The 72089-nt window shown below is 37.7% G+C and overlaps 1 protein-coding gene across 3 annotated transcripts; it reads right to left on the reverse strand.

The window, feature by feature from the left end:
• Positions 1 to 6785: 6785 nt before the first annotated feature.
• Positions 6786 to 23712, reverse strand: LOC127126298 (uncharacterized). Of its 3 annotated transcripts, none has more exons than XM_051055195.1 (23): positions 23338 to 23712; positions 23043 to 23253; positions 22842 to 22923; positions 22007 to 22292; positions 21285 to 21387; positions 21048 to 21184; positions 18831 to 19004; positions 15870 to 16078; positions 15614 to 15757; positions 15451 to 15539; positions 14362 to 14506; positions 14140 to 14186; positions 12316 to 12371; positions 11438 to 11601; positions 10143 to 10333; positions 9281 to 9335; positions 9122 to 9194; positions 8634 to 8735; positions 8414 to 8510; positions 8206 to 8325; positions 7885 to 8117; positions 7633 to 7773; positions 6786 to 7216 (listed from the first exon to the last, which is right to left on the reverse strand). In XM_051055195.1, the coding sequence occupies exons 1-23, from the start codon at positions 23614 to 23616 to the stop codon at positions 7034 to 7036; spliced, it is 3321 nt and encodes a 1106-aa protein (XP_050911152.1). In that variant the 5' UTR covers positions 23617 to 23712; the 3' UTR covers positions 6786 to 7033. The 3 variants fall into 3 exon arrangements, with proteins under 3 accessions (XP_050911152.1, XP_050911153.1, XP_050911154.1); XM_051055196.1 differs by having other exon boundaries at positions 10143 to 10330; positions 23338 to 23711; XM_051055197.1 differs by lacking the exon at positions 23338 to 23712 and having other exon boundaries at positions 22007 to 22282; positions 23043 to 23191.
• Positions 23713 to 72089: the final 48377 nt, after the last annotated feature.

Consider the following 72089-nt stretch of genomic DNA (forward strand, 5'->3'; position numbering starts at 1 on the left):
CTCAATGAAGAACATGGTGAAATTTGAAAATGGAAATGCTCTAATAGCTGAAGGTATTAGTTATATTCTAATTATGAGAAAAGATAGAGAAAAAAAAGGTCAGTAATTTCCAATATAATGCATATTCCAGACATAAAAGTAACTTGCTCGGCATAGGGAAGTTGGTCGAAAAGAACTACAAAGTGTCGATTGAAGACAAGATGATGAGAGTTCTCGACTCAAGTGGAAGGTTAATCTTGAAGGCTCATATGTCTCATAATAGAACCTTCAAGATTAAACTTAATGTGATGGAGCACAAGTACCTTGTAACTGCAGCTAGCAGGGATGAATGGATATGACACTATAGACTTGGTCATCACAACTTTAAAGACATCAGAGATCTGAAAAAAAGAAATATAGTTTCAGGGTTACTAGAAATTGACATTCCAAATGAAGTGTGTGAGGAATGTGTCCAGGAAAAGAAACACAAGAGCAGTTTCAACAAGGATGTAGAAAGCAAGTCGAAGGCAATTCTTGAAGTCATATACTCTGATGTATGTGATCATATCCATGTGGATTCAATTGGAGATAATAGATACTTTGTCACATTCATAGATGACTTTAGTCCAAAATTATGGACTTACCTCATCAAGAAGAAAAGTGAAGTGATGAGGTATTTTCTAAGTTTAAATCTATGGTCAAAAGACAAAGTGGTCGAAAGCTCAAGATTCTAAGGACTGATGGTGGTGGAGAATATGTATCGAAAGACTTAGATACACTATGTGAGAAAGAAGGGATTGTGCATAAGGTGGTTTCACTCTACACTCCACATCAGAATGGAACTATATAAAGGAAAAATAGAACCATGATGAATATGGTTAAAAGTATGTTGAATGGCAAGCATTTACCCAAAGAATTATGGGGAGAAGTTGTGTTGATCACAACATACATACTGAATAGAGTTCCGACGAAGAATCTAGAAGGAATCATGCCAGAAGAATGTTGGTCGGGTGTCAAGTTTATCTAAAGTCATCTAAAAGTATTTGGATCAATATCACATAGACATGTGCCTGATCAGTTGAGAAGAAATCTTGATGACAAGTCGGGTCAAATGATCCTAATAAGATATCATTCTACTGGAGGATACAAGTTGTTCGACCCAGTGAATAAGCAAGTAGTGATTAGAAGGGACGTGATTATAGATGAGCTTAAGGAATGGTATTGGACTGAAAATTTTAAGAAGGATTCAGTGAGAATCTTATGTGAAGAACCGGCAAGTGAAGTTGAAAGAGAAGTTTGACAAGAAGAAGTTAGAGGTCAAGCAAGCACAAGTAGACCTTAAAGAACGAGACGCATGCCTGCAAGGTTGCAAGAATGTGTGATTACATCAGATGATGTGGTCTATGATGAAATTGAGTTGGTATGTTATGCTTTTTATGCATATTCGAACCACTCAATGCAGTTGAGGCAATAAAGGATTCAAAGTGGTAGAAAGTAATGAATGAGGAAATGAAGTTCATTGAAGTCAATAACACTTGGCCAATTGTCGAATTTCCTCAAGGCAAGAAGGAAATCGATGTGATGTGGGCTTAAAAGGTGAAGTTGAATCCCAAAGGAGAAGTAACTCGATACAAGGCAAGACTTATGGTGAAAGGATTTCTTCAGGAAGAAGGAATCGACTTCGACGAAGTTTTTGCACCTGTTGTTAGGATCGAAACAATCAAATTGGTTGTTGGTCCAGCAATCATGAAAAACTGGTGTATGTGTTAGATGGATGTGAAATATGAATTCTTTAATGGTCCTTAGATGAGGAGGTTTATGTAGCACAACCTGTTGGGTTTGTTAAACAATGTGAAGAAAGGTTGCATAAAGCCTTGTATGGACTTAAACAAGCTCCAAGGTCTTAGAATAAGAAGATAGATAGCTTTCTATGGGAAGTGTATAATTGAGCATGGAGTACACATAACAAGAAGCAATAGTGAATTGTTTATACTATATCTCTATGTCTATGACTTGTTGATAACAGGTATCTACAAGAAAGATATTGAAGACTTTAAATGTGATCTTAGCAAGGAATTTAAATGTATGATTTGGGCAACATTTCATACTTCCTTGGCATCGAATTATACAAGAGTAGTAGAGATTTGATAATGCATCAAAGAAGATATAAAAGCTAGATACTCAAGAGATTTGAGATGGAAGACTGCAATTCAAATTTAACACCTGCTGAACCAAGACTGCAACTGTCGAAACACTCAGAGAAAGATGATATTGAACCAACTCAATACATAAGACTTATTGGGTCGTTAAGATACCTTTGTCACACAAGGCATGATGTAGAATACGGTGTAAGTATGGTGAGCAGATTCATGCAGAAGCCAAAGGTATCACATATAGCAGCAACGAAGAGGATACTAAGGTATCTGAAAGGAACTCTCGATTATGGCATTTTGTTTCCTGCAGTTGATGAAGGAAAAGAATGCAATCTAGTGGGATACACTGACTCAAGTGGGTGTAGTGATGTTGAGGATAGAAAATCCACAACTCGTTATGTGCTTATGTTAGGAGGTGCACCAGTTTCTTGGAACTCAAGAAAAGAACCAGTAGTGGCACTGCCATCGTGTGAAGAAGAGTACATAACTGTTTCTCTCTGTGCATGTCAAGCAATGTGGATGGTCAATTTGGTCGAAGAAATTATAGTGAATAATCATGGAGCAATTACCTTGAAGATCGAAAGTATGTCTGATATCAATCTGGAAAATAATCTAATAGCACATGGAAGAAGTAAGCACGTCGAAATGAGGTTATCGTATCTTCGAGAGCAAGTAGCCAATGTGAAGTTGAACTTGGAATACTGTAGAACTGAGAACCAGATTGCAAACATCATGACGAAATGAGTGCGGGTCGAAGTGTTCAAGAAGTTAATATTTATGATGAATATAGAAATCTTAGACAAAATTAATTAGGTGGTGTGTTGAGATTGTAATTCTTAGTGTCGAAACATGTTGTTCGACAGAAGCATGAAAGTGTCAAAATTATGTTATTGTCCAAATGTTGAAGTGTGTCTCGACAGGATTGTGACTTAGCTTTATTTGTTTGTTTTAGCTACATTAGTTAGGTTAGTTAGGGTTTGCTTAGTGTAAAAGCAACTTTAGCCTATAAATGGGGAGGAACCCTATAATTAATGTAATGCAGTTGCATAGAGAAAAAGTTGAATAAATATCAGTTTGAGAGCAGAGAGAAATTCTGCATAAATATTCATCCTCTTCCCCTTTTATCCAAAACCCTAATTCCCTTTCTTTCCCAATTTCATATTTTTCGGTTCTTCTTCCATTATCAATTGTGCAACGAAATTCTTCATAGATTTTGGTGAATTCAAACAAACTCTTGCACCTTTTCCACAAATTGGTTCGGCCAAGTCTCGACTTTTGTTGTTGAATGATTTGTCCACTCCAATGATGTAAATGGTATAGGGCATCCTGGTTTCAAGTAAACTTGAGCAAAGTGTCTTGATTTTGAAATCCACCCAATACACATAATACGGTCATTTGAATTTTGAAGTGGGACGGTGCACAGTGGGAAAAAAGTTTCTGAAAAACCGTATCTTGTACGATCAATACACACTCTATCATACACATTTGCTATCATACACTCTATCAAGAGACTCATAAATTGCATCAAAATTTTCTTTATTTCCGTAAAGTAGTGTCTATGAGTCTTTATGGGTCTTCAACTCATGGATAAGTTGATGGCGGACAAGTGTGTGATTATCTTGTCATTTATCGAGCAAATTCAAAACAGCTTAAAAATTGCAATTACCGTCACCCTCAACATTGATGATCTATTCGATGTATTTGTGCAAAAAACCGTCATCTCGTCAATGAATCAAATTTTTTATGGAGGTGGTTTGCTAAGAGAGCTCCTTTAAAAACACTTTTTGAGATTTTGGAGTTGGTGAGTCTGGAAAAATTTGTTCAAGAGGTTCAAAATACGAACACCGTTGAATTATCACTCGGTGTAAGCTTGACCTTTTTCGAAGCACATTTTATTTTGCCCGGTTGAGAGGGTGGTTTCAAGTCAATGGTTTCTGAATAAGAAATATTCCTCAATTTCTCTTTGATGTGGAGTTTCATATTGTCATCGAATTTCAAAAATCTCTCTTGTATCATTTCTCATTCGGTTAAGATAGAGATATTCGATTTACCATTTTTCCTGACACCATCATCATCAAACCTAAGATTTTTCCAGTGACTGCAAACTTCATTCATTCTTAAAAGGGCTACAAAGTTTCACCTTCTTTGTTATAAGACAAACACATAGGAGACCATAGATTTTCACAATTGTGCAACCTCACTTTATGCTATCGGAGCGTACATTATCAGTTCGTTTAGCTTCGTGAAAAATATAATTTAAACCTACTCGAGATATGTTGTCGACCAAGTGAGAATGAATATTATTGTCCTTAATTCTGTATTCCAAAACTGTGATGCTCCGACCAAATGATGTATGTATCTCATTATGTTAGTTCTGGATCATTTGGTTCACATATTCCCAATTTCTACTTAAATCGCTCTTACTATTTCTCAATCAATTCTTCAATGTAGCATGGACAGACTCAACTTGGTGTGTTGTTGTATTTCTAAGGCGTTTAACCTGATTGGTCCATGCACAAACAATTTTCTTCTTCACCTTGTCCAAAAAATTGTGCTTTCAACATATTTCAACAAATTTTGATATTTCTCACACACCTTCTACGGAATCGGCATATAACTCTTTAGTAGAAGAATTTAGTATAAAATTCCATGCATCCATTATTTTTTCACTATCACATCCGCCTTCACCATTTTTTCATCTTTGGCATTTACCTGTTTCGTCCCCTACCGCGAGTTAACCCGACTTCTCATATTCTTTGTTATGGGATACCTACAAAATAATGCAAAAGAAGTAGGAAATATCATTGCAACCGAATTAATCATGCAGTATCGCAGTCAGTAACAACTTTTTTCGGCATCTCTTCTTGGTCATTCAACATTATCCGACAAACCTCTAAAACCCAAAGAACATTCTCCTCTTTTTAGCTTTATAGAAATGCAAACCCAATAGAATAGGTCTTCTCAGTAGAGGTAACCATCTCCAATAGTGGAAGTTTGTACTTGTTGATCTTATACATTAAATCAATGATGAACACGGTAGGAACGTGTTGAACAACTTGATGGAATGAGGATGAATCCAAAATATATCTCTAACGGTTACTTCATCATCATCCGTTCGATACTTGAAAACATAATTGTTATCATCCAAAAAATTTAATAGTTGTTGCATTTCACTTTTACCCCCTTATTTTGATACTGGATATTGTACACTTGCTTGATATTTGAAATATTTTCAGATCTTTTACGTTTCAAAGTTGCAAGTATGTTTTACAGTTGAACCAAATTCAATGTCATGCCTGAAACACATTCTTTCTCTTCCCACATAAGGCGACAACAATTGGATGACCGACTAACTTTTCACACAAGTCATGATTATGTAAACCACATATAACATCAATCTCGACTTCTTATTCACTAACACATAATCACGCAACTTAAAGAGACACTCACATTTTTCTTGAACCATTGTCATCTCGTTTAAAATTTCGAAGATGAGGTTTATATTTTCACTTCTTTCACATGTTATTGTCACAAATACACCTCTTCTATCCGAACCATTATCGAATTTTTTGATTACCACACCAAATTACAGTTTGGAGGCCTCCGTACGAATCCATTGAAACATGTGATCACAAAATTCAAACGCATGTTCATTTTTAAACTGTTTGTCAATATATACCTCCTTCACAACAATACCTTTGACATCCGGAGACATGTTTGGAGAAAACATCGGGATGCATCATATCTAATGAAAACAATTACAATAAAAAAACTCAAAAATTGTTAATACTGTAAACATAGTTAGAAAATAAGAACAGACATACGGAGATGCATCTCCGGAAGAGTTCATACGGAATCTGGAGATGCATCTCCAAACTAAACGAATATTTTTCAAACTAAAAACAATTTTAATGTAAGCAATTAGGCTTAAAATAAATTATCTTAACCTAAAATTCCAATTTATTTTGCTCTCTTTGATGTGATGAAACACAAATAAAGATTTGGAGTAGCGTTGATCGAGAATGAAAAGATTTTTGAAAAAGGTTTAGAGTGGAAAACAAGTACGTGTTAGGTGAGTGTTTTACCAACTTATTCTAAAAATACATCACCAAAAATATTTGACATGCAAATATACCAAAAATTTCAAAATCTCATCTCAAACCTCCCTCAAATATCAATGTAAAATATCCGAAGATGCATCTCTGAAATAAAATTTTATCGTACTCTGGAATGACACTCATTTGATGGATCATAAAGTGGTACAAAGTGTGAAGATTTATCTCCAAAATTTGAACATTTTCGATTTTTCATATGGTATCTATCCATCCCATAGAATGAAATAAGAAATCCCCTAATCTAGTCTACATAATTAAACCACTCAACGCATAACACAGCTAGTGAATAATAGTTGTGATTAATTTAATCAAATATAGAACAATCCAAGGTTGAATAACGTAGCAGCATTCTACCTGTTTGTTATCGACTTTAAACTATCTAACCGGAAAACAAATAATTGAAAGCATTATAAATTCGGTTTCTTTTTCCGCCCCTCTCAGTTAGAATGACATGTATGGTTCCAGATTTTCAATTAGAAAAATTAACTGAAGAACAAAAATAAGCACAACTAAGTTGATGAACCATAATAACAGAATCAGATGGAAAGATTTACTCTATTGATTTAGATAGAATGGATGACATGGCCTTAAAGACTGTCATAAAGTATTTAAAACTCTGAATTTTACATTAACCTGGTATTCACAACTGTTTTATTGTATACTATTGTATATACTATTCAAGAAAGCAATAATCTAACTATTTTATCTGCATATAGAAAAGTGAATTATGTACAACTAACAAATAAATGCAGAGTGATACGACAACTACAAAAAAGTTGTCGGAACTCAAGGAGAAGATATGCATGCTAGCAACTTGCTACATAGCTGTCGTAACTCAGGTGAAGGATCCGAGGAAGATACAGTTGACAGTACAGACCTAGCTTCTAATAATCCAACTGCTATGTTTTCCAAAATCACATCTTCGCTGGCCATAAGAGAAGCTATAAGCTTTGCACCAGCCATCCTCTCCTGTTGAACATTTAATAATACACCAATACAATAAATACATTTGTCCCTTACATTTTGGGTCGGTTTGCGAGTTGGTTTTTAGAAGGTTTTGGAGGGGAAGGCATTGGAGAACTACGCACATTCTGATATATATTTGATATTTTAAAAGAAAAACAAAAAAAACAGCATGATACAGTAGTATATATTATCATATTGTTTTTTTTAATTTTAAATATCATACACATCAAAATATTAAGGTAGTCCTCCAAAGTCTTCCCTCCAAACAGCATGATTCACAACACCCACTTCCAATGTATGTAATACACAGATTACAATGTAAAGTTTTGACAGTAGATAAGCATACGGAAGAATTTACTAAAGTTGTTTATCTCAATCAAATTACTTTAATGGTATTACTATAGAATAGAGAAATTTACCTTCCCTGACTCCTTTCTCAGAGCTTTTAGTGAGGTTTTGAGAAGGTCATATGCATAAGGAAGAACTGCAGATCGTAAATGATAGACAGCTGAAAATAGGACCTGGATGCATGCTGCTCTAATCTCCGACTTTAATTCAAACTGTTGATTAAGTACCAGTGTCAATAACCCAACAATAGTGATGATAAAGTTTCGAGAACTATTAACAAAATCATACTTTCAGGTAATCAAGAACTAAATTTACAGTGGTACCTTAAGAGAATCGATGAGAAAAGGAAGAACTTGGGCTGCAAAATGCTTCTTGCAAGATTCTGAAATCTTCTGGCAAGTACTGATGAGAACATTACCCATGCACAACCGAAAAGAGAGAGGAACTGCAGCCACAGATTCACAGTTTTCCTCACCAAACTCGGGATTTGAAGTCTGTTCCTTCCTATCGTGAAAGAACTGATTCATCACATAGGTGACAATGGAATCTCCTGCAGCTGCAGCAGACTCAACAGGTTTACGAAGAAGCCACATTCAACTACAATTATATACTTAAAATCCGCATATCATACAACTCAGTGATACCTTTCTTTCCAATAATCCTAATTCTATCTGACGTGGAGTCTGTGATAGATTCCTCAGCTTGTAGTTCAACACATATCATCAGTGCTAGACAATCAATGCATCCATGTTGTACTTTAGAAACTGAAAAAGAGAAAAAAGGTGTGCCTGTCAAAATTAGTTTTAGTTCATATAAATTTGAAAGGAACTAAGAAACTAAATAGCTTCAGACCTGAATCAGCATTCAGACAAGGCCATAACAGCACTGTTTCAACCATCCTTTTAATTGTATGCATCAAAGGATGAGAAAGTGACTCCCGGCCTCTGACCTGTAAATCCAAAAAAGCTACTTCACTGCAAGCTAGCTTGAAAAAGGATAATGCTAGACACTGAAACAGACATTTAAAAAGTCGAACATGACATACTAAATATTGATGGAAGAGAACAATTACCATCAGGGATGTGCAGATTGAAAATAAACAGGTCTTTATCTTCAATACATTCTTAGAATCAACAGACATATCTAATTTGGAGCAAATAACTGGGAATAAGACCTAAAACATCAGCAGCATGGGAAGGTTAAAGTAACCTCTAAAAACTGTTAATCACGTAATAAAGGTTTCCTGCAGTGCCAGAACAGGATTTGATCCAGATAGATATCTGCCAAAAAGAGAATCTAATACAATCTATGGATTTGTACATTTAACGCTGTAAAAATCGTCACAACCAATTATCTAAACTGACAGAAATAAGAACTCCGTCAAAGCAAAAGTTTATCTTGGATGCATGATGAATTGCTTGCCATGTTTTCAATCATGTTGTATATTGTAAAAAAATTCTCAGACTACAATGTAAATAAAACAGAGGCTCTTCTACGATTTAGGAGTAAAATACTTATGACATCCTAAAACATTCAAACTGAAATAGAATTATTCATTACTTGTGGATGAATGCGTCCACACAACTCAGCAGAAAGTTTCCGAACATCTTCAAATTCAAACTCACAAAGTGCCCTGAAACAAATTCTTAGCACGTCATGCACCAGTTGTTTATAATGATGGAAGAAGATAAAGGCTATAATCATTGTTCAAATACCAACCTGCTAAGAAGGAAAGAAGCAATACAGTCATGATCAAGCTCTGGGCTCCTGCTGCCTAAACCAACCATGCAAGAAGATTATGATGTATTATAAGAAAAAAGCAACTTACGGGCAGAATGTGCACACAATTACAGCAGTTTAAGCACGATACTAATGAACCGGGAGTTGACTATTAGAAGTGAAATCCAAAGTGATGAATTTGTATAACTGAGCCTCAAGTGTGAAATGTTAAAGCATCAAAGACTTCTAGGTCAACATTATTCATAGTTTCAAGCATGTTAGGCAGATGCACAAGTGTACATGTGGGACCCACTTGGGCACTCTGACATTATTCACTTAGTTTCAAATGCATCCCCAACATTACAAAATTAAAATCATTATAGTCCACCCCTGCAAATACAAATGGAGGGATAAATCTTGTTAACCTTTTGTAACTTAGGGATCATTTTGGAATATTGATAGTGAGAGACAAGGTCAATACAGATAGTCTGACAATTTAAATGACCAAATCGAGTATTCAATCTCTTTCTTACAACTACAAGGCTATCAAGTCTAGGTCCACTCGAGGGCATATCTAAACAAATTAGTGGAACATCAAATGTGACTCAATGTTTCAGATTTCAGAATGCAAGACAAAATTATTACAACATTTGATTATATAAAAGAATAAGAAAGTTGGCAAGTTTTCCATCCAAATTTTGGAGTGATAAAAAATAACTAAAATTTAAGTCAAAGAATCTCAGCAAGTAAATTTCAGCTACTAATTCTAAATTAATAATTTTGTACGAACGGGAATAACACCTTGGTTCCATGATCGTTTAATTCACACATCAAAGGGAGATATGGAAGCATGAATACTTACCATGCATTTTATTTTGACTGAAATGTCCATACATAACAGATGAATTGAGATCATCAAAAGTTTTCATGGGAAGCATCTTAATAATGAGTAGCGGGCAAAGATGATCAAATAGAGTTCGCTGCATTTCATCATACTCGTCACTGGTGTAGGTTCTACACTCCCATTTTGATAAAAAACTTTCATCAATCCTGCTACAGAATTGAGAATGTATCAAACAACAGACGACTTAGATGACATACAGAATTACCAAGACATCCAAATTGAAGACAGGCAAAGACAGCTTAGCTAAAACGACAATTACCATATAATCAGGTAATATTTTGCTACTTTTAAGCATCCAAAGTGTAGCTAAGATCAGACACATAATATTACTACTTTTCTTTTCAAGCATCCAAAGTGTAGCTAAGATAAGACACATTTTTTCTTATCGCTTAAGCTTTAATGTTTTATAAGACCAACCAAACAAGCAACATAAAACAAATATGTAAGCTTCACACCCATTGTCTCCATAAAGAGCAGCATGATCAATCATTATATAAATATATATTCTTCCCAACCATTTCTTTTGCATCATAGTTTAGGGATTTGGGTATTATGGGGTGCACAAGTCCCGCATCGAGTAGTATGTGATGCTAGGTAGAGTACTTAAGTGACTTGGTTCTTCCCCTTAATAGATAGTTTTTAAGATAGGGTTCTCCAAGTGTTTGGATACTTATCAAATGGTATCATAGTTTGTTGATGGTGGCTAGGAAAAGGGCTGCCTAAGGAGGGGCTGACCAGAAAAGCTGAGTAAAGTGTCAAATTGTGCAGCCGCCGGGACATCAATCCTCAGAAGCAGTGCTATGATATGGTCTTGGGTATTATGGGATATTAGGTGAAACATTTAAGTGATTTGGTTCTTCCCCCTTAATAACTATCTTTTAAGGGAGGGTTTCCAAAGTGCTTGGATCATTGAACAGATGCATACAACAGGTTTTTTAATAAGTAAATTTTATTTCTTTGAACTCAAACAGTGCACACAGCGGGTTTCTATCTCAGGGTAGGCTTTACAAGTACAAATATAACTGTCTTATTATGTGTCTGAATCTGATCAGGGTATCCCATATTTAATATAAACAGCTACAGCTCTTTGGTGTTACAGTTAAAGCTCTCTAGCACACAACTATCGAGGTAAAGGGATTATACTACAGCTTAACTGTTTCATTAAAAGGTTCATAGTAACATCCCTGATGATTAAAAGAGTTGTTTGAGGAAGTAAACAATGTAATTACTTTAAAAAGGTAACACAGACTCACCCCTTTTGTTCTCTAACATGCAACAGAACATGATGCAATACAAGATCAACAACATTTGCAAGGTCTTCACTTATATAGCTGAATAACTTGACAATAGCTGCATTTGATGGATCTGCAAACATCTTGTCAATCAGTGGTCCAATTAAGTTGTTCCAGTCTTGAACCTGTTACGCATCAGAATTAACAAAACAGAATATTCTTCATAAATCTAAATCACATGTATCTAAAGGAGCATTTATTGGAACAATTTATGAACATTTCAGAAGATATATAAAGAGAAAGCCAGAAAAAACAGCCATGTGTGCAGCAATCGTTCACAATTACATCATTGCATTGTATAGAGCCAACAGAACATAGACAAAATGCAAATGTACATAGACAAAATGCATTGTATTGAGTTGTGTTAGATACAGAAGAAAGCATTTAGGAGGGACTATACCAACTTGATTATTAAAATGGATCAGAGCAACTTCTACCGAAGAGTTATGTTTGCTGTAGGCTGTAGCCATCCCAACTCTTCATAATCAAATTAAAATTTAACCTGGTTAGGTGGGCTAGTGTTATGTCATTGTCCATGCAAGCAGTAGTGCAACATACTTTCATGTAAGTGTGCAGATTAGAGAAAAAGAAATATTCTTACATGTGCACGAAAGAAGTCCGGTAACACATTACTTTAGAAGTCCTAAAATATCAAAATAATCTATTTGCATTCACAACACCTATGACATCTTAGATGTCTAGAAACTCTCTCAGCCAAACAAAGTTTTTTTTCCTTATACCAATCACCTATTTGCATATTTCTTACAGAGATTCCAAATTGTGAGGAAAAAATCCTGGATACTTCATAGCCATATATATAACTACATAATCAATCTTACACTTTTAGACCATTCTGGAACCAGCTTTAGTACTCGGGCAGTATCCAACTTTGACTCTGTCACCAAAGAAAAAAGCATAAGAACATAATGGATCCATATTTTTAACCAACATGGAATAGAGGTAACCTGTTAGATTTCAAGGCTGTCAAACTTGAGATTCTAGATAAACTCGTTTCTATTTTAACCGGTAAACTTGTTTCTAATTTAAGAGGTAAGCTTGGATAGTAGACTCATCAATCAAGTTAGTTATTCTAATGATCACGAGTTTAAGATACTTCCCTAGCTATTGAAATACATAGAATCTCTTACCTTTTGATAATTTTGATAATTTGGTCTTTGATGTTGTTGATATTTGTAAATATATAGTGTTAAGAATATTATATAGAATAGTCTCACAATCACTATATCATATAATTAGTTGTAATCTCTCTATATATAACTAGCGTTCACACGGGCACTCTGTCCGCTTTTTTCAATGTACATACGCACGAAAATATATATGGTGATTTTTTTTAATTTTGATTTTAATTAAAATTATGTGTATTTGAATTTGTGATATATGTATTTAAATATGGTTTTTAATTGGAAATTAAAGTCAATTTTCTTTTCAAATAACTAATTACTTTCAGTTGTGTACAATATTCAAATATAAAATGGGGGGAGTAGATAATTTTTATTTGTGTAACTTCTAAGTAGTTTAAATGGGTAAAACAGGAAAGGAAATAGGCTACACCAAAAAAATGTTTTGCCTCTATATATTGTTATAGATAATGTCTCTGTAGTGCTTTTCAAAACACACGGTTTATTCAAATGTCTCTTAGTCTCTTGTATTTCAACAAAGATAAAGGACATACTCAGATAATTAGATACTCCTATGCTAATTGGGCAGGGTCACCCATAGATAGACGATCCACCTCTCGGTATTGTGTATTTATTGGAGAAAACCTTATATCTTGGAAAAGTAAGAAACAAAACGCAGTTGCAAGATCAAGCGCCGAGGCAGAGTATAGGGTCATGGTGATGGCAAATGTGAACTTATTTGGTTAAAAAAGTTGCTCAAGGAACTTCATATTGAAGAAGCAAGACCAATGACAATTATTTGTGATAATCAAGTTGCATTGCACATTGCTTCAAATCCAATCTTCCATGAGAGGACCAAACACATTGAGATAGACTGTCATTTTGTCAAAGAGAAGATCGAGTCAGGTGACATCATCACAAGCTTTGTCAATTCTAATGATCAATTGACAAACGTGTTTACAAAATCCCTACGAAGCCCCGGAACTAATTATATATGTAACAAGCTTAGCATTTGACTTAGCATTTGACTTATATGCTCAAGATTGAGGGGGAGTGTTGATATTTGTAAATATATAGTGTTAAGAATATTTATATATAGAATAGTCTCACATAGATTATATCATGTAATTAGTTGTAATCTCTCTATATATAATAATGTCTTCATAGTACTTTTCAAAATACACGGTTTATTTAAATGCCTCTTAGTTTGAGTCTCTCGCATTTCAACAGATGCTAATGTTTTACTTTGCTTTAATTGTATAAAGGATTTTCAACATCGTCTCCTTAACTTAGTACTTTGCTTTATTTTGTTGGTATGCTACTTTTTGTTTATGGAGTTTAAATATTAAATTTTTGTTGTCTTATTAGTATTATATAAGTATATATGCCATGTATAGGAGCTTTTAATATTATTTTTAATATTGGGTAAAGTCTTAATAGTCTACGAGTTGAGTTTATGATCCGAGTTTACCTAGGCAAAATGGTTTTACCTAGAATTTTGTGTTTGACAACCTTGCACACTACCTTTATCTCCAGCTGACTGTGGAAGATCTAGGCTCTGGCTGATGTTGCTGCAAGTAAGGAGACAAACTTTTAGTCAAGCTGTGGTATCTTCACAAATCAATGCATTCATGGTTTTTGAATTCTGGCTGTAAAAATAGAAGTTTACAGCTTTATGCTTTTATAAGTTCTGCACGACAACTTTAAACGCCCATTAGAAAGAGCAGTGAAGAAAAGAATACATACTTAAGACAGTCAACAAGTAAGAATATGATTTCAATATTCTGGTTGTGTCCTTTGAGCACCCCAATGATAGCATCACTGGCAGATGATTGATTCTCATCAGGGGAGTATATGAGGCGAACCAATGCAGGCAAATACAATGAAGGGTCTGCAAGATTAAGTGAATCGTCTATGAGAATATACCACCATACAAGTAGAAATAAAATTACAAAAAGACATGTTTGAGCAATGAGCACCAAATCTTTAGAGGATAAACAATGGGTGTCACAATCATTCATATATGTCAGTTAACATATTTTCCTGACATTGGATCGCCATAACACAATAATATGATATTAACAATAAAACGGCAATGCATTTGAACAAGGAATGGCAAATAATGAAGCATTTGAACAAGGAAATAAAGTAAGAGAGAACAGAAGTGAAAGGAGAATAGCGCAAAGAAGCAATGAACCTGAAAACTAAAAGGCCTGTTTGGTTTAAGAAACATTTTCCATTTTCTGTTTTTACCTTTAGTTACAAAAAAATCTGAGTATGCCACATTGTACTTCTCACTTTGTTTCTTGTTTTCAAAGATTTGTAAAGGAAACTGTGAAAAGAGATAAAGTAGTTTTTCGCTGTTTCCTTTACAAATCTTTGAAAACAGGAAACAAAATGGTAGTTTTTTAAATTTTAATTAAACATGAGGACAAAATCAAAACAAAAGACAATTTCTGAAATCAAACAAGCCTATCAGGTGCGAACTCAGAAATTGAGTTAGATTACATCTCGAACACACTGCTCAACGTGAATGCCCTTTAGACTTGAGGCATGAATAAAGCACGTGTGCAGTGGCCATTAATACCTTCTAATTGAAATTTAATTTAGAGATAAAAGATGGAGAGGATCGAGTTAAGCACTTGAGCCATTTGGACAAAAGAGGCTCCATAACCATGTCAATCATCCTTAAAGCTTCAGTAAATACCAGAAGTCCCAATAATAAATTAAAAATATTAACAAAATACACCTAGAAAACCTAATAACAGTTTTAAATTAATCTCACATAGGAAATATTAAAAATATACACCTTATACTCCATGTGTTAATGCTAACCTATCATTGGAAGCAACTTAGACGCCTGCTCACGAATGCTAATATCTTTATCTCCAAGCCGCTCAAGCAATGTGTTGGCAGTTTCTTGCCTAAAATGGACATATCAATAATCAAATATACAAACAGCTAAAAAAATACGGTATAGCAATATGAGCTACCTTACCAAGCAGAATAAGGCAATGATTTTTTTGACTCTGATGATATATGCAAGATCTCTGCTATAACATCCATCGCATTTCTTCTTTGTGAAATGTTTTCAGAAGCAAGACGTTTCAGAACTTCCATGAGGCACATATTATCTTTGCTTCTGGTAGATTATCATAAGAAAGCTCTAAATTAGAAAAGGAAAGATTTCGGACTTGAAAAGTAGATTTAACTATTCCTACTCATAATCAAATGAGAAATAATAGACTGATTACATTGAGCAGTATTCTGCTATCAGCATAACAACAGCTCGAGATGTACCATCCTGCTCATCTAGAAGGTGAAGCAGAATCGGTATGACAATATTCGCCTGCCTACTATTGACAAGTGCCTCTTCCTCTTCCTGTGAGTGATTTGGCTTCAAAATGATAGCCTTGAATATTGAAACAACCCCTACTATCACATCTTCATCAGTGCAATTAAGCTGCAGACAAGAGGGAAAAGTAAATCTGATATTAAGTTCAACCGTCACTTTGCTAAGAGAACCAATACTCAAATTACTTGATAGGCCTCTGTGATAAAAAGAAAAGGTTAGAAGGAGAAGGGCATAACACAATGGGACAGGTGGCATTTGTTGAGTGAAAATATACAGGCAGGGTAGATGATAAGGTGTTGGCCTTGGTGGGACTGGTTTCTCTCTAGAAGAGCAGTCTGGGAATGGGTATCTTTCTCTCATTATATAAATTTTATTCTGCAAGGACCCTACTGCTCCGTTGTTTTCACCATTAATATCATCTATAATAGTTATTGTTCTGTTCTGATTTCATCTCTGGTTAATTGGATCTCTGGCACGTATCATTTCTGAACGACAGTATGATGATCATCATAGATGATAGCTTGAAAAAAGTGAAATAACATGCAACTCGAAATCTTTACCAATATGCAGTATATTTGTAAAGAATTTAATGTTCATAAGAAGTGATAGTGTATCTATCATCCATTAAGGAAAACCAGAAGTCCAACTGGAGCAAGAAAGATTCCAAGGAAGTACTAGCAAAATAAATAGAAATAATATTTACCAGTAAATCATAAATGAAAGCACAGTAAGTTTTGACAAATAGGTAACATATTTCTTTAATATCATGATGAGAGTACACTGTAAATCTTAGGTTTGGATCATTGGAATAGAGATCCTGAGAAGGGAATGGAATAAATGTGTGCTCGGTAGCTATAGTTGAATCCAAAGAAATCCCCATTCCATTCCACCAGGGATAGATGTAATTTACAAGTGTACCCTTGGTCCTTTTAAATGGAAACATCCATATCGCCAATTCACAATTGTTATAGTAATAACCTGGAAAATTAAAGAGAGGTAGAGTAGAGATACCACCTACATTCTTCTTGATGCCAGTAGGTCATTAGAAATTAAACCTTAATAAGGCAATATTTTAAACTGAAGGTGTTATCCTTCGCACTATGTCCTAAGTTTTTAACTATTACTTCCCTGCTTTCAACGCTTGATAAACCACTCCATTTGTAGGAGATAAAATAGAGCAAAGGAATGCAAGTTTAGCAAAAGACAACCTAATTCTAACATAATGGTAAAAATTGGACAACATTCAATTCCACAAGTCTCACATTTCGAGTATCGGGGATCTTTCAAACAAAGGGATGAGAGATAGAAGGACATGTGAACCATAGGACCCAAGTAGAGTGTATGAAATGGTAAAAGACTTCAGGAAGGTATGCAATAAAAAATACTTATCAAGCCTAAGGGGAAAATTCATTGCAGAGCTATAAGACATGTAATATTGTATAGAACTAAATTGGGCAGTCGTGTGTTCAGAAGACCAATAGAAACATCATGGAGGATAGTCAATGTTTTGAGGATAAAAAAGACCAAGGAAACTATAGGTCAAACCATAGAGAGAGACTAGGTAATGGTCTATCTTTGAATGCAATACATTATAGGACTTTATAACGTGACAGATCCATGAACCACCCTACCTGATAGGAAAAGGCATGGTTGTTGCTGATCTTGCATATCGTAGAAAAAGAGGGTGCAAGATAATGTGTATTTTTCTCTCTTTTTACTATGTGAGACTTCAAAGGTAAGGATGAAAAGAATCAGCTCTTACCATATTACTAGAAAATTGAATTTTGAACTTTTTCTCTTTTTTATTCCTTTTTATTTTTGGCTAAAATCTTATCAATCAAATTCATTATTTATTTATTTATTAAAAAGTTTGGGCAGATTTAGCTACTTACAGCTACCATGATTTTTATCACTTGCTACTTCCATTACAAACATACATCTCCACCAACACTAGACCATCTCATTTCTGTGTAATTTTGTATGAAGGGATAGAAGAGAATGGTCATTTCATTTTTTTTACCATATCATAATAATCCATATAAGTTAGTTGCATCCCAGACCCTTTTTTTCTTAAATCCTTCCACCGAACTTAACAAGACCTAAAAGAAGGGAGAAACATGATCTCTGTGCCAGAAGATTTTCATCAACGACATGAACTTGTATTTTCCGATTTTCATGTAGATCTATGGTTAGAAAAATCAGGTGATGGTACTCTTCTTTGACAGTTATAGTAGGGAAAAAACAATGCTAATTATATTATGGAAGGTTTCGACAAAATATCAGCGTCTACTGCCAGTTAATTACACCGCCCAAAATTACAACATTGACCCTGCTTTGAAATGCCAAGGGCATTATTACTGCATTTAGGACATTGCAAAACCATGTCATAGAAGGTCAAAAATCAGAAATGTTGACCACTAATTTTCAGCTATAGAAAAAATTATAAAAAAAGTAATATTTATTTTTTTCGAGCAATAATAATTGAGTAGTGAATACTAACAAAAATGCATAGGAAAGTGTTAAGATATGTATTAGGATAAAATTATACTTTGATGAGTAAATATCTCTATGATTAGGTTTGTTGGTTTTATCCCTATAATCAAAGGATTTAGTTGTAGATTTGATTATAATCACTTGGCTATAAGTAACAAGGCTGAGGGTAATTTCTCTCAAGCAATTCAAATCAATCTCATTTAACATGGTATAATTTAAATCAGATACATATATTAACAGAAAGTATATGCAATATATTTAAGGAGAATATATATAACATTTGTTGGAAGGACCAAGAGGTTGTGTGAAAGGCATTGTTTACAAATATATCTTCAATGTATTTCCTCAAGATCTTAGGTAGAGGTACCTGTGGTACTAGAATGCGTGAGATTTTCATCCCAATTTCTGACATTGTGCTTTCAAATCTCTTGCTGTCTAGACGCCCCAGTAGTAGGCATAAACAATTCAAGAAAAACTTTGTAGTCTCCAACCCACCATCCTTGTTGTCGGCAGATCCACTAGCGTGATTATCGATATAGTACTGTATTTTTCATGAATGTGAGCAACAAAAGAATTCCATCATACATAAGCTTATAAAGCCATTAAGAATTGAATTAACATGGCATTGTAGCATATATTAAATTCAATGAAAGCAGATGAGGCTATAGGGTAGTCAAAATCGAGACTATACTTAGGAATAAGAGGGGACTCAAGATTGTAAATCATAGGGTTGTACCACAAATCATACGTGTTGTGTGAATATAAAGTCATATATATGCATATAAAATGGCGTAAATAGGAAGAAGAACCTTAAAATCACTATAATTACTTTATTAACTTGAACTCAAAATCCATAATATATATACAGAATTCTTGGATCACAAGTTAAAGCTTAAGTTAGAATATTAACAAGTAGTACAACTTAACAACTCCAACTAGGAGCATACAAAGCACCAAGAGTTTTATAAACCCAAAGATATAAACACCAAAGTTGGATAGTCAAATACTAAACACCTAAACTAGAAGTTCAAATCACCAATATCATTGATCCCGCCAAAATACTTGTCAAACCCATCAATCTTAAACGTCAGATAGAGTGTTAGTCATACATGCTCAAATCAGATTGCAACTTTGCATGTGATCCAATCGCGCATGTCATCAAATATCGTAGGATCGTGGAACATCGCGATTTTGGTTACCTTTTGTTGGAATTTCAGCCTTTATTGCGGTCCATCACAAGTCGCCTAAATTGCGGCATTTGGCTTGCCTTCATTACAGACTCCAACACATTCATTGTGTTGGATTTGATGGGGTGGATTTAGTCTCACATTGCTTAGAGATATGGCCTCTGATGTGTTTATAAATAAGTGGGGGCAATCCTCACCTTACAAGTCAGTTTTGTAAGGTTGAGTTAAGCCCAACCCAAAATCTAAGATGGTATGAAAGCCTATCCTATATCACTTGTGGGGCTTCCCGCATCGTCCACGCTTCGGCCTCATTGAAGCCCGAGCGTGAGGGAGTGTGTTGGAATTTCCGCCTTCATTGCAGTCAGCCCATGGACCCTAAATTGCGGCATTTGGCTTGCCTTCATTGCAGCCTCCAACAACTTCGTTGTGTTGAGTTTGAAGGGGTGGATTTAGTCTCACATTGCTTAGAGATATGGTTTCTGATGTGTTTATAAATAAGTGGGGGCAATCCTCACCTTACAAGTCAGTTTTGTAAGGTTGAGTTAAGCCCAACCCAAAATCTAAGATGGTATGAAAGCCTATCCTATATCACTTGTGGGGCTTCCCGCATCGTCCACGCTTCGGCCTCATTGAAGCCCGAGCGTGAGGGAGTGTGTTGGAATTTCCGCCTTCATTGCAGTCAGCCCATGGACCCTAAATTGCGGCATTTGGCTTGCCTTCATTGCAGCCTCCAACAACTTCGTTGTGTTGAGTTTGAAGGGGTGGATTTAGTCTCACATTGCTTAGAGATATGGTTTGTGTTGTGTTTATAAGGAGGGGCAATCCTCATCTTGCAAGTCAGTTTTGTAGGGGTGAGTTAGGCCCAACCCAAAATCTAAGACCTTTGGATGAGGCCATACTGAAATGGGAACATGAGATGAGGCCATAATGTAATTGGGCCTGGAGAAGATACCAAACTACATATCAGGCTGGAAATGAGGCCAGATTGCATCTGGATCTAATGATGGAGACTAGATTGCACATGGGATTAGACTCTAGAGATGGGGGCCAAATTGCATCTAAGACTATGTTATTCTATGAAAAGACAATGTGAAACAAAGCCAGTATGCAGCAAGACATGGTGGAAGAAAATGAGTCAGTCACATGACAGGATGAAACAGAAACAATCTACAGAAAGAAAGGCTAAAACAGAACTGATGTAAGGAAAAGAAACAAAGCCAAAGGGCAGGCAAAAAGGGTCGAATTTGCAGAAAGATGGGATAAAATGACAACAAGTACAGCAAAGGCAAGAGTGAGACTAAAAGCTCATCGGTCAACACAGCAAAACTCACAAAGGAGGGATCAAAAGCTGAAATTATTACAAAATATCATTGCAGTTAATTTCTACAACATCAAACCTGGATTCCAGACAGATATTGGTCCAACAGCTCCTTGTGACGCTGAGAAAATTTATGATCTTCCAAGTGTAATAGCAAGTAATAATGTTTCCAGCAAGAAGAGAGTAGTAAATCCCCAGTCTTGAAAGCATTAGAATCTGTCTTAATGTAGCAGACAAAAAAAAATATGGTTCATAGAGTTTTATGAGAATGAATTAAATATGAAAGAGCCGTTAAAAAATGCAATGATTCCAGAACCTGCCTCGGGTTGAAAGGACCCATACAGATCCTTAATCTCCTCCAGCCATTTAAGAACTTGCTCCAAGCCTTTGGCATGTAAAAAACGACTCTTTTTGCTCCACTGTTGTGAAAAGTTAAATTGAATAAGTTTGGTGCAAATTTTAACAGAATTACTGCTTAGACTACGTTATTTACATTCTAATTTCATGTGTACATGCACGTTATAAATTTTGACTAAAACAATTGAACCCATTTTTGGAACCTATGGTATTTAAAATTCAATTTCAATACCAATAATAGTCCTCTGTGGAAACAGATAAGAGCTCATCACAAAAACCAAGGTAGTTTACTCTCGGTAGCTAGCTAGTAGCTACTCTGAGGAAAAATGTGGAAAAAGGACTCAGTAGCTTTTCTTTTCATTCCATTTATTCAGTATGCAGATCTGTCTGATGTTAAGTATGGAATAACAGTGCTAACTGCTAACCATAAACCATGAACATAAAATAAGAACAGGTGTTTGCACCAAAGTCAATTTGACATGAAAAGCTCCACAATTGAGCCACTGACCTTCTAAAAGTCTTGCTCGTGGACTATGTAGTTATATAATGCCATCACTTTCTACTGTTCACTTATTTGATAAAATTCTCCTGATTGGGTATACCATAATTTCATAACATGAATAATGTGTATGACATCTTGTCTAAAACATAATGTTCACTCAAAAATTCAGTATAACTTACAGAATGAAGTCTTTGCACCAAACAAATAAGGTCATCTATATGATGCCAGAGAGTGTAGTCCCTTTCAAACTTTGACATCAACAAAGATTTCGAATCTGATTTCACCTTCTTGTCAACGGTAGGACATTGTACAAAAGTGATTGCCTGATCTTTTGCTTTTGTATTAAATTTTGACTTCTTATCTTTAAGCTTGGCCTCTTTTGTCAATGCCCCCGAAATGGTCAAAAAGCAGTCAGCAGCAGATACTCCAAGGCGAGATGGCAACTCAAAACCATCCTGCAATATGCTGAAGCGCGAGAGATCAGAAAACAAAAATTGATGGGATAATAAGAGTGTATACCCTGTTTGTAAGAGTATGCATATATATGGAGATGCTAACCCAAAGGGGCAAGAGTAAGATATATGTTTGACAATATCGGAAACTTAAATGGATAACATGTTGCCGCAACAAAGAACAAACACGAAACAGCAGATTTATGAAGATATATAGCTACATACAATTGAGATTGTCATTACATCCGAACAATAATCAGTCAATCTTCTGACTGCATAGTGTTAACATTATCTAAAATGCAAGAATGTAGGTCGTTAAACATGCAATAGTTTTGGCAATCACTTTACTAAAATAGTAATAACGGTAGTAAAGGGTACAATTTTGATGAATGTTCGGAGCCTCGGATTAATTATATATAAAGATAAGCAAAACATATTGGCTAGCCCAAATTGAAGGTAACTAAATAGTAAATACACAGACAAGCACACAGCATTCTCCCCGGCTACAGACATTACTTCCATCATTTACAAGGCAAAAGAGATTGATTAGTAAGGAGAATACCTTTCTTTACTCACAATTCCTGCCAAATCAGGAAGGCAAGTTGAGAGTATCTTCAATAAATCAACATACCTATCTCTTATTCCTGCCAAACACGACAAAATTACAGGAACAACATCAAGAAAATTAGGAAACAACTTTACTCTATTTTGATAATCCATGTATACATGATGAAAACTGTAATAGTGAAAACTGCAAACTCACCACCGAGCATAGATTGATGAACAGAACTTTCATAATCTACAAGGCTCCTAAGAAGGAGACACCAACCAAACAACAAGTAACGATCGTGGTTTCTGGTGATGATACTAGCAAGGGATTCAACAACAGGTACGAAAATAAGTTCATCCTGGAAAAGCCAGTTGAGGAGAATCATAGCTTGGCCACCGTGCTTTGAGTCCTTACATTTCAACGACTGCGAAACAAATCAAACAAGCACGGTATTACAAAAACGAAAACAAAACACATTTTAAATAAATAAAAAGGGGAAATTGAATACGCTGTGGATGATCGGAACAAGGAGTTGATCGAATGAACTGTTGTGCTTGGCGGCGTCGGTAGCGAAAGAGTGGAAGAACAATAGAGAATCATGGAGAGAAGCGGTTGTTGTCGGAGAAGGAGAATGTGATGAGAGTCGAGAAATAGAGTCGTGGAGTTTGGTGGGACGAGCAGAGAGAAGAGAAGTGATGGAGCGTGTGAGCGTGACGGAAACGATGGATTCGGGTTGGGGCTCCGATTTCCATAGCAATTCGCTTTCTCTGCCGGATGCCGATGCCATGGTATTTGCCTAGTTGTGGAGTAGGGTTTCTGCTACTAGCTGTTTCTCCAATGCTAAAACTAAAATGGCGTTTTTTCGAAAATTATAAATACATTTTTGAAACGCATTTTTTTTTACATACAATGCATGGGTAAATAAATCTTGTCAAATTGATTTGAAATACACTTACATGTATTAACCATATGTTTACCTCATGTATTCCGAATGGTGACACGTTTATTTTGTCTTAAATTTGATATGTATCTATCTATAAAAACTAGTACATGCTATCAAAATACTTTAATCACTTTTTTAAGTTAGTTTTAATTGTTGAATATTATTTTGTACTAAACATCGTTACATAATTAAATTAATTTTTTCACTCATTTACCCAATTTTAACCATAATTATTTATCATTTTATTAAAATTGTAGTCAATTTCTAACTGCGGATTTTTTTTTAAATAACCACTAATTTCAAATTAAACTCCTAAATAATAATTTTTTCAAAAAAAAATATTAACATAATTATTTTTCTCAGTTGAAGTTTAAGAGGAGGCGTCATTTAAGCTGACGCATGCTCCTAATGGTCATGCATGTAGGCGTCATGCCTCTTGGCGCATGCATGTGTGGTGTCACATGCATTAGCACATACATACGCTACATAGTGTATGTGTCAATGCATCTGGCGCATGCACCTTTAATTTTTAATTCTAAATGTTAATTTTATAATTAAATAAAAAAAAATATTAAAAATAAAAATTATATTTATGTTATAATAAAAATTACATGGAATTTACAAAAAATTCAATGACCCACCTGATTGAAATGTCCCCCTGTTCCACGTCCAGGTGCGTTAGTCTGTCTTCGAGGTCTCCCACAATTTTTTTGAGGTGTTTGGGGTCTTTAAGTGTTGACATGATCCAATGGTGACTGGTGTGAAGGTCCAATGGAACGTCCAACGGTATTTGAAAGATGTGTCATCATTTGTTCCCAATAGTTGGGGGATTCTCGCCAACGGCGCTTCCATAATTGAGTTTGGTGTCCATGTTGTCGTAGTTGGGTTGATGTAGTTGGGTGAATTATGGACGGTATGGTTGCCAGAATTGGGACATTGAATTAGTTTGGAAACAAATCAATGGTTCATAGGGTGTACTATAGTTAAATAATGGTTGACTGTTGTGGTGATGGGATGTTTGGGTGGTCATTGGTGGGCGGCTACGATGGCATGAATTGTATGAATCATTTGAGCTATAGACTGTTGTGTTGGCTGTGTATGGTTGTTGGTGGGTAGGGTTTAATTCTTGGTTTTAAGGTTGGGTGTGTGGCATGAAGGTGATGTTAGGTGTTTGGTTGTTAGGTGTATGTGGTAGGGTGATGGTGTGAGGTTGGTCGTTGGGTTTGGGTGGTTTGACATTGTTCTTTAATGGGGACTTGTTGTTAGACGTATGATGATGAAGCTAGTTGGCGTGGATCAATCAAATATCTTGGCTCAGACATAAATTATTGTGTTGTAACCGACCTAAACCATGTCATATATTATTGAGTTGGCCTAGCACCATGTATGACTGGTTCGTTTAAGATGTGTAGAGTTGTGTAGGAGTATTACATCCCTCTAACTGATCGTTTGATCCAATGTGATCCAATAGATTGCGATAGACTACTATAACATGTTTCGGACACCTATTATAGTCCATCCCTCTAACTGACCACCTAGATCAAAAACAATTGAAAAATATTATTTAGAGTTAATTGTAATATAATGTCTAATTAATTAGATGGTAGCGTTTTAAACTTACTTTGTTGCAAACGGGAATATGAATGGTTTCTCGTTTACCGGGGCGAGTGACGACATTCTTGACCAACCATATACTTGTAGCAAATATGCGCATGAATAAAACGTACAAGTATTTTTTTTTGCCATTTTTACACATCGCACTATATAGATGGGCCAAAACAGTTGAACCTCAACTATATGTGCTTACCTTATTTATGTTTCGTAACAACGGTAAATACATAATATTTACCGTATTACCAGTACTTCCGGGAAATGAAAAATTACCAAATAAAATCATAATATAACACTGAGCTTTGATTATTTTTTCATACTCGGTAGATTCTTCGGTCAATGTTATACTCGCATAATATTGTTTGAGATATCTTCAATTAATACCTTGCCCCCTAGCTTGACCATATGTCTCTCCCGCAACTTGGTCGTCACAGGGGCATCCAATAACTCATTGCAAATAGAGTTATCCTGATTAACTCTACCATTTACGGTCTTACCATCGATACGTAGACCCAACAACATGTAGACGTCCTCAAGTGTGACAGTATAATCACTGAAAGGAAGGTAAAATATGTGGGTCTCGGGTCTCCATCTCTTCAACAAACAAGAATAAATTTGTAGTCAACTGAGTACGAGACTATGTTGACGAGATTACCAAAATCGCATCCTCGAATATATGGTTCTATCAAAGGATCGTGGGGTACATATTCATGTACACGACATCGAAATCGTTTTGGATCCTAATAAAACATAAGTAAGAAATAAAATAAGAAGAAGTAATATACAATAAAAACATAAATAAGAAATAAATATGAAATAAGTAAGAAGAAATAATAACATACAAATGTCGAGATATTGTCGATTGTTCCTCGATGTCCGTCACCCATAGTCAATAGAGACATAATGCTGCAGAGGTTGAGTGTGGTAAAGGTGGAATGTTGCAGAGGTTGATTGTTAGTGTTGCATACGTCGAGTGTTGTGAGTTGATACCCTATTTATAGATGAGTAAGTGTTATAGAGGTTGAATAGGTACGCAGCATGTGAATCATTAGATAGGGTGCATGCATGTGAGATAGTTGTAGGCGCATAAGGCTAGGGCGCATGCCTTACTTTATGACATGCATGGTCACATGCGCCAAGGCTAGTGGTGCATGCATGTCTTTTTATGTATGCAAGGAAGAGGCGTCTAAGGCTATGACACATGTCTTGCTTTATGCGTCATTGGAATGGGCGCCTGGCTTGGATTATTAGGGTAGAGATTCCTTATGTGCAGGCGCATGTTTGTATTGTTAGGGCAGAGATTCCTTGTGTGCATAGATTCCTTATAGGCGCTGTTAGCTGGATATTTCGACCATTAGGTTGAAGTTCTTTGAAAATATTATATTTTGGAGAATAATATAAAAATGGCTTTGCGAAGCTACTTATTAAATCCTTTTCTTTGGAGAAAGGCCCTTTTTGTCGAAGCTTAAGACTTAGAAGATTTTAGGATCTCCACAAGTTCTCTTCGATATCAGCGTTTGGCAGATTCGAAGCTTCGAGCGAGAAAGATTTGAAATTCAAACGAAGTAGTTTCGTCGGGCGAACGCGTGGAAGCATCTGAGACACGCAGCGCTTGAAAACGTCGAACGTGACAATCATCTGTGTAGAGACCGTTAGGGTCGAATTGTTATAAATATGAGTCTTAGTTTTTAGATTTCGTGTGTTCAAATTGATATACAAAATTCACTAAAAATACTCAAAGTACCGGAGCGAGAGAAACGAGTCTTTGCTGAAAATGTATGTATAAAGAACACCATGATTACATTTCATGTTATCTTTTTAATGCAAGTTACTTAAATTAAACCATTTACTGTCTTTATTTCTATTTAAGCCTTCTGTCGAATTGCCTCTATCTTCAAAGTCTTTCATCATTGCTTTTACCTTTACATTTACATTTTGTCAAACCTTTATTTTCAGCACCTTTTCAAACTAGACATCAATTAAGTTATGGATAAACTAGACATCAATTAAACCAGAGTCACCACCGCGCTTTTATTGTTTCCAAGGGAAAAGTATGAACAAAACCCAAAAATAAGAAGTTTTCAAATCAAAATTAATAAAATGCCAGAGATTACAGGTAAGGGTTGGTTACACAGAGGGAAGGTGTTAGCACCCAAAGTATCTTAGGTACTCCTAGGGAGCCCTTTCTTGTGTGCATATGTGTTTTTATACAAAATGATATTTGCAATAAATAGAGTGGAGGGATGAGGAAAGAATTCATTAATTATTTTTGTGTTTGACAAGACCTTCGGACTTGTGCCTACGTACCAACATAAAAATGAGGGATCAAAACCTCGTAGTTCGTGGTAAAAATTTCAAAGTGAATAAGTTGCTTTTAATAAAATTTTGAATTTAACAAAGGCACAAGAGGCCTAAAAAGGTTTGAATGAGTGTTAGTTCTTTTTGTCTTTTGAAATTTTTAGTTAAGTATAATTAAATTCATTTACAAGTTTGATTAAGAAAAGAGTTTTAAAAATGCAATGACATAAGGCCAAAGTTTCTAATTTGCAAAATGGTCAAAGTTTAGAAATCACAAACAAATAAGATTTTAAAAGGAGGGAGAGATTTGAAATTAAATAAATGGGGATGAGATGAGTAGACTAATCTTAAGCACACATTTAAAAGTTGAGAGTTGAAAAGATCTGATCAATGGGCTGCAATCCAATAGACAAGAATGTCATATAGAAACCCAAATTTCCCATTGGACTTTAGAATTAAGCAATATCAATACTCAAATAGCAAGATGAAGAGTAAGGCATCAAATAAAGATAACCACATCCAAGCTTAGCAACTCCATGATCTTCTTCATAATTCCCCATGTATCAGATGACTTCAAATATATGAATTAGACACAGGTTCAGAATAACAGCTTCAATATGTTGCAAATGAACTCAAATGGATCTTCAATACTTGTATCAGATGAAAGTTCACTTCACAAGCATTTGGTTTCATGAAAGTTGGCATTGCCCAAGTCCTTTTGCATAGGGAGTGTTGGCTAATTCTAAGTCCAATGTCTCAGAGCAAACCAACAGTCCACACAAAATGTCTTTTAGGTTTTTTTTGTCATTATGTACATTAAGGTCAAAAGACCACATACACAAACAAGTATATACAAACACAATATATTCACAAGATATGGCTCAAATGAGCAAAGTGAAAATGGCGTTAAAAGTAAACAAATTGAATGGTATGAATAATAGCAAATGAAATAAGACTTAAAATTAAAGTGCATAAAAGTAAATGGCTTGAAATTAAATGTTAGTTGTTAGTTGATTAGAAGTTAGTATTGCTTTTTGCTTTTATTTTGTTTAAGTCATTCTTTGGACAACACTCAACCCACTTATTATAAACATGAATCCTTGAACCAAGATATCTTCCAAAGGAAGGAAAAAAGAATATGCAAAAGGGGGATCTAATCCCATCGGGCAATAGAAATTTTAGTGTTAACGCATGTTACAGACATGGTATTATGAACCATGCTCCTAAAACACACCACACTTAAAAAAGAATATGCAGAAGGGGGTAATCTCATTCACACTCATGTTGATTTTTCAATCAACTAGCCTTAGGATATGGAGATATCATAGGCCCATAACATGAATGAATGGAGAAGGGGAATGAGATGAAGAGGGAGGGGAAATGGAATCAACACAAATTGGTCAAAGGAGGACTTTTATCAAATTAAAATTATGCATTCATTTTGGGAGATAAAATGTACATTTTATCAATCCCCTAAATCCAATGATTTTAACTCAACAAAGTCAAATCCACCTTGACCAAGGCCTAACAACACAAGTCAAACCCAGCAAGTCAATATCAAATGCTCAACATAATTTATTTTGCAATTAAACAATTAAAATCAATTAAATAATACATTAAATTAAATTATGGTTTGTCAAATTCCTAAAATATTATCAAAACACTAAAGAAATGGCCATGAGATTTATCATAGGTCAAACAAGGTCAAAGGACCTTGGAGAAAAAAATTTATAATTTTGGAAAACTTAAAACTATTTTTAAACAATTAAAAATATTCACAAAACCAATTAAATCATGAAAAATATTAATAATGATCCAAAAATAAATTTTTATTCAGAAAACGAAAGAGGGATTTATTTAAAAAATATTGGTGAAACTCTCATATTTTTTGGATCAATATTAAAATTAATATGAATTAATGAAAATAAACCAAATAAAATGAAAATCAGAAAATAAGAAAAAAAACGTGGACCACTTGATCTCCCTCATTAATTAAGGTGGGAGATCAAGTGGCTCTCAACGCGCTTTCCACCATGGTGTTGAGTCAGCGCGCCATACAAACGGTAATCCAAACCAACGCACGAGATTAGATTAAATCAAATGGATCTTGTGGTTCTGATGACTGCCAACACACCACTGAAGCCAAAGCTCCGGTCTCCTTCTCCGGTGAGCCTCACCGGACTGGTTCAGTCACAACCATCACCAAAATTAAAAATAAGGACATTATTTTAAAGTAAAAATGGCACTGAGCTCGAATCTGGCCTCAATTTATCTTAACTCCAAGTATATTGAGAGATACAAGGAGTTGAAATTTGAGGTGCACGATCTCAGTTGCTTCGATTTGACCTCAAAGCAATTGAATCTTATTGCCTACATTAGTAGGACTTCAGACAACCAAAGATCCAATAGAATTATGGAGAATTAAGTGAGAATCGAAGAGATGATTTTTTTTGGAAAATACCTTCAATCTAGGTCTAAATTCGATTGTTCTTGCTCTTGCTTGTGCTTGATCTTGCTTAGGATGCGTAAAGGAGTAGAATAGAATGATCAAAAGGCTTTGGATCCTTGGAGATTTGAATCTCAAAACAATGAGTTTCAAACTCAATTTCCAAATGGAAATTATCAAGATTATCCTTTGGAATGGGAGGGTTTGAATGCTTGGGATCAAAGCTGGCGCGCAGGGTCTTCAATTCTGAGCCTAGAGGTCTCTATTTATAGCCAATTGATTTGATATTTGCACACTTGAACATGGAATCCAAAAATATCAATGAGTGATGCATGGGTGCATGGACGTGTACAAGCCCATGAAATCATGTCATTTGGTCCATAATTGAATACAAACAAGTCTGAGATCAATTTGGAATGCCATGCATTAGTGTGTGGAAGTTTGAAGTTCAATCTTGCCAAATGATTATGCAATGTTCAAGCCATGCGCAACCCATTTAAATCTTGTCCAAAATGGATGAAAATGGACTTTTTGGAAAGGTTAAATCAAGAGGAACAACTTTCATGTTGGACACTTTTTCATTTGAAGCTTGGATCATGATGAATTTTGAGGTGGAAGTTGGGGAAATCAAACATGTCAAAAAAAAATCTAAGTGTCAAGCCATATGTTCACTTATTCCACCTTGGCTAACTTTGTATGTGAGCTTCAAATGAGAAAAGTTCCTTCATCAAAGTTGTATCTTTATCAAAGTACTTCAAAATGGTCATAAATATGACCTAATTTGGATTTAATATGAAGGAGTTATGCATTTTTGAAGTTGAGGAAAATCACTTGTTCAATGGCATTGGTCCAAAATGACCTATAATGTATCCTCATATCACATGCTCATAAAAGTTGAATTAGCTCTTCCTAAAAACATAAAAGTTGAAGTAGACATCTTGAATTTGATTATGCAACTTGTAAATATTTCATCTCATAAAAATTGAGCAAGTTATGGCCTTGGGAAGTTGACCTCCAAATTAGGGTTTAGACAAAATGACCTATAATCTTTCATTATAAAAAATGACTTTTCAAGCAAAACTAGCTCTAGACCTAAACATGAAAGTTGTTTGTAATGTCTCTTAGAGTAACTTGGATCTTTTAATAGTTTTCATATGATAAAAATTGTAGGAGATAGGGTCTAGGGAACCCCAGTTTTGATCAGATGAATTCCTTTGGTCAACCACCATGAACCAACTTGCTAGCTTTACATTCTCTTGACTTTTGGGACTCATGGAGGATCATATATGCATAAGATGATGAAATTTGAAGTATCCCTTGAAATATTTGATCAATTAGGGAAGAAGCTTGTTAAAGAAGTTACACAGGATACCCAGATGAATTAGGGTTTCCAAGGCAAACCAACTCCAAACTCTTGATGAATTCTTGATCAAAATAACATGTGAAGACCATGGGGATCCATATATGATGCTTAGATCGATAGTAAACCAATCTTGATTGATCTCCTTGCACTGAGGGTCTTAAACCCTAGATGTGAGCTTGATAGATCAAAGGTGAGCACATGCCCTACCTACAAAAGAGTTAGTTTATACGAAGACATATTTTTTGTATTTTGGTTAGTAGAATGATAAAAATACAAAGTTTGATACAATCACATGATGCTTGGTGATCTCTCCCAATGTAAACCCAATGGATGAGGGGTGAGGAGGATGCCAAGTTATGATCCCAATGCTAATGCATATGATGAGATAACATGAGGGATCTTAGGGTCAAAATTACGGTCTTACACACTCGTATTCGAACCGAAATGGATACGACGAACAAAATGGTTCCATTATGTAGTTCATGTCGTTAGTCAGGTCACAATCGTACTAACTGTCATAGTGTTGGAACGAGCACAACAAGATAATTTTACACGTACCTCTTTTGCAATATATAAAAAACAAAATTTATTTCATATGATAACTTTGTGAGAAAACACCATCACAAACAAATACAGCACATCCAACACACAAGCAACACATAAACAACAACACAAACAACTACAACAATTAAAATATCATTACTATAACTAAGCGATTACAACCATCAAAACAATTTTGGACATATTATGCATCATCCTGCGAACGTCTCTGTCAGTCTTAATATCCACTCATTCACGCACTTCTCCATTTTGGTTGAACGTGGACTCAAGCCATTGAATTCTTCCAATCCTTTCACCATCTGCAATTTCTCCATCTAACCAACGGTTCAACATCCGATTAAGACGTTCAAATGAATCTATATTCCAATTTCGAATCTTTATCGGAGGTGCGACTGCTGAAAAAATTAAATCGGCATTTCTCTTGTGAATGTATTCATACATGGTTAAAGAACAAAAAATGGAAGGAGATTAAAGTATAATGAAATAAAATGGGGTTGAAAGGTAAGAAGTAGTATGCAAAAATATGGGAGATGCGCATGTTATTTATAGATAAACCATGAAATGCATGCGTTAAAGCCCTAGGCGCCACACACACATGGCACAATGCATGCGTCAGATGCATGGACACATTTACTAAACCACACATGCATGCGCTAGCTACCATGGCGTCTATATGCAATGCCATTGGGAGCATGTGACATTGGAGCTGGCGCCTCCTTTGAAAGTTTATCGGAAGCGCCACATGCGCATCAGTTGAAAAAATTAGTTATTTTTGTAATTATTTTGAAAAATTGTTTATCTTAGTATTTAAATTAAAAACATGGTTATTTAAAAAAAAATCTCCCAATGCAATGTTAACTTTTTGGATTTTCAACAAATGCAATACATTGATTAGCTCGAAAGTACTGAAAATAAAAATAATATACCTCTTGATATTCAAGAGGCTTCATGTGAAGACAGAGAACAACATATCTTCAAATTTCCTTTTTCTCTTCAACCATTAGAATACTTCACATTCACCTCAAATTTCCTCTTTCTCCTCAACCATCACAACACATTCACCTTCACGTTTCTTCTCCGAATTCTTCTTCTTCTACTTCCAAAAGTTCTTCACCACCAGTTTTTGTTTATTGTATGTACTTGATCAATTTATCCTCACATTCTATTTAAAAATCATCTCTGATCTAACCCTTTTTAATATGTTAATATTTTCTTATTGTGTATATGGTAAATTTATCACTTGAAAATCAATTTTTTCCACCTTACATTAAAATGAAGGTTAGTGATCACATCTTAATCTTTGAATTTTATGTTGTTTTTTAGTTTTGTATATGCATACCATCTATTTGATAAAATGTTGTAGAAAATTTTCTCCAACATTATCATGACTTGTGAGGTTTAAATTGTGGTTTTTCATAAGATAAGTTTCGTATTTATATTTTTGATGATTTAATGAAGATTCATCCAGGTATTTTACTAATTGTAATAAAATGATACAATCTTACAGTACATTGATTACTCTTATGGCACTTATCAAATGCATGAGGTCTATTAAAGAATACGTGTTTGTCCCGTCGGAATATCCAAATGTAATAACATTAGAAGGCCACCTTACTCCTGATTTTCAAGCCAAATTGGCTCAGGTTAGTTGCTTGGAATTCTATTGGGATTCAAAATGTTTATATTCCAGGTACTCATACTGAGACCTTAGCTCAGGTTGAGTCACATATATTTGAGGTAAAGATAGTTAATTCCAAGACAATGTTTCATATCGTGCATGTCTATACTTTATTATAGTAAGCACAAACTGTAATAAGCAATTACATGAGAGAAAGAATTAGATTTTGATTGGCTACAGAATTGGAAGAAAAAATTTACAGATCAATTATGCATATATTGTTAACATCAAACATGTTCTATATTTGTTTCCGTAGTTTTTGCTATTGCATTTTTATTCAATTGCAAACCTTCACCAAAATTCACCAAAATTCAATTGCATTTAATGATACTCGTCTCTCTATTAATTTCAAATTCAATTTTCTAATTTTGAATATTCAAATATCATTGGCTTTAACACTCTCATACAAACATGACTTAGGTTTTGAGACCATATAGTCTGATTATAAATTTATGTTAACATTGATCTTTGACACTCTCATGATAACATACTATTGGTGGGTGTGGCATGTTATGCCATTAGGTATCCAATGGCATGAAAAACATCATCAAACTTTGGGGTAAGCTCCATTATATTGGATGACAATGGATGTGGTCTTTTTGTTTTAGGCTAAATTTATTTTTGGTTTTTGCATGAAACTCGAGTTTGGTTTTATCAAGTTTTGTGTTATTTTTGTTCTAATATGTAACTTATAGTAAAAATTGATTCATTCTTCTTTATTAGATATGGTACAGGGATGGTAGTGTTATTTATCTTGGAATATCTTGGAATAATAACAATGACACGTTTAGCAAGGTCAATCCTCTCAAAATTATGTTAGCATCGTTCTGTTAAAAGCATCGTCTTGGTACAAAACATACTCAAATTAGTAGCACTATGAAATATTATTGTTGCTTACGTAGCACCCTTCTTCATCATTCCTCCAATAATACTGAACCACGACATCAGAACCGATAACATTTAACTAAAATATTGTATTGTTCTATATAATTTAGTCATTGTCTTGGATTAAGATTCATACTTTTTTAAGGTGTAGGATTCACAATATCTCTTGCTAAAGTTATAAGCTCATTGTAATTTTGACAATGCTTTTACCAATCCAAACTTGCTAGAGTCAAGGGATTTTACTTCTGTCTGCACTGGACTATTATGGCTTATGTTCAATTCTACCTCCTTTTTCTATTTTAAAAAATAATTTATGGAATGCATTTACATGGATATTTGATGTTATCTCGTTTTTTTTTCTCCTATAAATTTTGTCAGCAAGGTCCATTATTTAATCCTTTTGTATTAGAAGAAAGGAGAAGATTGCATGTTATGTAACTTTTAGAGGTGACAAGGTGTGATACGGTGAACTGACTTTGTATTTTTGCTTTGAAAAGCAATGTTGCGGATAGCAAGAGTCGCCACCGACTTTTCTTTTATCCAATAAGGAAAGACGAAAAAGAACAGGAAATACCTTGATTAGATTTTGAGTTCGGGAGGTACATTATACAAAGGGAAGGTGTTAGCACCCTTTGTATCCATGGTTATCCATGGGCTCTTAATTGCTTAACTCACTTATGTTTTCCTTGTTTGAGAAAGTGTTTGAGAAATATGGTGTGTTTAGAAAATATTTTGAAAGGAGAACTTAACTTTGTAATGATTCTTGTACGAATGTATACAAAGTGTTTATCTCGTTTGATTTTGAAAGATGTTTAGAAAAATATAACTCGGCGATGATTCTGGTGCGAATGTATACCAAGTGGTGATTTTCTAAAAGATGTTTTGAAAAGTGTGAGGTGTGAAAAGTATTTTAAGCTGTGAGCAAGCATTTAAGAGTTATACTTAACCAAAGTCTTTATAGGTATTTCCTATCCTTAGGAGGGTAAAACTGTCCTTACTATTGAGAAGTAAGTAGTCTTATCCTTTGGATGTAAAGGGACATCGTGGGGTCGTCGATTAGTCATTGAAGGCAACATTTGTAAGGATACCTTAGCATTCGAAGGGACGATCATCATTTAATCGTAGGCTACAACGAAGGGTCATCGAGGGACAAAGTCGTATATTCGAAGGCAACATTCGAGGGACAAGGTCATGTATTCGAAGGCAACGTTCGAGGGACTATAATTTATCTTGTAGGGACATTGACCTTTTGATCGAAGGGACTATGACTTATCTGTTTAGGGATGATGATGATTTAATCGGAAGGGTCTTTGCTAAGGGTATCCCCACACTCACGGGACATGACCGTAATATCGTAAGGCAACAAAGAGAGGGTTACCCTAGAGGTGCAAGTGTGGAAATGATTGGATTCAGATATATTATCTTGAATTAATTTATCTAAGTTCGATTATTTATCTTTCCATGCAATCCTATTAGCATACATCTAGACAGTTATATTCACAGTATGGAAAAATTAAAGTGCGAAAAATAAGACTACGTTATTACATGGCTTCGGGATGGGGGTACATAATTTAAAAGGGGATATAAAATATCTAAATCTTAATTAACGAGTACAAAATTAAAAGGGTCTTTGCTAAGGGTATCCCCACATTCGCGGGACACGACCGTAATATCGTAAGACAACAAAGAGAGGGTTACCCTAGAGGTGCAAGTGTGGAAATGATTGGATTCAGATATATTATCTTGAATTAATTTATCTAAGTTCGATTATTTATCTTTCCATGCAATCCTATTAGCATACATCTAGACAGTTATATTCACAGTATGGAAAAATTAAAGTGCGAAAAATAAGACTACGTTATTACATGGCTTCGAGATGGGGGTACATAATTTAAAAGGGGATATAAAATATCTAAATCTTAATTAACGAGTACAAAATTAAAAGGGCATACAAAATAATAAAACCTAATTAAACTAAAAAGAAAGAAATAAAAAAATCCTGATTAAATCTACTACATAGAAAGTTCATGACAAATGAAATAAATAAATTAAATTTAAGAATAAATTAAGAATATTTTTAGTCTATAATAATAGAAACTTTTTTTTATGAATTTATGGAAAAACTTAGACTAAATTGATAGATATTTTAAAAGAAAAGAGAAAAAAATAAAAAAATAAAATTAGATTTTTATTATTCAAAATAGCCCATTTTAATTAAGTGATATATGAAAATTTAATTAATAAACTAGATTAAATTATATCCTAGTTTAAATAACTAATATAATATATTGGGGGCTTAAACCTAAGACCTCTATGTTGCAGTGAGGGGGAAACTACCAACGAGCCATGTTAGTCCATTTGTTATTTACTCACCTTCATTAAAATATATATTAATTCTACATGGATTTTTCCATTTTGACATAACACCACCATGCATGGCAAGCTACTTTATTTTTTCTCATGCTGTTTCTTTCATATGAGTATAACAAACCTATAACTTCATCTTATATCAAACCACACACATAAAATAAAATCATATGTAATCATCATGCAATAATAAAAATAGTCATGCACAAATCAAGAAGCTTATATTATTTTACTCACGTATTAGTTCTCTTTACTGCAAGTGATAATGATAAAACAAACCTTACACATACATGTTAAAGACAACCAATGGTTTATATTATCACCATTATATCATCATCATTATTATTATGTAATAGCAGCATCTGAAATAAACATAATCATGCTAAAAACAACACTCATATAATAATAATTAAATGGCAGATATAATTCTTTAATCATGCAAACAGAATTTCTCCAACATGCTATGATATATCAAGAACAGATGCATACTTGAATAAAGCAATATCAACATCCACCAAACCATGAATACATCATCTCAATATATATATTAAACCAATATTATTCATGCATGAATTAAGGAGTATTGCAAGGTAATCATGCTGGATGCAAATTCCATAATGAACACTTACTGGGGATTTGATTCTTCTAGCTTGCTCACTGTATGTGTGTTGTTCTTATTCAGGCTATGAGTGCTTTATGGTTGCTTCTCTTTTCCCTGCCCGTGAATCTTCTTACTTCTGCCTTGCCTTGTGTATCTTCTTCTGCTGTATCTCTCCTCTTTTTTCTCCTCTCACTGCAGCCATATGAAGTATTTATAATCGTGTGGATTAGGGTTTAACCTTGCTAAATATTTGGATCCCTTCCTATACTTTAGGGTTTAACCTTGCTAAATATTTGGATCCCTTTCTATACTTTAGGAGAGTTAGAGTTTAACCTTGCTAAATATTTGGATCCCTTCCTATACTTTAGGGTTTAACCTTGCTAAATATTTGGATCCCTTCCTATACTTTAGGAGAGTTAAGGTTTAACCTTGCTAAATATTTATTAAATACAAATATTATTATAAATAATGAATAATTTAAATGACTTTTAACAAATAAAAATTAATTTAAATTTTAGTTACATAATTGAATTAAAATTTAAACCTATTTCTATTTTTACTTTCATCATTTAAAAAAAAATCAAAATTATTCTTACTTATATCAACCAAAATTATTTTATAATTTATGGGCTTTTAAAAAAATGTTACTCTTATAAATAAATTTTATTAAGTAAAAAACGTGAATTACTAAATAAATACTATTTATAAATAATGAATAAATGGAACATGAGTCACTAAATTATAAAAAATAGTTATTATAATTTAATGAGCTTTAACAAATAAAATTAATTTAAAATTTTAATTATACAATTAAAATTCAAATCTATTTTTATTTATCATTAAATTAAAACTATTTTATTTTTATATATATATAATTTATTTATATCATACAGATAACCAAAATTATTATTATTTTTTATATCTGTATCACATAATAAATAAATTAAAATTTATAATTTATATGAGAATGTATGCTAATGAATGAATGCAAATGTGAAATGAATGCCATGCATGAATCATTTTATCATAAAAATTAACAGGCAAATTTTGGGGTATGACAGCTGCCCCTGTTCAATATTCTTAAACCGGGAGAATTAGAATGGTATGTACGTCATTCGTGATCTGGAGGTGGAAGATTATTGAACACTTAGAATGCCCCAAAAATTTGCACTTGTTAATTAAAAGATAGTCTTGATGGAGACGGGCTTAAAGATGCCATCCAGAAAGTTTGATGATGAGAGCTTCAGAGTGCGTCGTACATTAGACCATATATGAAGACATGGGTGTCACACTGGGTCGTACGCTAGACCGTATAATGAGTCATCCATTAGGTGATATTAGGGTGAGCTGAACCTGATGAGATAAGGATCAAAATGGGTCATACGTTAGACCGTATCTGAGTTGCAGAATGAGTCGTCCATTAGGCTGTATCTGAGGATAAAAGATCAGAATGGATCATACGCTAGATCGTATCTGAGTAGCATAATGAGTCGTCAATTAGGTTGTATATAATGATAAAAGATCAGAATGGATCATACGCTAGATCGTATCTGAGTAGCAGAATGAGCCGTCCATTAGGCTGTATCTGATGATAAAAGGGGTAGTCATACGCTAGACTACATTTCAGAATGTACCGTATGCTAGGCAGTATCTGAGGGGACGCATATCCAAATGGGTCGTACGCTAGACCGTATTGGAACAGTTGAAGGAACCATACGTTAGGCTGAATCAGAATGAGCCATACGTTAGGCTATATCTGATAATATTTGTATATGTTGTATTTGCAATAAATGTCTGGGATGGGCTTAAAGATGCCATCATTAGGAGGATATCAGAATGCTTGTCAGAATGAATATTCATATGGATTATATCTGAAAGATGTATCTGAATCTTGAATGTAATCGATAAAGATATCCGTCTGAATGAATCTTCATTTTGACTGTATCAGGAGGATAATTAACTTGGAAAAAAGAGTTAGCCTCATGCCATGTCATGATGCATGAGATGTTTTATGCTCTTGAAAATAAATGCGAACATTGCATGCATGTATATGCTGTGAAATGATGCATGAATGAATTATGCGTCTGAAATTTTTTGCCATGGGAAAATAAATCCCGATATTTTGGTTGGAGACATTTGTATTGATGACCCTTTCTTAGCTAGGGATATTTGATTTCTGTCTGATGGTAGAAATATTCAACAGAACCTGAATGGGGATAAAAGAGATGACCAGTCTGTCTAGTAGTGCCAATTTTTTCTGGGAATAACTGGTTTTGCTGGGGAATAGGATTTGCAACCGGATTTGTTAGAACGCATGGTTAAACCTTATCCTTGATCCTAAAGTCTTTTAGTAATTGCTATTTCTATTTTATGCATGTATTTTCGGTAAACATCAATCATATTCAAATGCATATATTAATTCGAATTAAATCAATGGACGTTTATGCAAACAAAACGGAGAAAGTAAAACAAAAGTATCTCATCTCTTGTTGTCGGATAGAAGTGATTGGCTTGTTCAGTCTCTTTGACTTTGGTGAAGCTGACCGAGAATGGGACATAGTCATACGCTTTAATCCCTAATTTTTGCCTGGACCGCCTTTTCAGGTTTTCAGTCCACCAGGATACCCTTTTTTGCCCAAGCCGCCTTTTCAGGTTTTCGATATGCCGGGTGTACATTTTTATATGTTTATCCCTAATTTTTACCCGAACCCTTTTGGTTCGCCGGGATGCCCTTACTTTTGCCTAGATATGTCGACCTAGCGGGTCTCTTTTATGCGTAGTATTTTTTAACTATGTCCGCGTTCACGGGATGCGGGAAATCTTTGCCATCCATTGTAGCAAGCATCATGGCTCCACCAGAGAATACCTTCTTAACTACAAATGGCCCTTCGTATGTGGGAGTCCATTTGCCTCTAGGATCACCTTGTGGTAGAATGATACGCTTTATCACCAAGTCGCCAATTTGATACACCTGTCTCTTGACTTTTTTATTAAATGCCTGGGTCATGCGCTTCTGATATATCTGCCCATGACAAACAGCCGCAAGTCTCTTTTCATCAATCAAATTTATCTGATCGAGTCGAGTCTGAATCCATTCATCTTCATCTAAGCCTGCATCTTTCATAATTCTTAGAGGGAATCTGAACTTCCACTGGTAAAACGGCTTCCATTCCGTAGACTAAAGAGAAAGGAGTTGCCCCTGTCGAAGTGCGTACTGAAGTGCGATAACCATGAAGAGCAAATGGTAACATCTCATATCAGTCTTTATATGTTACTGTCATCTTTTGTATAATCTTTTTAATATTCTTATTAGCAGCTTCTACGGTGCCATTCATCTTTGGCCGGTACGGAGAAGAGTTATGGTGTTTTATTTTGAACTGCGTGCAGAGTTCAGTAATCATCTTGTTGTTCAAATTAGTACCATTATCAGTGATAACTCTTTCAGGGATGCCATACCGACAAATAAGACTATTCTTGATGAACCGTGCCACCACATTCTTGGTGACAGAAGCAAATGAGGCTGCATCTACCCACTTCGTAAAGTAATCAATAGCAACAAGAATGAAACGATGTCCATTAGAAGCAGTAGGTTTAATATCTCCAATCATATCAATGCCCCACATTGCAAAGGGCCAAGGGGCTGTCAACACGTTCAATGGAGCAGGGGGTACATGTACTTTGTCCGCATAGATCTGGCACTTGTGACAAGTTCTGGAGTGATGGTGGCAATCAGCTTCCATGGTAGACCAATAATACCCTAATCTCAGAATCTTCTTGGCCATCGTATGTCCACTAGAATGAGTCCCAAAAATACCGTCATGCATGTCTTCCATAATCTTTTCTGCTTCCTTTTTATCCACACAACGAAGCAAAGTCGAATCATGATTACGTTTGTATAATACTCCATTACTCAAAAAGAATTTAGCGGAGAACTTCCTCAGAAATTTTCTGTCATTGATGGATGCCCCTTCAGGGTATTCCTGAGTTTCTAAATATCTTTTTACTTCGTGGAACCAAGGTTTCTCTTCTACTTCATCAGCATTAAGCTCATAACAATATGCTGGTTCATCCAATCGTTCAATGGTGACCATGGGAGCTTCATTGTCCCATCTGACTATGAACATAGATGACATGGTAGCCAATGCGTCTGCCAACTGATTCTCTTCTCCCGGAATATGTTCGAATGTAATCTCTTCAAAGTATGGGATTAATGTCAACACCCGCTCTCGATAAGGGATGAGATTCGGATGTTTAGTGTCCCATTCTCCTTTGATCTGACTGATTACTAAGGCTGAGTCTCCGTACACACTCAAAAACTTGATTCTCAGGTCAATAGCAGCTCTGACTCCCAAAATACATGCTTCATACTCAGCCATATTGTTGGTACAATCAAAACATAGTCTAGCAGTGAAAGGCGTATGGCAACCCTTGGGAGAAATAATTACAACACCAACATCATTGCCCAATGCATTAGAAGATCCATCAAAAACCATAGTCCATCGGGATCCCAGTTCGGGTCCTTCATCCGGTCCAGGTTCTTTATAATCAGTAACAAGCATAACATCCTCATCAGGGAACTCAAAATTCATAGATTGGTAATCATCAACTGCTTGATGAGCCAAATGATCAGCTAACACGCTTCCTTTGATTGCTTTCTGTGTAGTATACTGGATATCATACTCTGTTAAAATCATCTACCATCTTGCTATTCTTCCGGAGAGAGCAGGTTTCTCAAATATATATTTTATAGGATCCATCTTAGAAATCAATAAAGTTGTATGATTCAACATATACTGTCTCAATCGGCGAGTAGCCCAAGCCAAAGCACAACAAGTTTTCTCAAGCAGTGAGTATCTTGTTTCACAGTCGGTAAACTTTTTGCTAAGGTAGTATATTGCATGCTCTTTTCGACCAGACTCGTCATGTTGCCCCAGTACACACCCCATTGAATTTTCTAACATGATCAAATACATGATTAGAGGTCTTCCTTCAACTGGTGGCATCAGAATTGGAGGTTCTTGGAGATACTTCTTGATTTTGTCAAAAGCTTCTTGACATTCATCATTTCCATATTATCTCTTGATTTTTCCTCAGTAATTTGAAGATGGGTTTGCAAGTAGCAGTCAAATGGGAGATAAATCGGGCAATGTAATTCAAGCGTCCCAAGAAACCTCTGACTTCTTTATCTGTACGGGGAACTGGCATTTCTTGAATAGCTCTCACCTTAGCCGGGTCAACCTCAATTCCTTTACCACTGACAATAAAGCCCAAGAGTTTACCGGATCTTACTCCAAAGGTGCATTTGTTCGGGTTCAATCTCAACTTGTATTTCTTCAACCTCTCAAACAGTTTGTATAAATGATCGAGATGTTCTTCTTCAGTATGAGATCTGGCTATCATGTCATCCACATATACCTCTATTTCATTATGGATCATATCATGGAACAAAACCACCATAGCACGCTGGTATGTTGCCCCTGCATTCTTTAAACCGAATGGCATTACTTTGTAACAGAAAGTGCCCAATTGCGTCACAAACGTAGTTTTCTCCATGTCTTCAGGTGCCATCTTAATCTGGTTATAACCTGAGAATCTATCCATGAATGAGAATACCTTGTGTTGAGCGGTGTTATCTACCAGAACATCAATGTGCGGAAGTGGAAAGTCATCTTTGGGACTTGCTTTATTCAAATCTCTATAATCTACACACATTCGCACCTTACCATCCTTCTTTGGCACTGGTATCACATTAGCAACCCATTGAGGATAAGAAGTAACAGCTAGAAAACCTGCATTAAATTGTTTCATAACCTCGACTTTGATTTTCTCAGACATTTCAAGACGCATGTGACGAACCTTTTGCTTAACAGGATGACAATCTCCCTTCATCAGCAAACGATGTACTACTATATCAGTATCCAGTCCTGGCATGTTTTCATAAGACCAAGCAAAAATCTCTACATAGTCATGTAACATCTGAATCAATCTTTCTTTGACACTGTTTTCCAAGCCTGCTCCTATTTTGACTTCTTTCTTGTCTACTTCAGTACCCAGATTTACAATTTCAATTGATTCCTCATGCGGCTGTATAGTCTTTTCTTCTTGCAGTAACAGTCTGGCAAGCTCTCCAGGCACTTCGCAATCTTTCTCACTTCCATCCTCGGCTTGGTAGATCGGATTTTTAAAGCCATAATTAACAGTAGCAGAATTATTATCAACAGGATCCATAGTGGATATGGATCTGCAATTTGTTACGTGAGTGTGTGTAAGAAAACATAGCTTATTTGAAAGATGACAGGAAAGATAAAGAGCGCAATATTTGAATGCAAAAAGTCCATTGATTTATTGAATGTGAATATGCTTATGAAAATGACAAAACCCTTAACAAATTAGCTATTGTGCCCCGGGCGTAGACACAATGCTTTAAGAAGTTCAATTGTTCATAATAAAAATTACAAAATTTGAAACACTAAAATGAGAAATAACGATTACTCCTGACTAAAGGAAATCAGGATAGTGTCTTCAGCCTTCCAATTATTGAGTCCGTCACCAATTGTTGGGAAAATCCAGCTATCCAAGTCGCAATCGCTATCAGTGTAACACCCTTCTACCCAAACGACATATTTAAATAGATTATCAGAGTACAACATGTAGAAGAGTTTACATTTCTTACAACATAACAATTATCGCATCACAACATAAAACATATTATTTATTTTATTAAAACTTCGCAGCGGACAACAACATTAATATTATCATTCATCATATAACAATTCATAATAATGGTTCAACATTATCTCAACATGTTAGTCATCATAAACAACGTAAATAATAATCAATTATCTATCGAATCCCATAACCCCGGTGTCACATGACCAGAGCATTTGACTCGACTCTGTAGAATAACTCTACACTTATTCTTCAAACCTCAACAATAGCTACTCCTCTTTATCTGCACATTGCTCATCATAGATGAACATAAACACATGCAGAAGGGGTGAGAATTACATTATTAAATAATAATATAACGACAGAAATATAAACATAAATATATTTCACATATGCCAACACAGCTCATTATAATCCTCATAATCAACATATTCATGAACATCAACAAAACAACATATCAAATGCAATGCACACACCCATGCATGACTCAACACGACTCGGTATACCCATTTTGTGACCAACTACAGGATCACCACTCCCAGATTCATCACCATAGAATCCGAGTTCCCCGCAAGGAACCAAGCCTCTCAACAAGCCCGGAGTCAACAACATCATTGGAACTCAGTCCGTTCATCACTAGGCATCGGCCTTTCATGAATGCATGCACACCAAGCATGCATCATAATCAACATAGCAACAACAGCATCATATAGTCATGTTATCATCATCATTAACACATTCTACCACAAAAGCATATCACATCATGCCACATAATCAAACACAGTATTATCACACTCTACTAATATCTATACCACTCAAAGCAACGGGAAATGATCCCTCGTATACCATGCATCAGCTAAGTTACCTCGCTCAGCCTAAACAACCAAAACTGCACAACAACAGCCCCGGAAAGACCACAGTCTGCCCATACGCGTATTGCCTATGCTCATACGCGTATTACCCACGCCTGACCAAATCCATACGCGTATTGCCCATGTCCATACGCGTATGCTACGCGTATCACATTCCCATACGCGTACCAATAGAGACCAAAACACGTTCAAAACATCATCTTCCTCATCCATACGCGTATTGCCTAGTGCCATACGCGTACCAGCAATCTCATACGCGTATTGCCTAGTGCCATACGCGTATGACCAGAAACCAGATTTCCAGATCTGCAATGGCTTTTTCTGCTACGAGATCTATCCAACTTCATCCTTCCACAGTCCAAATTTCACACAAAATCACTCATATCATCTAATACAAATAGTCCCCTATTCGATTTCACAAATCCTAACATCATTGCATATAATTTCTACGAATTCCTTCGATTAAAATCCCAATTTCGTTCATCCAATATTTCACCATTTTCAGCATATTATTGTTTAATAAGGTTCAGACCCCTTACCTCTTTGGATTGAAGGAAGCTCTGAGCAATCTTTGGCCTTTTCCTCTTCCTTCTCTTTCTCTTCAGCGTTTCTCCCCCTTTCTCTGACTCTGAGGCAAAACACGTGAAACAACCTGAGTCCTCACTTTGGCCTCTTTTATCCAATTTCCACTTTTACCCTTCCACTCTTCATATTCCATTTATTTTATTTATTTAATTATTATTAAATAAATAACATCTATAATAATAATAAAAATAATCCAATAATTCAACTTTATTTAATTAAATTAATAAAATAATATTAACTCAATTAAATAATTCTCTTATTTTAATCGGGGTGTTACAACTCTCCCCCACTAAAAGAGTTTTCGTCCTCGAAAACATACCTCAAGTAAATAGAGCCGGATACGACTCCTTCATCTGATCTTCACGCTCCCAAGTCAAGCTCTCACCAGCTGGACCTCCCAAACAACTTTCACTAGAGCAATCTTCTTACCTCTCAGGGTCTTCTCTTCTCGGTCATCTATCCGAATTGGCAACACCTCAACGGTCAAATTATCCCTCACCTGGATATCATCCAACTGAACAACATGCGAAGGATCCGCAATATATTTTCTCAACTGAGATACATGAAACACATCATGCAGATTAGAAAGCGACGGCGGTAAAGCTATCCGATACGCCACTTCCCCAACCCTCTTCAAAATCTGATACGGACCCACAAACCTCGGAGTAAGCTTTTTAGACTTTAAAGCTCTACCCACACCTGTCGTCGGAGTAACTCTCAAGAACACATGATCTCCCTCTTGGAACTCAAGTGCCTTTCTCCTGTTATCATGATAACTCTTCTGACGACTCTGAGAAATCTTCATTTTCTCCTGAATCATCTTAACCCTTTCAGTCGTCTGCTGCACAATCTCAGGTCCGAGTACAACACTCTCACCTGATTCATACCAACACAATGGAGTTCTACACCTCCTACCATACAATGCTTCATATGGAGCCATACCGATACTAGCATGAAAACTATTATTATAAGTAAACTCCACCAACGGCAAATAACTATCCCAAGAACCACTCTGCTCCAACACACAAGCTCTCAACAAATCCTCCAAGGATTGGATAGTTCTTTCAGTCTGACCATCAGTCTGAGGATGATAAGCTGAACTCAACCTCAACTTAGTCCCCAACGCTTTCTGCAAACTTTCCCAAAATCTAGAAGTAAATCTGGGATCTCTATCAGACACAATACTGGATGGAATACCATGCAGCCTCACTATCTCCTCAATATACAACTCTGCCAACTTCTCTAAAGAGTGATTAATCTTCATCGGCAAGAAATGCGCCGACTTAGTCAATCGATCCACAATCACCCAAATAGAATCATTACCTTTCGTCGTCCTCGGCAATCCCGTCACAAAATCCATGGAAATGCTATCCCACTTCCATTCAGGAATCTTCAAAGGTTGCATCATACCTGCCGGTTTCTGATGTTCAATCTTTGACTTCTGACAAGTCAAACAGGCATACACAAACTTAGCAACATCTCTTTTCATACCAGCCCACCAAAACAACTTCTTCAAATCTTGATACATTTTAGTTGCACCTGGATGGATACTCAATCCACTCCTGTGGCCCTCTTCAAGAATACTCTTTTTCAATTCAGACACCTTAGGAACACAAACTCTACCTTTAAATCGCAGGATGCCATTCTCATCAATCTCAAAATTACCACCATTACCCTGGTTAACCATAGTAATATGATCAACTAGAGCGACATCAACTTGCTGACCATTCCGAATATCTTCCAGAATTCCACTAGTCAACTTCAGCATACCCAACTTTACACTATCAGCGGAAACTTCACAACCCAAACTCATATCACGGAACTGTTCAATTAACTCAAGCTCCCGAACCATCATCATAGACATATGTAGAGACTTTCTACTCAGCGCATCTGCAACTACATTAGCCTTACCGGGATGATAACTCAATTCAAAGTCAAAATCCTTCAGTAATTCTAACCACCTTCTCTGCCTCATATTTAACTCTTTCTGATCAAACAGATACTTCAGACTCTTGTGATCATTGAACACTTCGAATCTGGAACCATACAGATAATGCCTCCACATTTTCAACACAAATACAACAGCTGCAAGTTCTAGATCATGCGTAGGATAATTCCTCTCATGAACTTTCAACTGTCTAGAAGCATAAGCTACAACTTTACCATTCTGCATCAAAACACCACCAAGACCCATCAAAGAAGCATCACAATAGACAACGAAGGACTCACCAGGATTAGGCAAGATCAACACTGGAGCGCTGGTCAACCGCCTCTTCAACTCCACAAAACTCGCTTCACAAGCTGCATCCCACACATATACTTGACCCTTCTTAGTCAACTGCGTCAACGGCAATGCCAACTTAGAGAAGCCCTCAATAAATCTGCGATAATAACCAGCTAACCCCAGAAAGCTGCGTATCTCAGTAGCAGACTTCGGAGTCTCCCACTGTAATACAGCATCAACTTTAGCCGGATCAACAGAAATCCCACCACTCGAAATCACATGGCCAAGGAAACTCACTTCCTTCAACCAGAACTCACATTTAGATAACTTTGCATATAATTTCTTTTCTCTTAACACCTGCAAAACAATTCTCAGATGTCCTGCATGCTCTTCTTCCGTCTTAGAATATATCAATATATCATCTATGAACACCACAACAAAATTATCAAGGTACGGATGAAATATACGATTCATATATTCCATAAACACACCTGGGGCATTAGACACACCGAACGGCATCACAGTGTATTCATAATGACCATACCTCGTACGGAAAGCAGTCTTCGCAATATCATCTGACTTCACTCGGATCTGATGATAACCCGACCGCAAATCAATCTTACTGAAAACATGAGCTCCAACCAACTGGTCCATCAAATCATCAATCCTCGGCAATGGATACCGATTCTTGATAGTCACCTTATTCAACTGCCGATAATCGACACACAACCTCATCGTACCTTCTTTCTTCTTCACTAACAATACTGGTGCACCCCAAGGAGAAACACTTGGACGCACAAACTTCTTCTCAAGCAATTCTTCAAGTTGCTTCTTCAATTCAACTAATTCAGTTGCCGACATTCTATAAGGAGACATCGACACTGGACTCGTACCTGGTACTAAGTCAATGGCAAATTCGACTTCACGTTCTGGAGGTAATTCATTTACATCCTCCGGAAACACATCCTGAAATTCACAGACAACAGGCAAATCTACACTCACCACTTTCTTATTCGCTTGCAGAGACGCAAATAAAGCGAATATCTGAGCTTCATCTTTCACAAATTCCCCCACCTGCCTAGCAGATAGAAATCTTGCCTCATCATTCTCACCAACTTCAGAAAACCGCACCGTCTTACTATAGCAGTTGATAAACACGCCATAGAATTCTAGCCAATTCATTCCCAGAATAATATCAATTTGGTGCAAGGGTAAGCACACCAAATCAACTACGAACTCTCTCTCAAAGATCGTCAAACGACAACCTCGACAGACAACAGAAGTCTTCACAGAACCATTAGCAGGAGTATCTATCACCATACTTCCGCCTAGGGACGACATAATCACACCAATCCTGGTCGCACACTCATACGAAATAAACGAATGAGTAGCACCAGTGTCAACAATAGCAAGCAATTCAACATTATTAATCAAGCAAGTACCTTTAATCAGATTATCTTCTTTAGGAGCTTCAGCCCCACTCAGAGCAAACACCCTACCAGTAGTATGAGCTGCAGTAGCCGCCTTCTTCGGTTTCGAGCACTGCAAACTGATATGGCCTTTCTCGCCACAATTAAAACATGTCGGACCAGCATCCTTACATTCCGTAACTCTATGACCAGCCTGACCGCATCGGAAACATCTCAGCACTTTCTTGGTACAGCTATCAGCACGGTGGCCTGGCTCGCCACACTTGAAACATTTACCAGCTACGGGAGATCCTCCCCCACTTGGCTTCTTCGCATCTACCACTTTCTGCTTACCTTTACCATTCGGAGATGCATAAGGACTACCACGATCCTTATTCTTCTTCTCACTAAGACTCTTGTAGTGAGCAGTCCTAGCCTTGCTATCTTCATCAAATATCCTGCACTTGTTAACCAGTGTAGGAAACCTACGAATCTCCTGGTAACCAATGCCTTGTTTGATCTCGGGACGCAACCCGTTCTCAAACTTGACACACTTGGATTCCTCAGCATCAGCATTATTATAATGAGGACAATACTGTACCAGCTCCTCAAACTTCGAAGCGTAATCAGCAACAGACATGTTACCCTGCTTCAGTCCCAGAAATTCCATCTCCTTCTTACATCGCACATCAGCAGGAAAATATTTCTCCAGAAAGGTCGTCTTGAACCTTTCCCAAGTCACCTCGGCACCTGGTACTTCAATCCTCTGTCGAGTGTTATCCCACCAGTTTTCAGCCTCTTCAGATAACATATGCGTACCAAACTGCACCTTCTGTGCTTCAGTACACGTCATCACCCGGAAAATCTTCTCAATTTCCTTCAGCCAAATCTGAGCACCATCTGGGTCATAGCGCCCCTTGAATGTAGGAGGGTTATTCTTCAGAAACCTTCCCAAATTCCTAAACTCGTCGACCGGCGGATTCTGCTGCGCCTGCATAGCCTGCGCCATAGCAGCCAAAGCCTCAGCAATCGCACGGTCATTTTCTCCAGCCATACTCTGCACGACACAACTACAACCGTTAAATATCGACAGTGTCATTTACACTAATCGACCAACAGGGAAAACATCACATTATGACTCGACTGGACTGACCATGCTCTGATACCACTAATGTAACACCCTTCTACCCAAACGACATATTTAAATAGATTATCAGAGTACAACATGTAGAAGAGTTTACATTTCTTACAACATAACAATTATCGCATCACAACATAAAACATATTATTATTTTATTAAAACTTCGCAGCGGACAACAACATTAATATTATCATTCATCATATAACAATTCATAATAATGGTTCAACATTATCTCAACATGTTAGTCATCATAAACAACGTAAATAATAATCAATTATCTATCGAATCCCATAACCCCGGTGTCACATGACCAGAGCATTTGACTCGACTCTGTAGAATAACTCTACACTTATTCTTCAAACCTCAACAATAGCTACTCCTCTTTATCTGCACATTGCTCATCATAGATGAACATAAACACATGCAGAAGGGGTGAGAATTACATTATTAAATAATAATATAACGACAGAAATATAAACATAAATATATTTCACATATGCCAACACAGCTCATTATAATCCTCATAATCAACATATTCATGAACATCAACAAAACAACATATCAAATGCAATGCACACACCCATGCATGACTCAACACGACTCGGTATACCCATTTTGTGACCAACTACAGGATCACCACTCCCAGATTCATCACCATAGAATCCGAGTTCCCCGCAAGGAACCAAGCCTCTCAACAAGCCCGGAGTCAACAACATCATTGGAACTCAGTCCGTTCATCACTAGGCATCGGCCTTTCATGAATGCATGCACACCAAGCATGCATCATAATCAACATAGCAACAACAGCATCATATAGTCATGTTATCATCATCATTAACACATTCTACCACAAAAGCATATCACATCATGCCACATAATCAAACACAGTATTATCACACTCTACTAATATCTATACCACTCAAAGCAACGGGAAATGATCCCTCGTATACCATGCATCAGCTAAGTTACCTCGCTCAGCCTAAACAACCAAAACTGCACAACAACAGCCCCGGAAAGACCACAGTCTGCCCATACGCGTATTGCCTATGCTCATACGCGTATTACCCACGCCTGACCAAATCCATACGCGTATTGCCCATGTCCATACGCGTATGCTACGCGTATCACATTCCCATACGCGTACCAACAGAGACCAAAACACGTTCAAAACATCATCTTCCTCATCCATACGCGTATTGCCTAGTGCCATACGCGTACCAGCAATCTCATACGCGTATTGCCTAGTGCCATACGCGTATGACCAGAAACCAGATTTCCAGATCTGCAATGGCTTTTTCTGCTACGAGATCTATCCAACTTCATCCTTCCACAGTCCAAATTTCACACAAAATCACTCATATCATCTAATACAAATAGTCCCCTATTCGATTTCACAAATCCTAACATCATTGCATATAATTTCTACGAATTCCTTCGATTAAAATCCCAATTTCGTTCATCCAATATTTCACCATTTTCATCATATTATTGTTTAATAAGGTTCAGACCCCTTACCTCTTTGGATTGAAGGAAGCTCTGAGCAATCTTTGGCCTTTTCCTCTTCCTTCTCTTTCTCTTCAGCGTTTCTCCCCCTTTCTCTGACTCTGAGGCAAAACACGTGAAACAACCTGAGTCCTCACTTTGGCCTCTTTTATCCAATTTCCACTTTTACCCTTCCACTCTTCATATTCCATTTATTTTATTTATTTAATTATTATTAAATAAATAACATCTATAATAATAATAAAAATAATCCAATAATTCAACTTTATTTAATTAAATTAATAAAATAATATTAACTCAATTAAATAATTCTCTTATTTTAATCGGGGTGTTACAATCAGCATCTTCTACAACATTAATCTGATCTTTGACTATCTTTTCAGAGCTAAACCCCAGGCCAAATTCATCAGACTTGTACGGTACCTCGATCAGTTGACCCCAGCTAGTACGACCACCATCTTCAACCACGGCTTGAGCATCTTTCATAGAAATCATAGCAGGAGGAGCACAAATAACCTTGGGCACACGGGAAGTTGGCTTAAGGACAGGACTGGTCGGAGGAACTACTTCAAATGACTGAGAAGGAGTCTCAAAGAATTCACCATCCATCTCGACGTATCTGAAGGTATGCACACTACTGACAATATACTCTTCTTCTCCACACATAATGACAATCTTTCCCTCTATTGGATACCTCAGCTTTTGATGGAGAGACGAAGCTACAACACTTGCCCCATGGATCCAATGGCGTCCCAGCAAGCAGGAATAGGCAAGACGAATGTTCATTACGTAACAGGTAGTGTTGAAGACTTGAGGTTCTATCTTGATAGGGAGAACCACTTCACCATGGACAACACTCTTCGCACCATCGTAAGCACGCACCACAACGTCATTAGGTTTCAGTTCAATGCTTTTACAGTCAAGCTTATCGAGCACAACTTTCGGTAGCACATTCAAAGAAGAGCCATTGTCGATCAACATATGAGACAAGGTGATCCCCTTACACTCAATGGAGATATGCAGAGCTTTATTGTGATTCTTTCCTGTTGGTGTCAGGTCAGCATCAGAAAAGCCTATGCCATTATCAACAGCCAAGTTAGCAACATAATTTTCTAACTGATCGACAGATGTCTCCTGAGGTACATGAACGGTCTTCAAGAATTTTATCAACGCATTGGCATGAGATTCAGAAGATAACAACAAGGATAACATCAAAATTTTAGACGGAGTATGCCCCAACTGTTCTACCACATCAAAATCACTCTTACGAATGATTTTCAGCATTTCTTCCATTTCCTGCTTGGCAACATCTTCGGTAGTAACTTCGACTGGTGTCTTTGATTGAGAAGGATTGATTATTGGTCCCTTTCCTCGAGTTTCAGGGGCGGGAGGTGAGATTTTTGGAGAGAAGATCCTTCCACTTCGAGTAATTTTACTAGTCCCAACAATGTCAACGTCATTAGGATTAGCAGAATTATCATCTTGCTTTATGTCGTGGATGTAAACATCACCTCCATAATTCCACAGAATGGATTTGCTTGAGGAATACGGTACTGGGCCAGGTGCAATAATAATTAGGGGAACTACCTTGGGCTCAGCAGTAATCTTCACAGACACTCTAGTAGCGGTAATCTTCACTGGAACTTTGGACCTAGCAATCACAGATATTTCTTCAATAGGGTTTTCCACCTTAGGAATATTTTCCAAGAGAATTGTACGATCATCCATCAGCCGTTGAATACCATTCCTCAACTTCAAGCAATCATTGGGTCGGAGTATACAGAGATCGCAATTTTCAGCACAACCTGGAAATAAACCAGCTTGCAATAAATTCTTCTTGATGATCAGGAGAGGAGATGCTAAGTCAGCTACATTAGTAATGTGAGAATTGTCATCCACAACATTAACAGTCTTGTCATGATTAGGCATAAGAGCAGTGATGACATTAGGAGTCTCTGGAGGATCAAATTCAATTTCTCCAGCGTCAATCATATCCTGAATCTTATTCTTCAACAACCAACAATCGTTTGTATCATGGCCGGGGCTATCGGAGTGATATGCACACCTGGCATTGGGATTATAACGAGGAGAAGTAGTGTTGGGATTTGCAGGAGGATCTCTGAGGGTAATTAAATTTGCTTTTAGCATACCCTACAGTGCTTGTGCTAAAGTCATATTGATCTTGGTAAACTGCCTTCTTGGCCTGTCTTGTCTGTGTTAGAAGTTTTGAGATGGCGGTGCTGCAATCGTAACTGCTCAAACAGTATGGTCACGATTTTTCTTGTTATAACCCCTTTGACTGTACACAACATTTGATTCATTCTTCCCCTGATAGGACTTTTTGGTGCTTGCAGAGGTAGCCGCCTGTATCTTTCCACTTCGAATGCCGCTTTCAACATGTTCACCCGTCAATATAAGTTCAGTGAAACCCGATGAGGAACTTCCCAATAGATGGCTGTAGAATGGGCCAGTCAGTGTACCCATGAACATGTCCACTAATTCTCGATCAGTCATAGGGGGTTTGACTCTGCCAGCCAAGTCTCTCCATTTTTGAGCATATTCTTTGAAGCTTTCTTTAGAGCCCATAGTCATATTCTGCAGCTGTAGCCGAGTAGGCGCTAATTCAGAATTATACTGGTAGTGCTTGTAGAAAGTTGTCGCTAAATCAGTCCAGGTGCGGATGTTAGAGCTCTCGAGATGATAATACCACTCTAACTGTGTGCCAAACAAACTCTCTTGGAAGAAATGGATCCATAGCTTCCTATCAGTGGTATACGGCTGGATCTTTCTCACATAAGCTCTCAGATGCATCTGAGGACAAGACGCACCATCATACTTAGTGAAAGCGGGGACCTTGAATTTGCGAGGAATGACCACATCAGAGACCAGACCTAAGCTTTCGAAATCCAGACCGGGCGCCTTCTGACCCTCCATAGCTAGCATACGTTCTTCCAGCAACTTATACTTATCATCTTTCGGAGAGTACTATTCATTTTCATAATTTTCATAGTCGTCCTCGGGGTTGAAGGGATCAGCATTCTCATCTTCCGAATCATTTCCTGTCTCATCTTCTTTATCCTTCGGAATTCCAATCTTGACTCCTAAAGCCTTCTTCCCGGGTTAATGTAACTCACAGATTTCTTGTCTTTCTTCTTCTCGAGCAATAGAGTCTTCAGTTCCTCCTGCCCCTTGGATAAGTTCAAGATCATCTCTTGGAATTGAGCATTCTGAGCCTGGAGATCCTTGACAGTTTGTTCGAGGGCCATTTTTTTGTTTGAGAGGAAGACCGTGAGAACATTGATCCTTTAGAGTACCTGTTATGCTATGTTATGTTATGCTATGCAATGTATGAAATGTTTTCAAGGACTTTTGGAATTTAACTTTGCGTAAACCACCAAAAAGGGGAACTGTTATTAATAATTTCTTTAATCAATGTTCATTACAAGAAAAAAATGAAAGCTCAAGTCTCCCAGGGACGACTTCTTTTTGGGCGGAGATATGCATTGAGACTTCGTTCCTCATTAAGCTGGCTGGTGAGCTCTAATACTTTCTTCCTTTCAGCACAGAACTGAGCTTCAAAAGTATCCCTTTCCTCTCTCAACTGGATCCAAGGTTTCTTCAATTCTTCAACATTGGTAGGCATATCTGGATAAGGAATGATCTGAGGGGTACCTCCTTCAACTTTTGGTTCAACAATCAGAGGTCCGATTGCAAGATATGACATGATAAGCTCACGAGCTCTGGCGCGTACCCATCTGAGATAAGGTTCCATAAGAATAGAGTTTTTCTGTCCTAAAGTACTTCTTTTCACCATGCCCCAAGCTCGCACAAACCTTTGACGGAGACCTTGAGAATCGTTGTCATAGTCAAACACAGTGCCTTGGATAATTATTTCATGTGGACCATCTCTTCGAGCATAACCAAACTGACGTAGGGCTAAAGCAGGATTATAAGTAATACCTCCTCTTATCCCCAGGAGTGGTACGTTAGAGAATTCTCCACAACGGTCAATGATGATAACATTTTCTTTGGGTTGGGGACACCAATGGATGTCTGAATGGGAGAGCGACATTATCCTTTGAGACCATTTCAAATTTTGCTCATTCTTCAAGACTGATTGAGGAAGGTGCGAAATAAACCACCTAGATAATAAAGGTATGCAGCACATGAGAGTCCCTTGCCTTTTCATAGTACGAGTGTGAAGGGAATGCAAAATGTCTCCAAGCAAGGTGGGCACAGGGTTATGAGTGAGAAATATCTTAACAACATTCATGTCTATGAATTGATCCGGATTAGGAAATAGCACCAAACCATAGATTAGTAATGCTAGAACATCTTCGAAAGCGTGGACACTCATAGCTTTTAGGAATTCTCGGGCCTTATTTATCAGAAATTTGGCAAGTAAACCCTTAACTTCACTTCTTGTTACCCAATTAGTTTCAATGTCGGACTTTGTCATGTGTAAAGCCGCGGCAACCTCTTCAGACCTCGGAATCTTTTCTAAACCACTGAAAGGTGTTTGATCAAGGATAGGTATCCCAAGCAACCTGGAAAATTCTTCTAATGTGGGTACCAACTGATAATCTGGGAAGGTGAAGCAATGATGTTTAGGATCGAAGAACTGGAATAGAACTCTCATCATATCTTCCTTGAAACCGGTGGTAACTAAATTGAGGAGATAACCATGTTTCTTGATGAACTGAGCATGATCGGGAAGTTCTGACACTAAATCCTTGAGTTGAGGAGAGGTCGCTACAAAATTGATCCGGATGGTCTTCCTGGAAGCCATATCCCTACAAAATAGAGCAAAGTTAAATCCCTAAGTCCTCGAAATGGTTAGTACAATGCCATGATGTCATGATGTTATGAGTTATGATGTCAAGTAAGTAACAAGCACAAACAAGTCCCACCACAATCATTCCTAGGTTTTAAGGCTTGCATGAGTTCCATAGGTAAGTACCCTCCCCACTGAAGTTTGGTTGGTTTAACCTGTCCTAGAATAGTAACCGGGTTCTAGAAGGATCTCAAATCATTGACCTTTCCTTAAGTCCACTTCAGTGCAACACCAAGCGGTTGACCAAAATTTCCCTAAAGTCCAATCTCAAAGTGTAGTATCGAGTATCAACCAACCCCAGTCGGAACCGAAGTCAGTTATCTCACTACTTTCTAATGGCTAGGATGAGTCAATTAGGGTTCTAAAGGTCTGGTTAATGCTTTAATGACACCATGGAGACGCCAAATTTTTCCTCAAGTAAACATGAGGAAAATCAGGACATCCAAAGTGTCACATTAACTGTAGCCATCATTTTAACCATTCCAGTATACGCCGGACAGTCGCAATGATCTCTTGCTACTTACCTAAGGTACACTAGATCCGGGTGTAGGATCTTTCACTCAAGCATAGAATACCAAAACAATCCCTTAAAAGTAAATCAGACAAAGAAACAATTCGAAAACATAAGTGATCTTATCTTTAAGGTAACCTCTCTTTTTAAGATTCCCCAGCAGAGTCGCCAGTTCTGTGATACGGTGAACTGACTTTGTGTTTTTGCTTTGAAAAGAAATGTTGCGGATAGCAAGAGTCGCCACCGACTTTTCTTTTATCCAATAAGGAAAGGCGAAAAAGAACAGGAAAGACCTTGATTAGATTTTGAGTTCGGGAGGTACATTATATAAAGGGAAGGTGTTAGCACCCTTTGTATCCATGGTTATCCATGGGCTCTTAATTGCTTAACTCACTTATGTTTTCCTTGTTTGAGAAAGTGTTTGAGAAATGTGGTGTGTTTAGAAAATATTTTGAAAGGAGAACTTAACTTTGTAATGATTCTTGTACGAATGTATACAAAGTGTTTATCTCGTTTGATTTTGAAAGATGTTTAGAAAAATATAACTCGGCGATGATTCTGGTGCGAATGTATACCAAGTGGTGATTCTCTAAAAGATGTTTTGAAAAGTGTGAGGTGTGAAAAGTATTTTAAGTTGTGAGCAAGCATTTAAGAGTTATACCTAACCAAAGTCTTTATAAGTATTTCCTATCCTTAGGAGGGTAAAACTGTCCTTACTATTGAGAAGTAAGTAGTCTTATCCTTTGGATGTAAATGGACATCGTGGGGTCGTCGATTAGTCATTGAAGGCAACATTTGTAAGGATACTTTAGCATTCGAAGGACGATTGTAGCACCTCAAATTTGCACCCTCCATTTTGCACACTCATTTCATATTAGGTCATTAACATAACATAGTCCATTGCATAACATTGCATTGTCCTTGCCCCAAGTGCAAGTCATCAGACAAGATTAGGTCAAGCTGATCAGGAGAATCAGTCAATCAATCAAGCAAGTGCATTTCCTATTGAGACAAGGCCCTAGGGTTGGTTTATCAAGTTCATATGATTATGTGATCATTGTGAAGTGGTTTGGCCAAAGATTGGATGCTCAGAAGTCATCAGTCAAGCTGAATTTCAACTGAAGCCCTAGCCAGTCAACTGCAAAGTCAATTGTGGATTTGGAGGTGGGAAGTGATTAGAAATACTCCATTCATGTTCAAAAAAGTCCCATTTGACATTTCAAATACTCACATTGAAGGATTTGAGGTCATACCAAAAGTTTCCAAAAGGAAAAATGACCTATGGTTTCAAGTTTCCAAAAAATGGCAAGTTTTTGGAACGACTTCAACTCAACTTTCCATCATCAAAAAATCTTCAAATGAAATTTTGTTGAACATGAAAGTTGTATATCTTTCTCTCTCATTTCCAAAAACTCCAAGATCGTGAGAATCGGATGAACGGTTAAGGAGATATGATCAAATTACCACCGAGCGTGCATGGCAAAATTTTCCATGTATCGATACATACGAATTTCGCATCGATGCATGCAAGGAAAAAAGTGCTATGTATCGATGCATACGAGTTATGTGTCGATGCATACTGTTAAAAAGTGCTATGTATCGATGCATACGAGTTATGTGTCGATGCATACTGTTAAAAAGTGCTATGTATTGATACAAACAAGTTATGTGTCGATCCATACTGTTAAAAAATGCTATGTATTGATACGTACGAGTTATGCATCGATCCATACTGTTAAAAATGTGTTATGCATCGATGCAGGAGCTTTTGTATCAATACATAACTCTGTTTTGAGCTCTCATACAACACTGTTCACGTCCATATTACTTCATACACCATTTTCATGCACAAGGGTGAAAATCCCATTTTGTCAAAACACCTCCATTTTAATCATTTCCATTTACCAATTGGTTAATCATGTTTAGAGGGTGATTAGTAGAGAGTATTTAAACCAAAACCCTAACAGAAAATGATAATCACAATTCATTTTCTCAGATCCAAACCAAAAATTCTCCAAATTCTCTCAAAATTCTTCAAACTTTTTCTCACTTTTTCCTTCGAATTTCATGATTCTTTTTGGTTTCTCTTGTGTTAATCATCATTTGTAGGTGTTATTGAGGAACTGTTACAGGAGAAATCGTGAAGAACTTGGCTAAACCGCAACTGTCATCACCTTGTTCATCCATGGCATCTTGAAGTTTCTACATCATCAAGCTGTGTCGAGCTAAACTTCCACTTGCATTCATCTTCCACAACACCATAGGACATCTGTTTTGACAATTGGAGGCTCGAAAAGCTCAAGAACACGAACTGCACATTCATAAGGTGAGATTTCGAATCCTTCGATTCTTGAAATCAGCATGTGGTTTAGGTAGATCGTGGAACATAGATTACACTACAACTTAGATCATGAATTTTCGTTAGGTATTGATGAAGTTATGTGGATCTGAATGTTTGACTGTGAAACTTTCTTGGCTCGATCCGTGAAGCATGATTAGATTTAGGTCAAATCATTGTTAGATCCATGATCTAGGTGGAATGAGGATTTGATCCATATATGGCATGATGATTTTTGTGATGATTTGCTGTTTACCGGTATGAACATGAAGAACGCGTCCAGTTTTTGTTCCAGATGGTTGTTTAATCTGTTTTGCCATGGCTTGCGTTCAAATTCCTGTTTCCCGCGTGTGCCGTCCAATTGCGTGATGCCACGCCCGTTAATGAAACGGGACGTTTTACCCCTGGCTGCGCGTAATTACAAAATTGCCACTGGCACCATTTTATTGCATTTAAATTCTTAAATCTTTATTTCATTTCATCATTTAACTTCAAAAAATCATAGAATATTCATCCTTGATCCAAAGTGAGTGAGGATTTTTGCATTCATATCCAATTTCTCTCTAGTTTTTTATGGTATGATAACAAAAGTTGTGCCTGATTGATTTTTAATTTTGTCTAGAGATTTTGATCATGTATGTTTCTTGCATATGTTTTGCCATTTCATTCATAAAATAATGATGCCTGCTCCAAAATGCATGAAATTTTATATGCATGATCTAGACTCTTTCCTGGTGATTTTGGAATATGGTTTGCTAATTTTGCATTTCTGGATTAGGAGATATGATGTGATCTTCATGAGTATGACAATGTGTGTCACACTAGGTTATGTCCACTTCTTGAATTTTGTTTCCATGCTTATTGAATGCCATTTGCTCTGGATTTTTGCATGATGACTCTTATGTATGTCTAGTTTGAGCATGATTTTTTGTAGGATTTGTTGATCAATTTCCTATTTGATTGTTAATTTTCTTTTCTGTTTGGTCATTTTTGGATTTTTCTTGAGTGATCAACTTCCATGACTTGTGAAATTCTCATGCCTTATCATATGAAGCTGAAATTTTGTGGATTGATTCTTAACATGTTTAACTTCATTTTGGCTTTGGAGTGACTCATTTATCTTATGTCATTTCTGTTTTACACTTGCCTAAAGTTGATTCATCAGTAGTGGCCTAGTTTGAACTCATTTTTGCATACCATGACTTCCTGATTTAATTGACTTGCTTCCCATTATCCAAATACCATGAAATTTGATATGCCGCTCATTGAATGTGTCCTATTTAAGCTGGAGTTTTCCTGGAATTTATTGAGCTATTTTGATATTGGTTTGAGGGTGATCATTCTGTTAGCTCCAATGTGATTCCAAAATGCATAGTTTGACATGTTTTGTGTATGAAATGGATTTGGTGCATATTTTTGACATGAGACCAACTGGACTTTATTCTGGAGTGATTTATCTTGATTCTTGTTAATTTTCACTTTCTGTTTTGAATTTTTCACCTCCTTTTGACCCTAGGCTTGTCCTAGTGGTCTTGTTTCTCATGTTTGGGTTTGCTTTTCAGGTTAGGAAGCAAATGCTTTAAGGAGATTAATGCAAGTTGATTAAATTTGGTTGATTGTTATGAACTAACTTGTTTGTTTTGTAGGATTCTTAGCTCACTTGCTTTGGGCTTGTGCTTTGCACATATGATTGATTGTGTTGTCTGTTGGCTCTTATGCTGTTTGTTTTGACTTTGTCTGAGTACTGATTGTATTTGATTGATTTCAGGTACATTAGTTGCTAATAGTTCTTTGAGAACTTGCATTGCTTTGCTTGATAGAAATTGCATTGAGGTATAGCACCTTCTTCTCCATGTAGTCTGGAAGACCTGGCTTGTTACCTAGCCAGGCACCTGTCTGAAGTCCTCCTTAAGAGGCAATGTTTGTGCTTGTTTATTTTTGTCCCCAAGCAGGTAAAGACCTTTGTTAAGGCAATTGGCAGACACAAGAGGTGTGTAGTCCACCTCCTGCTATTCTGTTGAGTCGTCCCTTGGCTCACATCACATGTTGATGCCTTGTGGACATTAACCCAAGATCAGTTGAGTCAGTGTCGCAAGTGTAGAAGGGTTCCCACTTTCTGGACCCACACTTCATTGTCTGAAGCTCTCCCTGACCAGGGATAAGAGTTGTGAAGTCTAATCTTCACTCACCTTTCATCTGGCTTCACCTTGACTCTCAATGTCAAGGTTAAGAGCTAACATTACCCTCCCAGATGGCTTGCTCCTGCAGCCTAACCCATTGATTGAGCCCCACTTGTGTGTATATAGTGTGTGCTATTTGTGATTGTTTGCTTTGCTGTTTGAGCTGATTAAGATAGGCTTGCTCCCTGTGCAAGTTAGCTAGAAACCTTGACTTAGGGATGATTTTGCATGATAACATCTAGGCTCGAGTTAGTCTCCCTAGTTGTGTCTCCCTCTGTTATCTGGTTAGGCTAGTCCTGTGTCCCTTCGTAGGGGAACTACGTCGCCCTGATCCTCATACCAGATGAGGTACGTAGGCAGGAGATGAGCAGATCTCTCCGGGCGCCTGTGTCTTTGTTTGTCTTGTTGTGTGCTTGGAAGCTGATATAAGTCCAACGATTGGCATTCGGGTTCCAGTGTGGGTGCGTTTGGTTCGGAAGCTGATATAAGTCCAGCGATTGGCATTCAGGTTCCATGTTTGCCCGTGTTTGTGTGGTTTGTGTGTGTGTTAGCCGAGCTACGAATGCTCTGATTCTTCTTCGTCCAAGAAGATACGTATGCATAGGATGCGACATCCTAGCGAGCATGTGTTGTTTCCCCGGTCCGAACTACTTTGACTCTGATGTCTATGCTTGATAGACTAAGTAGGCCCAGGATGCGACATCCTGCCGAGTCAGCCTTGTCTGTTTTCTTGTGTCTCCTTCAGCCAGTGTGTGTGTGTTTGAGCAGTGATTTTAGCAACCATTTTCCTTCCTATTGTGCGTGGATCCCGTCGAGTACGACGGATGCGTAGGGGTGCTAATACCTTCCCTCCGCATAACCGACTCCCGATCCCATTCTCTTTGGTCGCGAGATCATGCTTTTTCCCAGGTTTACTCTGAGCGTTTCCTTTCCCTCTTTTGGGATAAATAACGCACGGTGGCGGCTCTGTTGTTCTTGTTTTCCCGCCGGTTTTTCGCGTAATGCGACAGCTAGCGACTATGCTGGGGATTGTTGAAGTTGACCTTTTGCTGGTCCATATTCCCCGAGCGAGTCTCTCCTAGCGTTCTCTAGGTTAGGGCTTTGGTTGCTTTTTGTTGTGTTATTTATTGCATTCATTGTTTATTGTTATCATTTATTGTTTGCATTAATGTTTGCATTCATTCATATTCATCTACTGTGCTGGTTGTGTTTCTCTGTTTGGGGGTGGGAGTTACTCGAGGTAAAAGGCCCAATACCCAGGCTATGAGTGCAATCTAGGAAACCTAGGAATAGAGTGATTCATGGGAAGCGGGTGGTATGCGCCACTTAGCGGAACATTGACATCACGAGCAGTTCAGACCCTGGTGGGATATCATCGTTACATACTTCAGGTGTGTATATGATGGTATTCTGCGAAAGGTTATTTATGCTGCGTTTCTCTCGACCTTACCCTGGCCTAGATGACACCCGTGAGTGGGGAGGGTTTGAATCATTTTACAAGTACAGTTGCTTACTTGTTGGTGACTTGTTGGTGACTCTTGGCCCTGATGGTGACTGTGAATTATGGACATTTATTTCTGGGACGCCGGAGTTCTGTCCGTGGTTTATCAGCGGGTTCCGTTTATTTCGGATTCCCCGGGTTGAATTTGAGAGTACCTGTTCAGAGGATCTAGCCCTCATCCGTTCAGCGGATGTTTCTATGATGATGATGTAATCTCCGGTTCCGTTTATTTCGGAACTTCCCCCAAGTCGGAGTTATGGTGACTCAGTTGACTGTGACTGGTTCAGAGAATGGGTCTTCAGATGACTTGGTGGCACAGTGACCTGCATTCATGCATTTGCATCATCCCATTTCGCATTCATCTGCATTCAACCCATGTCTGTCCGTACTCAGGGTCCATTTTTGATTAAGATTCTGGTTGAGAGACATCCAGATGTCAGATTGTTATTGATGAAAAATTATCTGTCTCAGTGACGCTAGAATCAAAGGAAGGAATATTCCTGGTACGGATAGACATTGCATGTGTGAGTCATACTAACCCATTTGCTGTTTTGTAGGTATCAACCGGTGCGCATAACTCGTTTGCTCAAATATCCTGCTAGAGGCAACAAATCCAAACTGATGGATCCTCCCAACGCCGATATCCTTGAACTGAAAGAGATGGTGAGGGATTTGTTCAGTGTTGTGCAAGGGCTTGCCTTGGGGCAAAAAGCCATGTCTGAGAGATTGGACAAGATTGAGAAGTGGCTGATAGTGGAGAAAGTTCAGGGGAAAGCTCCGTCCTCCGAAGTGAACAAACCCTCTGGCACTGTAGCCAAGAAACCCTCTGACAGTGGTCCGTTCAAGAAGGAGGTTGAGTCAGTTGGTATGCCGGTAAAAAGGGAACGCAGTCAGGATCGTTATCACCCTTATGCTGCCACTGTAACCACTCCTGTTGGTAATCCACCTGTACCGCAGCAACAACCACCACCTCAACAGAAGGCACCGAGAGCTAAGAGCCAAGTCAAGAAGAAGAAGGAGGATCGTCAGTTTGATGAGCCGCCTGTGGCTTATACTCTCCTGTTCAAAAGATTGAGGGATCTGGGGTTAGTCCGACCAAGGATATTGATTCCCATAGAACGGCAGCGGAGGCCTGCACACTATGATGAGAATGCCAGGTGCGAGTTCCATTCTGAGGCACCCGGACACAGTATTGAGGGTTGTAGGGCTTTCAAGCATGTCGTCCAAGACATGGTGGATTCCAAGACCATCAGCTTGGCACAGATAATGAATGGGGAGGCCAACCCTGTGCCCAGGCGGGGTCCTGTAAAGATGAAAATGGTGAAAAAGGTCAAGAGAGGAATGGGGGTGACTGAGGAAGATCAGTTAAAGGTTCCAATGTCTGTGGTCTCAAAACCTCTGATGCAGGATGGAGCTTTCCCTACTGTTGATAATTGTTGTGCGGCCGTCGCCACCGAGGGGTGCGTACTGATGGGGAATATGACCCAGAAGATGAAGGAAGTAGAAATGGACAGTGGAAAACTTGAAATGCCCAGTCAAGCAGTCGAAACCGTCAAGGTGGAGAATGCTGTTGTTACTGAGAAGGAGAAGAAGTTGTCCATTTCTTATTATAAACAAGCTTTGGAGGTGGTGAAGAACAAAGAGGCCCGAGGTTGGGGCAGGATCATTGACATAGTGGTAAAGGCAGACATGTTCGGGATTGGTTATCCAGATCAAGAGTCGTCTAGGCCAAACAGAGGACGTCGTCCGCCGTACATCTTTGTCAGTGCAGGAATGCTGGATTCTGATCATGCTTGTTCAGTGAGTGAAGAGATCGACCGCGACCGCGAGCTCGAGCTGTGGATAAAGTCGTGCGTACCAGGCAATTGGAAGGCCTCCAAAAGCATCACTGTCACTCATCCGGAAGTGTAGTATTTATGTGTTTCAATTGTTGTTTGCATGAAAGCCATACGTTTTGTCCGAAACGTAATGGTCCATTGTAAGGGCCATCTCATGTGTTTCATTTTTGCAACATTTTGCATCAGTAATAAATGGATGTTTTTGTGATTAAAGCGGTGTTCCCTGTTTTTCACTTTTTGCAGTTTTAAAAAAAATAACAATAAAAATGGCAATGTTTTTATTCTCTTTCCTTTTGATTCATTTGGTTTCCACCTCAAAAGTGATTACCATCCTGATCTCATCGATAACAATTTGGTTACACCTCTGTATGACTTCGACACTCCGATCTATCATGCCGAAGAAGAAGGCGAAGAAGATCGTGATCTGCTGGAATTAGCCAGGTTATTGAAACAAGAGGAGAAGGTGATTCAACCACACGATGAGCGAGTCAAGATTGTCATCCCAAGTATCGCCGAGGTCAGAAGGGAAGTGAAAGTTGAGGCCGCTTCAGAGGCAAGTCGAGAACAGAATGGTAGCCCTGTTGAAAGAGCAGGTTGATATCTTCACCTGGTTGCATCAAGATACACCAGGGTGGAATACCCATGTTGTGGGGCACGAGCTACCATGGAGAGAAGACTGTCCTCCAGTGAAGCGGGAACCGGTGCTAAAAGATGAGAATGTGTGTGGACCATCGAGACGTGAATAGAGCTAGTTCGAGAAATGAATTCTCGGTACTTCACGTTGATGTATTGATTGATAATGCAGCTCAATTCTCGGTATTTACCTTCATGGATGGCTTTCTGGCCAAAATCAAGTGGAATTGTCGCCAGATGATATGGAGTAAACAATGTCCATCACACCAAAGAGTACCTTCTTGTTATAAGGTGAAGAAGAAGGCCGGTGCCACGGATCAAAGGGCTACGGTGACTTCGTTTCATGATATGACTCATCATGAAAGCAAATGCCATGTTGATGACATGATGGCAAAGTCCCAAGCAGAAGAAGGGCATCCAGTGGACTTGATCAAGTTGTTTGACTGGTTTGAGATAACTCATACTGTTGAGTTCGAATCAGTGCACTTATGGAGTGTTGTCCAGCAAGCTGCCGAGGTTTGTGAGCGGATAAGAGGAATCGAGGTCGATCCTGCAAAAAAAAAAAAAAAAAAAGAAGAGGAAAAGAAAAAAAGAAAAAAGAAAGAACAATACAAGAAACGCCTGAACCGAAAACAAGAGAAAAAAGAAAGAGGTCAAACGATCAGGTGGAATAATAGTTGCCAAGGGGCATTTGAAAAAGAATAAGTTGCAGGAACCTCTGATTCTGATACCTTCCGGGGGGTGAACAAATGTTAATCTGGTACTTGACAACCCTCGAGGGGTTTATGAGGTGCGTATTGGGTCAGCATGGCTAGTCTTGTCGAAAAGAGCATGCAATTTACCTAAGCAAAAAGTTTATCGACTGTGAAACAATACACTCACTGCTCGAGAAAACTTGATGTACTTTGGCATAGGCTGCTCGCCGATTGAGACAGTGTATGCTGGTTCATACCACCTTGTGGAAGTCCAAAATGGATCTGATCAAGTATGTGCTTGAGGGGCTAGCATTGAACGGACGGGTTGCGAGAGGGCAAATGGTGTCGACTGAATACGATATTCAGTATACCTCCCAGAAAGCAACCAAGAGGAGGGTATTGTATGGTTATCTCGCCCAACAACCCACTGATGATGTCAACCAAGGAAGTCTGAGGTCCCTGATGAGGACATCTCGAGGTGCTCAAATCGAAAGATTGAGAGTGACCGATCCCGGAGGAGGGGCCTGACCCTGAATCCGAACAGATTCTGATGTTTGATGGGGAGAGTTTAAAGTGAATGAGCTAGTGCTTCCCCGATAACATTTGAATGCACCAACGATGGTGGCTGAGTACGAAGTTGGTATCCTGAGTGTCGTACTTCGATACGTGCATCTACTGGGGCAACGCCTTTCTCACTCCGGTATGGGATGAAGGTGGTACTACCATTTGAGACTCAGGTTTCGTCATGGAGTCCCGTTGGACGTAAACCTGAAGAAGGATGAGTCGATAAGGGCTCAGTATGACGCGTTGAGCCTGATTGAGAAAAGAGGCTGACAGTTACTTGTCATGGGGCAGTTGTACCCAGTGAATGAAGCGTGCTTTTGACCGAAAGGTACGACCTCGTGTATCACGTAGGTGATATGGTGCTGAAAAGGATCCTTCCTCCTCAACGATCGTAGGGGCAAGTGGACATCCAATCATGAATCCCCAGCATGGTCAAAAAGGTTTTCTCTGACAGAGCCTTGTTGCTGACGACCATGAGTGGCGAGGATTTTCCATCCCCTGCGGATGCGGACGCAGTTAAAAGATACTTCGTGAAAAATTGACCCGCTGGACAAAAAAGAAAAAAGTCAAGGCAAAAAGGGGCATCCCGGCGAACCGAAAAAAAAGAGAAAGGTTCGGGCAAAAGTTAGGGATAATAAAAGAAAAAGAACTGTACACCCGACAAGTCGAAAACCCCACAAGGGCGACTTGGGCAAAAAAGGGTATCCCGATGGACTGAAACCCGAAGGGGCGGTCCAGGCAAAAGAGGGATTGAAACGAACAACTGCGTCTAGCATGATCGTTTGAGCTTTAGATGACTCGGCTAATATCCGACAGAGATCGATCGGAAGCGTCTGGTTCAGAAGGCCGAAAGTGCGGAAAGTCTTGAGGACATATGGGGTGTAACCGAGTTGGAACCCGATGAGATCACGGTTTCACATTGCCATTAGGATAGATTTTTTCCTTTTGTGCGCAATCACCTCTTTTCAGAGTTTGCTTCCTGTGTGTTGCTCGATTCTGAGCCACCTTTTTGTTTCAGTCAATAAATGCGTTCAGTCAAATAGTTTTGTTTTTGTTTTCATTACCGCTTTGATTACGAAAACATCCGTTCATTTTTGATAAGAATATTTGCATTTTGAAACATAGAGGTCCCTTCCGATGCATGCTTATAAGATTGAAATCTGGAAATCTTATTCGGAGGTTTGAGTGACCCAGATGTTGAAGTGTTGGCACACCTGGGGCACGCTTTTATCTAACAATCTCTTGTGCAGGTGCTGTTAGATATCTTCATTCGCTGACAGGTGGTGATATGAAGCCTTTTGAAAAAAAAGAAATCCCCATAGAGTCCAACCAGGGGCAAGGGATAGACGAACAATGAAAGGACGACGAAAGAAGGACGACGATCCTGGAGAGTTAATCAAGAAGACTCTTCAAAGTCTGAGGACTGGAAAGTGTGTGAATCCCAGGAGCTCGATCCCCGTGGAGTACGGATGAGCCGGGAATACAAGGTGATGGATCAGAAGAGTTCAGATGAGTCTGAGAGTTTTCAAAAGTAGAAAGTCAACACTGTGGTAGGATGGTGAACACCAGTGTTCGACGAATCGAAGGGCGGCCCGTGACCGATAGGCCGTATTTCCCCGATGGGTTTGAGAGTGTCATCTCCCTAGCAGATTCGAGATCGGTGCCTCCTCAGCAAGCCTGAAGGTTACCATATCCCCAGCAGAGTTGTGATTGTTTTCCAAGTCTGAAGCTGTCCTCCCAGCAGAGGTTGTGTTGATGGTTTTCCCTCAGCAAGGTCCACAAGCGGATCGGGTTCGGCGAAGACTATCCCCAGTAGAGATAAGCATGGGCTGCCTCCCCAGGCAGGGTAATCTCCAAGCGGATCGGGTTCGATGGAGGTCATCCCCAGCGAGGTTTGTCTTTCCCCAGCAGGGTGGAAATTGACGTGGTAATGAACTCCTCAGCACAGTTCCTGGAGCTCCCCGGTGTTGCCTCTGGAGGAGACGTGTGTTTTATGCATTCATCATTTAGATAAGCATAGCATATTGCATCACTAGTGCGTAGCATTTCCATGATCATGGGGCATTGCGCTAAAAAAAACTCTCATGCATCTGCATTGCAAGCATATCCATTAGCCCTTGGCCGTGGTGACCAGCCGAGATGGGGTTGTTGGAAAGAGTTTAGCATCACTTGGATCGATTTCAGAATTGGGTTCCCCAGCAGGGTCGAGAGAAGTGTTTCCCCAACAAGTGACTCTTTAGTCGAGTGGGTATCCCCAACATTGTTACTCCAGAAGTTGGCAGCATCTTGCAAACTTGGATCCATTCCCCCAGCAGATGTGGGTGTGTCTGATCTCTTCATATAGAGTCGACCCCTTAGGCAGAAAGTGTCGATCATTTCCTTCTGCGCTCCCCACTGAGTTAGATCCTCGTGGATGACGGTTGTTTCCGTTCCCTCCCCTTGGGATGGGTTTTCCCTATTGAGTTTGTTCCTCATTAGGATGTCTTGATTCAGTTTGCCTTTCCGGATTGGTCCTGAATTGGCTTCCTTGTGGCTGTCTCTTGTGATTCCCTGTGGTATAAATGAATAGTTGCTCATTAACCGGCACTCATTCATCTTATCCTCAGCGGGATTTGTGGGCCTCTACCTATAAACCGGTAGTTGTAAGTCCTGTCTTTGTGGTTTTCTACCTACTCCTGGTAGTTGTAAAATCCCACTTCATCCCCTAGCAGAGGTAACCTTTGTGGTTCATTCTGATTGTTGGCGGATTTTGCGGTCTTCTACCCACTACCCGGTAGTTGTAAATCCTGTTTTCTCACTCTGTCTCTCAGCAGACTGTTTGTTGGCCTCTACCTACAAAACGGTAGTTGTAAGTCCTATCTTTGTGGTCTTCTACCTACTAGCCGGTAGATGTGAATCCTCTGTTCTCCCCTTCGTGGAGTCAACCCTTTGTGCTCATCCTAGTTGATGACGGTTCCTGTTTCCGTGGTTTTCTGCCTACTAACCGGTAGATGTAATCCCCTCTTTGTGGTTATCCTTACCCAGTCTCGATATTGATATTCCTTTCACCTTTCAGATACTTGCTTCGATTAAGCAACTTTATCCCTTTTGATTGGTCATCTTTGCATACCTAGTCCTGGTATCCCGATGCCTTTCATGTCGGTCGATTTATCCATTTAACAACTTCCACCCGGTTATGGATAATCTTCCATGCGAGTATGTTATCTACGTTTCGACGGCTATAGATAATGTGTCTCATGCGCTCTTGGGTAGAAGTCGTTGTAGCGGTGTATTCGTCGCTATATGATTTATCGATTAAACCATAAGCAAAGCATACAATGATTTTCGAGTCGCCACCGCACTTTTATTTATCCAAAGGACTGGCTAAAAAGCGAACAAAAGCCTAAGAAGTTTTACACGTAGAAAACTAATAAAAGATCAGAGAGTCTGGGTAAGGGGTAAATTACGCAATGGGAAGGTGTTAGGCACCCACTACGTCCTAGGTACTCCTAGGGAGCCCTTTTCACACTTGTTGTACTAAATTGTTATTTGTTATGACATAAGCATTGTGCAAACATGATTGGGATGGTGAGAAAAGAATATACAATTTTATTATTGGGTTTGAACGGATGAACCCGCTGCCTACGTACCTTCCATCAAAGGTAAGGATCAAAACGCCGTAGTTCGGCTAAAAGATTTCCAAAAGGTTGGTGGATTCAATTTTAAACAATAGCACTGAGGCTTTTCATTATCAATGGGAGAAAACTCGACCAAGACCAACATCCACCATGTGAGGATAGCTTCGACGCACTAGAGGGGTTAACCCTGTTTTCAGTACGGAAGTCTTATAGTCGACTCACTAAAGATAAGGTGAGGTTTACATCAACCACAATGATAATTGAAACCTATGGCTAATGTGTGAAAAGATTAACAATGGACAAAGCCAAAACAAGTGAATGGGTGAAGTCAATTGATTGTGATTATGAAAATGGAGTCAAAGTATGATTAAGATTAATTCAAATGAGTATTATGAAATGAAGTTTGAAAAAAGTCAAGGACTTGGGTCCAGGTTTTTAGTTTGGAAAACATGAAGATGTTTGCACAATATCTATGTTAAGTTTGAAATCAAAGTATGAAAAGGTTTAGGACATAATGGGGATGAATGGATGAAGATGGATCGTAAAAACTTCTTAGAAGGTTCACCTCTTGAAATCATATAGAAGATGATTCAAGTGTGTCCTTTGGAATAAGCAATGGATAATAACAAACAAACAAGAAAGTCAACAAAAGCGGATATCGGATGCCAATCACTGGGCTTATACCAATCTCCTAAAATAAAACTGGATATCAGATGCCACTCAATGGTCTTACACTAATCTCCTAAAACAAAAAGAAACTTGGGTACCGGATGCCAATCTGTCTGGGCTTACACCAATATCCAACATATGATCCTAGGAAAGCAAATGCCAACTTGCAGGGACTTACAGTTGCATCCTCACATAAACAAAGAAAAACAAAACATGGAAGTCAGATGCCAATCTGTCTGGGCTTACTCTCACATACACAGTATGATCCTAGGAAACAAATGCCAACTTGCAGGGACTTACAGTTGTATCCTCACATACAATCAAACAATGCAACATGATCACAGGAGAGCAAATGCCAACTTGCAGGGACTTACAGTTGCTTCCTCACAATCAAACAGACAAAACAGAAGATATGAGTGACCAATGAGGTCTTACACTCTATCCTTCCATATCATAGGAGCAAATGGCCAAAAGGGATGGACTTACAATTGTCCTCAATGGGCAAACAACAATGATAGCATCACAAAAGCAAATGAGATGATCATGCATTAATGGCAATTGATGATGATAAATGCATAGCATACAGGCAAACAAGTGCATATGAAGCAATCAATCAATCAATGAATAGCAAACAGCACACTCTATAGCCAAACAATGGGGCTCATACAAAAGGGTTAGGCATTGAAGCCAACTGGAATAGGGTCACAGGTGCTCTTAACCTTGC

This window comes from Lathyrus oleraceus, chromosome 3 (assembly GCF_024323335.1).
Source record: "Lathyrus oleraceus cultivar Zhongwan6 chromosome 3, CAAS_Psat_ZW6_1.0, whole genome shotgun sequence".
Taxonomy (NCBI): domain Eukaryota; kingdom Viridiplantae; phylum Streptophyta; class Magnoliopsida; order Fabales; family Fabaceae; genus Lathyrus; species Lathyrus oleraceus.

Excerpts from the sequence above, each read along its gene's own strand:
- LOC127126298 (XM_051055195.1), bottom strand. The coding sequence starts at position 23,616 with ATGGCATCGGCATCCGGCAGAGAAAGCGAATTGCTATGGAAATCGGAG. Across the intron at positions 22,924-23,042 it reads TCATCAATCTATGCTCGGTG|GAATAAGAGATAGGTATGTT; the intron begins GTGAGTTTGCAG and ends CGTGTTTGGCAG. Across the intron at positions 16,079-18,830 it reads CACGCATTCTAGTACCACAG|CTTAATTGCACTGATGAAGA; the intron begins GTACCTCTACCT and ends TCTTGTCTGCAG.